Consider the following 72,089-nt stretch of genomic DNA (forward strand, 5'->3'; position numbering starts at 1 on the left):
TATTTCCTTTCTCTGCCTATGTGTTCTGTCCAAATAAAATATCATATTTGTTTCTTCCCTCAATGAGCTTAAATTAAAATCTGACTAATATATTTCATGTCTTTGGTTGTTAGATTTCTGCATCAGCTTTTTATTTAATTTTGAGATGTTTTAATATAATCTTTATTTTTCAGTAGATCCCTCCCTATCTCTAATCCACAGAAATTACTTATAATTAATAATATTAATAATAACAAGAATTATAAAATAATGAGAAAACAGTTAAACAAAAATAACTTATACATCAAAAGTCTAACATTTTATAAAATATTCAACAGTTCAAGAAGGGAAGCAAATTTATTCTCAAATCTGTTCTTCAAAGCCAAGCTTGATAACTATAATTATATATCACTTTGTTCTCTTTGTTCCATTTAAATTATTATAATCATGATACATCTCATTAATAAATCAATTAGTTGTTTTAATCAGGGTATATAACACTTTCCTGGTCCTTTTTATTTTACCTTGAATTCAGTCATCTAAATCTTCCCACAGTGCTTTGAATTTTTCATAATCATCCTTTCTTATAATGCAATACATTCATATGTTACAATTTATCTAGTCATTTCCCAATGTATAGGCATTGTTGTTTCCATTTCTTTGTTACTATGAAAAATGCTGCTTTAAATATCCTCATGTATATGGGACTTTTCTCTTTTTTTCCCCCTTTTCCATTATTTATTTATTTATTTCTGTTTAGAATTTTATTTTCCAAATTACAGGTAAAAAATAAATTTTGACTTACATTTTTTTAAACTTTGTGTTCCAACTTCTCTTCCTCCTTCCCTCCCCACTCCCCACCCCCCCCAAGAACTAAAACAATTCAGTATAAGTTATATGTGAGTAGTCATGTAAAATATCTCCACATTAGCCAGGTTGTGAAAGAAAACAGACAAAAATAAAACTTCAGATCAAGGAACTATCAAAAAAAATTATCCTTCAATCTGTTTTCAGATACTATCAGTTCTTTCTCTCTAAATGGATTTCAATTTTCATAAGTCCTTCAGAGTTATATTGGATCATTGCATTGCTGAAAATAACTGTGTCCTTCACAGTACATCATGTTACACTATTGCTGTTATTTTGTAGACAGTACATTTCACTCGGCTTCAGTTCTTGTAGCTCTTTCCAGGTTTTTCTGATAGCATTCTGTTCATCATAATTTTATTATAGTATCTTAAACTTGACAAGGAATTTTCTTCACAATCAATAACCATAACTGTTTCCCTCCATTCTATTCCCTTCCAATGATATTTATTCTATTTTGTATCTTCTTTCACCCTATTCTTCCTCAAAAATGTTTTGCTTTTCACTGCCCCTACCCTGCTTTGCCCTCCTTTCTTTCACTCTTCCTTCCTTATCCCCTTCTCCTCCTACTTTCCTGCAGGGTTATATAGATTACTCTACCCAATTTGGTGTGTACATTATTCTCTCCTTGAATAAATTCTGATTAGATTAAGGTTTTTGAGAAAATTCTGATGTGTATAAGGCTCCTTCAATTCCCTACACCTCCCCATCTTTCCCCCCACTCAGTAAGCCCTTTCCTGCTTCTATCATGTGAGATTTCACCCAATTCTGCCACTCCTCTATCCCCTACCCCAGTGTATTCCTCTCTTCCCTCAATTTTACCCCAAATATGTCATCATGGGGCAGCTAGGTGACTCAGTGGACAAAGAACCTACCCTGGACCCAGGAGGACCCAAGCCCAAATTCAGCCTCAAATGCAAGACACTCATAAACCGAACTGCCCCCCCCCAAAAAAAAGAGAAACAAAAACAATAAATGCTTTGCAGATATCATCTCTTCATAATCAATTCCCACCTGTGCCCTCTGTCTAAATTTATTCCTATCATCTGCCCTAATACTCAGAAGCTCTTATAGTTTAGACATATCATCATCCCACGTAGAAATGTAAACAAGTTAACCTTTTAATACCTCTCATGATTTTTTCTATTTATCTTTTTATGCTTCTCTACAGTCTTGCATTTGAAAGTCAAGTTTTTCATTCAGTTCAGATCTTTTCATCACAAATACCTAAAAGTCCTCATTTTCTTTGAAGTCCCATTTTGTCCCCTGAAAGATTATACTCAATTTTGCTGGGTAGGTCATTTTTGCTTGGAAACCCTATTCCTTTGCCCTCCAGAATATGATATTCCATGCCCTCCAATCCATTAATATAGAAGCCACTAGATCCTGTGCTATACTGACTGTGACTCCACAGTATTTGAATTGCTTCTTTCTGGCTGCTTGCAATATATATCCTTGACATGGGAGTTCTGGAATTTGGCTATAATATTCCTGCAAGTTTTCCTTTTGGGATCTCTTTCAGGAGGTGATCAGTGCATTCTTTCAATTTTTATTTTACCTTCTGCTTCTAGAATATCAGGGCAATTTTTCCTGACAGTTTCTTGGAAGATGATGTCTACGATTTTTTATTGATCATGGTTTTCAGGTAGTCCAATAATTTTCAAATTATCTCTCCTGTATCTATTTTCCAGGTCAGCAGTTTTTCTAAGGAGATATTTCATATTTCCCTCTATTTTTTATTCATTTACATTTGCTTTCTTGTGTCTTGGTTTCTCATAAAGTCACTAGCTTCCATTTGTTCAATCCTAATTCTTAGACAAGTATTTTCTTCAGAGAGCTTTTGTATCAACTTTTCCATTTGGCTTTTCAAGCTGTTGCCTTTTTTTCTCATGTCTTTCCTGCCTCACCATTATTTCTCTTTCAATTTTTCTTCTATCTCTCTAACTTTATCTTCAAAGTCCTTTTTGAGTACCTCTTTGGCCTGAGACCAATTTATATTTTTTGTAGAAGCTTTAGATGTATGGGCCCTGACATTGCTATCCTCTTCTGAAGGTACACCTCGATCTTCCTTGTCACTAAAGAAGCTTTCTATGGTTTGCAACTTTCTCTGCCTGCTCTTCCTGCCATCTTTCACTTGACTTTTAACTCCTCCTTAGTGTGGGGTCCTGCTTCTAGGATATACTGTCCCAAAATTCAGGGTTATGATTTAATGAGGAGCAGTTTATTCACTCACATGGCACTTTCTCTTGTCTATAAATAACTTCAGGCCAAGTTGCTAATTAACCAGGCAGCAATACTTTGTGTACTGTTGGTTGTTAGTTCTGATGAGCCTGGACTCCTCTCCCACCTGGGCCACCACCACTCAAGGATTTTTCCTGGTTACCCAATGACTGGGACGTCTAAATCCCCTCTTAACTCCTGCCTACACCCCTGTGGACTTCCCCCTGGCTAGCTGTTCAGCCCTCTAATCAGACTGTGAGATCAGTTACAGAAAATGCCAGCACTACAGCTAATTTGGAGGTTTGGGGGTAAGTTTCTCAGTGCAGCCTGCCTGGGACTGGATCTGTGTCTGCACAATCATGGGGCTGGACTCCGCTCCCAGCCCAACTACCCCTTCTGCTAAACTTCCAAGGTATCTTTGGCTAGAAAATAATCTAAGCCATATTTTTATGGGTTCTGCTGCTCCAGGAGTTAGTTTCTGGCCGTGTTTGGAGTTTTTTGGAGTAATTGTGTCAGGAAGCCTGAGCATTTACTGTCTTTCCTCTGGCACCTTGGCTCTGACCCACGACTTTTCTTTCTATCTTATACCTCCTTGGGGATGTGTGCATAGAAATGAAATTTTGGGGTCAAAGAATATTTTAGTTCCTTTCTTGCTATAACACCAAATTGTTTTCCGGAATGATTGGATTAATTCACACTTCCATGAAGAGTATATTACCGTGCCTCTCCTTCTATAACCTCTCTTATATTAACATTTTTTCCCAATTTGCTTGATGTGAGATGAAATCTCACCATTGTTTAGGTTTGTATTTCTTTTACAATTAGTGATTTGGATCAATAATTCATATGATTGCGGCAGCTAGGTGGCGCAGTGGATAAAGCACCAGCCCTGGATTCAGGAGTACCTGAGTTCAAATCCGGCTTCAGACACTTGACACTTACTAGCTGTGTGACCCTGGGCAAGTCACTTAACCTCCATAGCCCCACTAAAAAAAATCATAGTAAAAAAAAAAAGAAAAAGAATAATTAATTTGATTGCCAATAACTGGTATGTCTTATTAATACCTATTTGTTCACAACCAATGACAACATAAAATGAGAAATGTCTCTTGGGGTTATATATCTGTGTTAGTCACCTATGTATTTTAGATATAATAAGTTTATCAGAGATATCTGGTTCAGTGATTTCCTTTTTTCAATTGACTGCTGCTTCTTCTATATTCATATAAGAGCTTTGCAATTACATGGAAACAAAATACATTATCATGCAGATTTTCATTTTTTTATGCTGTTACTTTGTTGAGGTGATGAATTTTATCATTTTATTTACTACTTTCTAGTATTTTCTAATTAATCAATATGCAGAGAGCAAACTGATCTTATCTTTTTAATATGTGATGGTATTCTCTATCTTCCTAAGTAACACACACACACACACACACACACACACACACACACACACATACACACAAACTTTTTTAAAGCTTATCTTGCACCTCTTGAAAATTGTATGGTATTCCAGGGCCATGTTCTTTTCATGAATCCTTTATCACCAAATCTCAGTGATACCTTTGATCTTAGAATTTTTTTCCTAGCATAAGAACTTCCAATTAGGCTTCCTTATAAACCATACTTACTCATTTCTGTTTTGACATCTACAAATATATATATATATATATATATATATATATATATACATATATATATATATATATTACTCGCTATTTTCTTAGATTTTTGTCTTTTATGAACTTCTAGGAATCTCTATTACTATTCTCCCTATATTACTACATTGTATATCCTATCTGTGATATTGATCATAGTGTATGTATCACTTAGCAATCATTTATTAGGCAGCTGGTTTAACATGTCTTCACTAAGTGCTAGGGATACAAGGACAAAGATGAAAATATTCATATCTTACAAGAAATTTATATTCTATTGAAAAGACAACATGCAAATGTAGATAGGATATATAAAAATTAATGCAAAGTGGTTTGGGGGGAATTGTATTAAAAACAGCAGAACAGGAAAGGCTTTAAATAGAAGATGGCACTTGAACTCAATTTTCAAGGGATTCTGAGAATTGGAGGTGAGGAGGGAGAGCATTCCAGGTATGACAATCAACTACTACCTAAACTCCAAGATCAGAGATTGAGTGTTAAGTATTAAATGACTGGCATGCCTAGACTACAGGTTTTGTGGACAGATGTAATATATTAGAAGAATGAAAAGACAAGACAGGGTCGAGTCATAGAGAGGTTTAAATGATAAAAATAAAAGTTTATATTTGCTATCATAGATTGAAGTTAAGAGCACAAATGGGAAACAATTGTCCAGGAGAGAAATGTTGTGGATCTGAACTGGAGGTAAGAGGGCAATTGTGTGAGTAGAGAAGACAGGATATATGTGAGAGATAGCGAAGACAGGATATATGTGAGAGATAGCAAGATAGAAATGACAAATTTTGGCAAATAACTGAGTACATGAGGTCATTGAGAATGAAGAGTAAAGCATTTTGATAGGTGTTGCGCAGGGAAGAGCCTTTGAGTACACTGGTAAAGGTAATGTCCCATCTCAGGAGAATAAAGGGAGGTGGTCATATCATTAGGTAGAACAACATAACACACAAAAAAGATAAATAACCCAGAAGGAGAAAGAGCTCAATTGTTAACATTGCCAATATTGCAGAAAGGCCAAAAAGATTAACAGTTAAAAAAGGTTGTTAGATTTTACAAGAAAGAGATCTTTCCTAACTTAGGAGAGGGAAATTTCAGTTGACTGATTCTCAGCTTCAGTTGAGAAGCCATAGAAAGGGGTTAGAAAAGAGGAAGAAGAGGCAATGAAAGTAAGGTTCTTTTTGCAGGAGTCTAGTTGAAAAAAGGAGGAGAAATACAGGATGTTAGCTAGTTGGCTCTAGTGACAAGTTTTTTTTGTTTGCTTGTTTTGTTTTTTAAAGAAAGAGATTCAGGTGTATCCTTCTTTCTTTTGAAATGTATAGGTCTTTTGATTATATTTGTGCTACTAATGGCAAATATATTCTACCTATCCTAATTTGGAGATGACTATCCCAGGCCAGGAACTAAAGTCAATATTCATTACTTATGGATTCCTTATTTGAAAAATTTCCTACTTACTAAAATGCATTTGTAACACCCTAATCAATACTTGCTGGATATTAGATTTAATTCTTGGATATGTGCAGAGCAGCAAGTTTGAGTCATGGGACATACATGTTTTCCAGCTGAAGTTGATCAGGGCATACTCTGCCTTCTTGTTTCAGCACTGTAAAGAAATGCCCTTATTTAATGTCTTTTTTTTTACATTTTTGTACATTTTGTTGGTGAAAGCATTGTTTAAAATGGCTCTCAAGCATAGTACTAAAGTGCTGTCTGTTATTCCTAAGCACAAGAAAGCCCTGATACCTTATGGAGAAAATGTGTCTGTTAGACAAGTTTTGTTCAGATGGGAGCTATAGTGATATTGACTGCAAGGTCAATATTGATAAATCAACAATGTGATACATCCAAAAAAAGGAAGAGGAAATTCTTCAATCTGTACATAAAGCCACTATCAAAAGTGCTAAAGTAAATATTATGACCAGAGGCTCACAAGAATCTCATCCTGTTTTTCCCCTAGGAACAATGGTTCAGTATTCACTAATTTAGTGTTTGCAGCAGCTTTTATAACATAACAACTGCAAACAATTACACTCAACATCACATATACACATATATACACACATGTATAATACACATATATATGTACACATTGTGTGTTTAATAAATCCTAGGACACATGCTTATGTGTGTTAGTATATACACATTTTTGTGCAAATGCATATATGTACCTATATATCAGCATTTACTAGGCACTTAAGAGGTGTCAGGAACCATATAAGTGATAGTGAGACAAAGAAAGACAAAATAAGATCTTTTCCAGTGTTCCTACTATGACTATTATCTCATTTCTACAAAATCCCCGTAGTTGCTGAGCATTAAAACCAGCAGAAATATGAAAAACAAGACTAAAAATAAGTGTATATTTGCTTTATTAGTTAATGAGAGGCTGTATGATGTAGTGGAGGCAGCTAGGTGGCAAAATGGGAAAATACACTTGACAGTATCAGGAAGAACTGAGTTAAAACATTCCCTCAGAAACTTGTAATGTGACCCTGGGTGAATAATGTAACATTAGGTTTTTTTCAGTATCCTTATCTGTAAAATGTGGATAATAATAGCACTGATCTTACACAATGTTTTGAGGAACAAATGAGGTAACATAGACAATATTTTGCAAACCTTAAAGCACCATATGAAAGCTAACTTAGTCATAGTCATTGTCAAAGTTGTAGACAGAGTAATAGATCAATGCTACACTGAGTCAAAAAGGTCTGGGTTCAAATTTCTCCTTCAATACTTAAAAACCATGGGACTGGATAAACCACTTAACCTTCCTTTGACTTAAGCTACTTTATAGGCAAGGGGTTGTTAATTTCTTTTGCTAAAGGAGTTCTGAAATCATCTTTGATGGGTTGATTATAGTAGGAATTCAAGTGGTTAGTTGTCTTTTCTGCTTCAATAAATGTACTCTTTCTTCCCCCTAAAATTAAATATATACTTGTTGAATATCTACTGTATTTTGTAAAACATGATGCTAAACACTAGGAATAGAAAAAATTTTTAAAAAGAAGATAAAAGAAGATGGTTAGTGAATATGGCCAGCTTTCCAGGAGTGTAACTGACTAGGACATGACTAAAATTTTCACTTGATGTGATTTATGGCAGCAAACTTACATGACTCCAGGGAGAGCTGGGAAGCTGGCAATAATAATCACAGTTCTGACATCTGTGAGACAGCCTTCATACATCTCAGTGGGTCTAATGTGCTACACATTTGAAATAGGTTGCATTCTGCCAGTCATATGGAAGCAACCAGAGTAGTTCATTGTAAATCCTATGGGAAAAGATATGATACTAAAAAGTTTGGGGGCAAAGGGGAGCTGGCACAGGTTGATTTCTGAGGTATAAAGTATGAAGAAATAGAACAAATCTCATAGGAAAAGGATGATTAGAGACCAGTCCTCAGACATCTTCAGGACAAGTCAATTTCTTTTGTAAAGTAATCAAAATCTTCACTGCCTCTTCCTTTTTCCCATAAAGACTAGAACAAAGCTGATTAATTGATCTTCAGCTGATTAACTCCTCAGAGTTATAAGGATTTAACAATATGTAAACATTAGATATAAAGGGGGCTTAGAAGTCTCTGAGAGCTATTTACAAATTCTTATATTTGACTGAACAAAATGCTTCTCTTTTAAATTCATTGCTCTATATTTCACATGTCCATAAATTTCTCTCATTAAACTTTTGATGGGCCTCTTTGATTTTGGCTATTGTTAGTACTTTATTAGTACATTTCAAGGTAGATCACAAGTTTAATTTGTAGCAATCTGCTAGGGGAAAATTTCTTACCCAACTGGAAGATCAGAAGATCAGGGTTCAGCTTTCCTCTTCAAGGTCATCAAACTGTGATGTATAAATCTAGATGTGTAATCACCTTAAATTAGAAGCTTTAGCACCAGTCTTTGGGCATTAGGCATTTATTAAAGCATACTAGGTATTATTAAAAGGAGAAAACATGCAGTTCAGAAAGTTAAGAAAGTACTATCTAGCCTAGAGTTCAAGCCTAGTCTGGTTCTTCCTCAAGTACTCCACCACCAGCCTGCTTCAACCACAAACTGCCCCACAAACTGGGTGTGGAAGCTTTTTATAGGTTTGGAGCGAAGGCAGTCCTTATACATAGCTTCAAGCTGATTGGTTAGCATCATCCAATTCTATTGTTTCACTGGACTTGAAGGTGGTCTCCTGTTGAGTTCAAAGTCCTTAGTTTCTGAGAAGAATACTTTCTTAAGGGCTGGCCAGGTGTGGTTACAATCTAATTAACTTTAAATAGGCTAATCAGCAAAGTCAATTATTCTCATTTAATTCAATCAATTTAGATTAATCTCTAGGTAGGGCCTTCAAGTGTCTGAGAAATCCCATTATTTTCTCACAGCCAAGAAAAATTTTAATGGGTTTTTTTCCTTTAATTTTATCAAACACATTTGTTAAATGTATAGAAATTATGAAAGGTAATGTGGCTTATTGGATAGAAGGCTGATTTTGGAATCTAGAATATTTGAGCTCATATTTTGTTTCTCACACTATTTCCTCTATGACTATGGAAAAGTCACTTAAATTCTTAGGTCCCCAGGCAACTATGACTATAAGGTATAGATGAATTGCAGATCAGCATCAATAGTGGTAGTTTTCTACCATTTGCCTAGTAAAAAAACCAACAAAACCTAATAATACATAGATGTTTTAGAAATATAATATTGAACTGAGTGAAATCTGTATTGGGTATTTTCTATTAATCAATCAATAGGCAACTATTAAATACCTACTTGATGCCAGACACTGTACTTGGGTCTAGAAATACAAAGACAAAATAAAAACTCTGCCCTTGCAGAATTTAAAACATAATAAGGAAAGGGCAGCACAGTAGATAAAGCACTGGCCCTGGATTCAGGAGGACCTGAGTTCAATCCAACCTTAGACACTTGATACTTGCTAACTGTGTGACCCGGGGCAAGTCACTTAACCCTCATTGCCCAGCAAAAAACAAACAAAAAACTAATAAGGAGACGCACGTATCTAAATAGCCAGACACATATTAAATAGCAGACAATTTTGAGGGATAGTAATAGCACCTGGTAGAAGGGGAGAAATCAGGATAACATTTTGTGAAGAAAGTAACACTTGAGCTGAACAACTAAGGAAGCAAAAAATTAAAAAAAAAACATAAGTGAAAATGGAATCTTTTTCAGGTATGGGGGCCTGGAGTCAGTGAAAATGTATAGAGATGGAAGATGGAGTGCCATGTGTGAAGAACAATAAAAATGGCCAATTTTACTGGATCATAGTGTATCTGAAAGGGATTAATATATAAGGATGGAAAAGTAGAATAGAGGTGGGTTGTGGTCCATTATGAATGCCAAAAAGAGGAATTTATATCTGAGTAGGGGGAAGAGGAATAAAATCATTGGTCCATCTCTATTCTTATGGCACCTCATCTTTTCTCCAGATTTAAAATGAACAAACAAACAAACATAGATGAGCAGAAATGTTTCAGAAATTTCATTGTTGCTTAGATATAATTTATCTGAATATGGTTGTTATTCATTCAGTCATTTCAGTTGTGTCTGTCTTTGTGACTCCATTTGGGGTTTTCTTGGCAAAGAGACTAGAGTCATTTCCTTCTCCAGCACATTTTGCAGATAAAAACTGAGGAAAACTGAGTGTGATGACAAGAATTAATTGAGCACAGCAAAATGCTCTTTTATCTCTTTAATGGATTGATGCTCCTGACTGCAGGCCTAGCAACCTAAACACTATGACAGCTAGTTGTAGCCTTTGATACAATCATCCCTTTTCTTTGTGTGTCCCCCAAATTTATCAAAACCCCAATATTGTTACATATTCATCTCAGAGGAATAACAATACTGGACTGTGTGTGTGTGTGTATGTGTGTGTGCATTATAATTTTGTCTATTATTTCAAAATGCTGCCTTGAAGGCTCTCCTTAAAAAAAGTCCCCCAAGTACTTGTTAAAAATTTTTAGCATTTTTAAAAAATAGACTAACAATGTAGAATTTTATTTAATGATTTTCTGATTGTTAAAATCAAATGGGAACTTCATTAAGGAGATAAGTCTTCAAGAAAATTATTTCTCCTATCATGGTGGGTATCTAGTGCAGAAACAAAATCTCAGATTTTCTTACAGATGGGGAGAACATTCAGCTATTCCTGTTTGAATAATAAATTTGATGGACTGCATCAAAATCTATATTATGACAAATCCTCCTAAATGAAGGGAAGGGGGAGAGAATGAGAATTTATTTAATTCTTACTATGTGCCAGGAACTGTGATAGATGCCTTCAAATATTAACTCATTTGATTTCTATTACTCAAAAGAAATTGGTATATCAATACAAGAAGAAACAAATGGGTGGACTTCTTAGTTATGAGACCAGCAATGTGAAAGAATAAGCATATTCTCCAGTTTCCATTAACTTTCAAAAAAGAAGAGGAATAGAAAACCCACCAACAATGAAACAGGAGTTAAATGACAAAGGCAGAGGAAATAAAAATATTTTATAATAAGAAAGCAAGAAACTCAATAATGTAACAGATGTATGAAGCAACAGTGGAGAGCTACAAAATTTAAAGTGATCTTATAGAATCTCTCTCCCACAAGACTGCATAAATGAACATAGGACTTGTGCTTTGGGACCTACACAGGTGTTTCAATCTCTCCTTGTACATGTTGGCTCTGCCTTTTACCTTGCATTCTGTTACAACAAATGGTGGACCTCAACTCTTCTCAGCCATGAAAGGAGTAAGGGCAACATAAGATTGAGGAGAATTAATATTCCTGCTTCTTTTGGAGGTCACTAGGATAGGGAAGACCATGGTGGCAGATACTTTGCTTCTAACACCCACTCTATCCTCCCTCAATTAGGAGAAAAACTGAAGGTGACGATTCAGCCAAGTCAGAAAACTACATAAACTAAAGAATTGGGGAAGCAGAGAGGTCTGCCTTGTTTCATTTAGCCTGAAGGATAATGTACTAGAATCCTAGTATACTCAGAATTTACTTGTACTGAGGACAAAGGCCAGTATAAAGTAAGTTCTTCAATATGGGAAGAGGCTAAGATTGTTCTGAGGTCCAGAAAGTAAACCTACCAGTAAATGGCAAGGAGCCAGAAAGTGGGCAAGACAGGATATGAGGGGGGAAAAGATTAAAACTCAGTAAAGATATGAATAGGAAGAAACCTCAGTTAAAAGCCAAGAGAATAAACAAATATAAATCAACAGAGAACATTCTAAAATTAGAATGGATTGAACTCAGAGGAAATTACCTAACTCTGAAAACATATTACAAGGCAAAGGAAATTGACCCCAAACTTAATAAAGTGCAAAACCCTGTGGATTCCAAAGAGAAGAGGATATTCCATATTTCAAGTAAGAAAACAAAATCCTGAAAGAAATTTTTTAAAAGACTGAATTTATGACTTACATGACAGAAATAATCAATATAATAAAAAAAGTTAAACCAAAGTTCTAAGATTGTTTAATGATGTAAAAGAACAACAGGTTGGTATTAGGAATATATTGAAATGAAGGACAATATGGCATAAGAGGAACAAAAAATCGTTACATTAATAAAAATAGTGATCTGTATAAAAACAAACCACATTAATCTTGAATATAGGATGTATAAAGAAAAATTAAGGACTATAAGTCTCAGAAGAATATGACTAGTCAAAAAACTTTAACATATTTTTATATAAACATGCATATATAAATATATGTACACATGCATACACATATACAAGCATACAAACATATCTATATGTGTGTATATACATACATATATGTGTCTCTGTGTATGTATACACATGTATGCATTTGTGTATACATATGGATGGATGGATGGATGGATGGATGGATGGATGGATGGATGGATGGATGGATGGATGGATGGATGGATAGATTGCCCAGAATTTCTGAGGACATAAAAGAAAGTATCAATAAAAAGAATCCATATATTGCCTCCTCTTTTCTTAAGGAGTCATGGAGAAAACAATAATTCTGTTTCAAACTACAAAACATATAGTGGTTAAATTTAAAATACCAAAGACAAAAAGTATATTTCATAAGTGAACAGGAAAAATAAATTCACATATAAAGAAAGGAAATTCAAATAACACAAGACTATTCTGTATTCAGAAGCAATAATAGAAGAGGCTGGTATAATATATTTCAAAAAGCAAAAGAGTTCAAAATGCTTCTCAAAGTGATGTAATCTGCAACCTTGAGCCTAATTATCCATGAAAAAAAAATATGGCTATTCAATAAGTCACTTTTGAATCATTCCTTTATAAACATGTAGAATGGCCTCATTATTCAACCTGTCCACACCCCAAGACATAGAAACACAAGAAAGGTAAGTAGATTCCACTAAGGAAAACAAATTAGCAACATCTTTTTTTTTTTTTTTTGGTGGTGCAATGAGGGGTAAGTGCCTTGCCCAGGGTCACACAGCTAGTAAATGTCAAGTGTCTGAGGAAAGATTTGAACTCAGGTCCTCCTAAATCCAGGGCTGGGGCTTTATCCATTGTGCCACTTATCTGCCCCCTAATTATCCACATCTTTAGAGAATAACACTTGAAAGAGAAAGATATATAATGGGTAGAAATAAAGAAAAATGGGAATAGAGGTATTATCAAGAGATTTCTTTCTTCCTAAAATTACTATCCCAGATATCAAAGAGGCTGCAGTTATTGCATCTCTTGACCTCAGGAATTGTGAGTTTCAGTGCCATATGACAAAAGGGTGTTCCACAATGTTAATCATTAATATGGCAAGCCACCTAGGAGTTAAGTATAAGGGAGCAAGGGAAATGGACCAAACTGACTAAATGTGGTGAAGGTGTTCAGAAGTTCAGAAATGAAGTGATTCAAAATCTCTATACTTATCAGTAATAGAATCAGGTCTGTGAACTCCAGTTCATTACTAGCCTGGTAGAGATAAAGACATCAAGACTTTTTTTTTTTTTAAAGTACAAAACCCAGTAGAAACAAAAGCAGACTTGATGATAGAGAAATGACAATAGAGGAGCAAACCCTCAAATTTAATTGATTAAACCACATGACTTCCCTTTCATAAGTGAATCAATGTGTTTTGTGACACCAAATTGCAAAATAAGAGGGTAAATGAGAGGAGAGAGAAGAGATAAAGGATAAAAGGTAATAAGTGTTGTACTCCAATCAAATTTGTGGATAAGAAAAGTAGAGAAGTCCTACATTTCAACAATAAGGGAGGCTACAGGGCAGCTAGGTGGCACAATGGAGAAAACATGGACCTGGATTCAGGAGGACCTGAATACAAATCTGGCCTCAGACACTTGACACTTACTAGCTGTGTGACCCTGGGCAAGTCACTTAAACTCATTGCCCCCCTCCAAAAAAAAAAAGGGAAAAAAAAGAAAAAAAAGAAGGGGGACTACAGAGGAATAGGTGAGGTAACAAAGGGAGGGATACAATAGTAGGATATAAAAAAGAGAGATCTCTACTTAATGGAGAAGGGGTCCCACTGAAGAACATATCTTTCATATATAGGTTCAATGAAGAATTCTTGACCAAATTCAGGGTAGAGTTGATCATAAAACCTCAAACAAACAATATTATTATTTTAAACCCAAAAGTTTTTGTACAAAGAAAATCAATGCATATTTAATGAGACAAATTAGGAGCAAAATTTTATGCTTGAGATATGAAATATAGTATATATATATATACACATATATATATATATATATATATAATATATAATTCAAAACTACATAGGGAATTGATACAATACGTAAGACTAAGGGCTATTCCTCTTTAATAGACGCTTTTAATGTCTTCCATGTAACAAATATTTGAAGACATCTTAAAAAATCAGGACAGAGGAAGGAGAAATAAATAAGGTAGTATGCCAAACATTAAATCCCATTGTAACCTGGGGGCGAGGGGAGGGGGGAATTCCATTCCTTTATCAACCAACTCCTCAAAAATATTTCTCTTTTTTCTGTTAGGGTTGCTGCTCCTTCCCCAGCCCTAAGTATTGAGGTTTCTTAGATGCTAAGGGTAAAGAAATGGGTGACTTTTTATTATCTCACTGTCATTTTTATTTACAACTGTAATTTACCAGGTGACTTGCTATCATTTTTTTGTTGATTTTTTTTTTATTTCTTTTTTGTGAGGCAATTGGGGTTAAGTGACTTGCCCAGGGTCACACAGCTAGTAAGTGTTAAGTGTCTGAGGCTGGACTTGAACTCAGGTACTCCTGACTCCAGGGCTGGTGCTCTATCCACTGCACCACCTAGCTGCCCCAACTTGCTATCATTTTAATGAGGCTGAGTTAGGACAGGAAGCATCTCTAAGCACTATGTAGTCTTATTGTGGCACATATGTGAAGTCTACCCCTGTGATGTGATATCTTTCCAAAAACTACCAAGTAAGGATTTCTTTTTTGCACTGTTTTCTTTGGCTAAAGCTTGTGTTATTTGCTTCAGTTCTAGAAATTTCAAGTTATGGCACTCCCTGCTGGCCAGCTTTTGGTAATCAGACTATTTGATTTGAGCTAGACTAGTCTTAGACAATTGCCATAAAGCAAAGCTTCTTAAACTGTGGGTCATAACCCACACTGGGGTCATATAACTGAATGTGGGGGTTGTGAAAAATTTAGCAGTAAATGTTTGATTTGTATACCTATTTTGTTTTATTTTTTAAAACCTATTATCACGTTAGTCATTTTGTAAGAGAAGATTCAGAACAAAACACAACAACAACGCATAAAAAGAATATACAACAACAAGCAAAAGTAACTGCAAAAGTGAAAATGGTATGTTTCAAATAGCATTCAGACTCCATAGTTCTTTTTCTGAATATGGAGAACATTTTCCACCATGAGTCTTTTGGCATTATCTTGGATCATCACATCTCCAAGAAGAGTTAAGTCTATCACAGGTGATCATCACACAATATTGCTGATAATCTGTACAATGTTCTCTTGGTTCTACTCATTTCACTCAGCATCAATTTGTGTAAGTCTTTCCAGGTTCTTCTGAAATCCATCATATTATCATTTCTTAGAGCACAATAGTATTCCAATATATTCCTATACCACAACTTATTTTGCCATTTCCCAATTGATTGGTAACCCATCAATTTCCAATTTATGCCACCTGAAAAAAGAACAGCTATAAATATTTTTGCATATGTGGGTCCTTTTCTCTTTTTTGTGATCTCTTTGGTATATAGAACTAGTGGTGGTATTGCTGGGTCAAAGGGTATGCACAGTTCTATAGCCTTTTGGGCATGGTTTCAAGTTGTTCTCTAGAATGGTTGGATAAGTTCACAGCTCTTGGTGTATTAGTGTTCCAATTTTCCAATATCTCCAACATTTATCATTTTCTGTTTTTTGTCATATTAGCCAATTGGATAGGTGTGAGGTACCACCTCACAGCACTTTTAATTTGTATTTCTCTAATCAGTAGTGATTGAGAACATTTTTCAGATGGCTATAGATGGCTTTGATTTCTTCATTTGAAAACTGCCTTTTCATAGCCTTTGACTACTTCTCAATTGGAGAATGATTTATATACTTGATTCAGTTCTCTATATAGTTTAGATATGAGACCTTTATCAGAAACACTGTCAGTAAAAATGTTTCCCAGCTTTCTGCTTTCTTTCTAATTTTGTCTGCAATGGTTTTGTTTGTGAAAACCTTTTTAGCTTAAAGTAGTCAAAATCATCCTTGCTGCATTTAATAATGTTCTCTTTCTCATCTTTGGTCATAAATTCTTCACTTCTCCATAGATCTGACAAGTAAACTATTCCTTCCTTTTCTAATTTGCTAATGGTATCATCCTTTATATTTAGATCATGTACCCATTTTGACTTTACTTTAGCATATGGTGTAGGATTTTGGTCTATGCCTAGTTTTTGCCATACTATTTTCCAGGTTTCCAAGCAGTTTTTGTCAAATAGTGAGTTCCTATCCTGGAGGCTAGAGTCTTTGGGTTTATCAAACAGAAGATTGCTATATTCCTTTACTACTGTGTTTTGTGTGCCTAACCTATTTCACTGATCTACCTTTCTATTTCTAAGCCAGTATGAATAGTTTTAATGGTTGCTGCTTTATAAGAAAGTTTTAGATCTGGTACAGATAGGCCACCTTCCTTTGCATTTTTTCATTACTTCCCTTAATATTCATGACATTTTGTACTTCCATATGAATTTTGTTATTATTTTTTCTAGCTTTATAAAATAATTTTTGGTAGTTTGTTAATGGCACTGAATAAGTAGAATAATTGAGGTAAAATTTTCATTTTTATTATATTAACATGACCTATCCATGAGCAATTTATATTTTTTCATTTGTTTAGATTTGATTTTATTTGTGTAAAAAGTGTTATGTGTGGGGGCAGCTAGGTGGCACAGTGGTTAAAGCACCAGACCTGGATTCAGGAGGACCTGAGTTCAAATCCAGCCATAGACACTTGACACTTACTAACTGTGTGACTCTGGAAAAGTCACTTAACCCTTATTGCCCTGCAAAAAGAAACAAAAACAGTATTGTGTAATTGTGTTCATATAGTTCCTGGGTTTGCTTTGGCAGGTAGACTCCAACATATTTTATATTGTCTACAGTAATTTTAAATTGAATTTCTCTTTCTATCTCTTGCTGCTGTACTTTGTTGATCATATATAGAAATTCAGGTGATTTATTTGGGTTTATGTAGACCTATTTTATATATCTATATGCCTGGTTTTCCATAAAATTTCTTGGGCATAAAAGATCCCAAGTGGAAGAAGTTTAAGAAGCCCTGCCATAAAGGATGTTACTAGCTTTGGAATCATAGAATTTGTCAGCTTTCTTCATTAGGGTATTTTTAGGAAGATATTTATTGAATATCCAATTATACAAGGTTTTCATTTATCACTCGATTAACAAGCATTTAAGTTTTTACCCTGTCAGGCTTTGTATTATGCACCTTTATAAAGACAAAGTAAAAACTGTAATTAATTGTCCTTAAAGAGGTTACATTTTATTGGGGAGACAATATGGACTTACAGAAGTGTATATACCCAAATCAGTACATACAGAATAGATAGATGATAACTTTAGGAATAAAGGACTAATTTATGGAAAAGAAAGCTCACAAAATTGGGCAAAACTTCATGTCAGAGGTGGCACTTAAGATGAGACTTATATCAAGCCAGGAAACATGAAGAGACAGCAGATAGGAAAAGGGCCATTCTAGGTATATGAGAAAACTAGAGCAAATTCATCAAACCAAGGAAACTAAACCTAACTAAAGCATGTACAAAATGTATTTATTTGTTTATTTTTGGTATGGGGCAATGAGGGTTAAGGGACTTGCCTGGGGTCACACACCTGGAAGTGTCAAGTGTCTGAGGCCAAATTTGAACTGAGGTCCTCCTGACTCCAGGGCTGGTGCTTTATCCACTGCACCACCTAGCTGCCCCCCTAAATCATTTTTAATTATCAAATACATTTTACTTAAGAATACAAATTTTAAAAATTAGATACAAAGTACCAAATTTAGAATATGTGTGGGCATACCCGGCACTCTGTATATCCTTGACTAACCCTATTCTCCAGGACTTTCCAGCTTGGCAGAGTCTATCAGAGTTTACCAAAAAACCTTCGCTCCTACCCAGAATATTGAGATGACATTTGGGAACACAGAATTACCTCCACATCGTGATGAAACAGGGAGTAGGACTTGAAGCAAATCTTTTTCAACCCCTTCATTTGAGAATGATAAATGCCTTGAGAATGGAATCTGATCACAAGCAGTCTTTTTTGGAATTATTTGGAACATGTTTGTGAGGCACAGTTTACTGTGCTAAATAGTAGGGATAACCAGGGTTTCCCAGGGTTCGCTGAGACCATGTAATGGATTTTTGAAAGTTTTTCCTAGAATTACCTTAAGAAATGTTCCACCCACAAATCTAGCCTTTACACTGTGAAAATTCCTTGTCCTCCTGGAATCTTAATGGCTTGGGCAAGCTTCCTATGAGAGGTTTTATTTCTTTCTCTAATTGTCTAATTAAATTAAATGCCACATAACACAATGGAAGTACCTCTATTCTAAAAACAGTATCTTGGCCATTTCATGCTGCAAAAATGGCCTTCTCTACCACAACTAAGGCCCTACTATGATTTCTGCTCCATCAGGGTGATTGTTGTTTCCTTGACTCAGAAATGGGAAAAATATCCTAAAACCTGCCAACTAGTCTGTCCTCTCTCCCAACTCATTTATTTGCACTCATTTGCTTACTGGCTGCTAAGTGATTGAACCCCTGCCCCCTGCCTCCCCAAAAAAAGTATGGCATTTGGTTTCTGACTAGCAGGACTGAAAGTATCTGGATGCTTATATAACCCAGCTAAGTCTCTCTGCCTGTAAAAATGGTGGAATTCCATTTACATAAAGGAGTAGGTGAACTTCACCTTACTGGGGCTCCAAAGAAACAAACAGGCTTCCAGAGTTTCTTGAACCCATTGTTTCTTATCTTGCTAGAAATAACATGAAAGCAACTGTAGACAGGTCTTGGGTAAGTCTCATCCCAGCTGAAACCCCTTAAACTCAGCATACCCCAAGTAAACAGTATGTTGGATTTTAAATTATATTTATGATATTTATTGGGCTGATGAAGTTATCCATAAGGATATTGGTCCATGCATATTCTTCTTGGATGAAGTTACAATGGAAGAATGGCATTCTACAGCTGCTCCATAATAGACATTGCCCTATAAACAATTATGAAGTTTGGTAATGGCCTGAAGTGGTCTCTTCATGAGTCTTGCTAAATATTACTATCTGTGTTTTGGGGCATTAGATGGAGATTCATGAGACAGAAAGAGGAGAATACTTCAATACTGCTAATGCATGATATTTCTGATGTTATCTTTGATCATGGCTTAAATAAAACAGTCTCATTTGACTTGCAGTACTCAACAGTTGCCCTCCCTTTGAAGATGAAGTAACTAAATTCCAGTAGATCTCTGCTCTTCTGAATCCAGAGAGCCAGAACAGTTTCCTCTGGAAAATGACAATAAACTCACTAAGAATAAATTATAAAGCAAACACGAAAGTAATGGGTTAGTGGCTAAAGATGTCTCTAAGCTCATTCTTCCTGAAATAGCCATGGTAGTCTTTCTAATCTATTTTAATCAATCAATTAACATTTATTAACATCTACTATATGCTACATGCTGTGCTGGGCACTGGATATACAAAAGAGACAAAAGACAATGCCTGCCCTCAAGAATCTCAAGATAATGGGAAGATAACATGCAAATGAAAACACACACACATACACAAAGCAAGCTATAGAGTTGTTGTATACTTCCTGCAAAAGATCGGATTTTAGCTGGCACTCATAGAAAGCAAGGGAATTCAGAAGAGTTGAGGAGGGAGAGCATTCCAGGAAAGGGGATGAGCCAGAGAAAATTTCAAGAGTTCAGTGATAGAATATCTTCTTCATGAAAAATTCAGAAGATCTCAGTGCATTGGATTAAGGAGTAGATGGTGAGGTATGATATATAACAAGATTGTAAAAGTAGTAGGGGCACATTCACTTACTTTCAAAATTAAGATGCTATTAGTTTATTTCCTAGATATTTCAGATTCAAGAAAAATTTATTTGCCAATGAAATTAAAGGATGGTAACAGAATTCCCCTAAATATTCTTAATGTTTATCATAAGCAAGGAAGTTCCCAAAAGTATGTTCTTGGCTTTAAATCCTCCCAAAGGATTCTATATGATGAGTTACATATAAAATTTTATCATTATAGGCCTTATGGTGGGTATAGTCCTGACTTAACTCTGATTAATCAAATTATCAGAGTTCATTGAAATTCTAAAAGCTTTCACCAGAAGATTACCTGCAGACCATAGTAACCCCCCTACTCACATATATTTTTTGTATAGGCAATGTCATAAATTTTATTGAGCATATACTTTTTTATATACAAAACTGTTGCCATCTAGCCATAGGATACTGCTTCAAGATGATTTTTCAGGGACATCCTATATATTAATTTTGCCCATACATATAACCCTCAACTTGTATAAAGTAAAATTCTTAGGGATCTTTTCTCTGTTAGAGTGCTAGTGGTACCAGACATTCAGATATTATGATTCACTAGACCCCATATTTATAACTACAAAGTGTGGTGGGGACCCAGAAGTACTAGTTTTGTCACTTGTCTGCTTAGAAAAACTATATAAAGTTGTTCCATTGTCCTTTCACACTAGCTCTCTTCAGACTATTCACTTTCAGCTACACGACTGGACCCACACAAGCTAGGAAATCAGGACTGGTCCTATTTAAGAAAAAAAAAAAAACGTAAAGTGATCCCCAGGCCTATAGAAACTTTCATTTAGTACCAATATCTAGTGCTACTCCCAGAGCCTTCTAAAATTTTGCCTAAATTTTGATTTTTGTTACCTGGTCTCACACTTCTATTTCTGGTCCCATTCTTCCACATTTTATTAAGTGTGGGTTCTTTATTACTGTTGCCATAACTTCTTCTATACTATCTCCCTACTTGCAACTGCCTCCCAGTTGCTCCTTTCCTTATTTGACTTCTCAGATTATAACCTCTGATCCACCAGATTTAAGTTTTAACCAATGCCCATACAGCTCTCCTTCTCCTTCACCTATATTTAGCCAAACAGCATATCCTAATTTTCTCCCTCATCACGGCTACTTCAATTCTGCCCTATCTTTGGCCATTCAAATAACTTAAATAATTTTGTAATGAAAATATCCCATCCCTACATTCCAGATATTGAATTAACTACATTTACCTGAACTGGTACTCAGTCATATTCTATGTCCTTCAGACGATCCAAACGTTAATATGAATGTCATTAATGAGAAGAAATGTATAAAATGATAACCTTTTAATATTAAATTTGTAGATATTTCCAAAAATTTCATGCATAAATAAAAATTGAAAGCCCTGCATACCTTAAAATGATATCTTGAGTAGCTATGACAAAACAAATTATCATCAGGTGCTGATGAGCCTCTTTAAATTGAGCTAATATGGTCCATAAGTTATAGAATGCACCAAACCTGCAATTGAAGACAGAGATTAATCTGAGTTTGTACTAAATTTGCATAACCTTTAAGGACTATGGTTAGACATCAAAGGAAGACTTGGACATATGAATTAGCATTGTCTTTCTTTAAAGTATTAAGAATTTACCAGTCCATGTACCTTTATTGTTTATCTCACCTGACAATAAGCCGTGACAAGAGATAAACTGGAATATACCTGTTGCTGGGATTAATAATATCCAGATAACCTGAGTGCGTTCAGTAGCCTCTATATTATGGGATCCTGGAACATAACTCAAAGGACTATTCTTTAGTTATAAATATGCTTGTTCCAGTTTAATCCATTTCCAATGTTTATTCATATACACTGCCATCTCCACATTCTAGCTAAAGTAAATCCACCAATCAGCATTCTTGTCCTGTACTCTAGTTGTTTTTGCACTTTTTCTCACATTGTCCTCTAACCTTGTTATACCCCAATATCTGACTGTTGAAATAATTTCCTTTCTTCAAATGTTATCTTCTCCATGGGCCTTTTCATGATTTTCTTATTTGAGTACTATATTTCCTTATCAATTTTCTTATAACATTTTACTTCCATCTCTCCTTCACCCCTTTCACATTCTGCCTTATGTCATGGTGACACATAGACTTCTTAATGTTTGGATTCCTAGTGCTCAGCACAATACCTTGCACACAGTAAGTACTTTATAAATACTTAGTAAATTAAAGATGGACGTGAATGCTTATTTGACATATATAGAGTCTATTAATGGATTTGAACCATTGCACATATACATAACATTTCTACTATCTTGGTAGAACCTGCTTAAACTGGTATTTCATTGGGATCACCTTTGAGAATCCTGAGCATCTCCATGCTAAGAAAAGCTCAAATTACCTCTACTTTTTATTTTTTAGTTTGGGTATAAGAGAAACTTGTGTAAGACTAAAAGGTAGAATACTAATATAGCAAAAAAAAACAAAAAACCTGTCAATTATATATTCATATCTACACCTATAATATAAACAATTAGTACTCATGTGACCAGCTGAGTCTTCATTACACATCTGAACAGCAGCAGGTACTTATGGCATCTTGCTACAAATAAACCCTGTCAGAAAAACAGGTGTCACTATTCCCCTTTCACCTTAGGAAAGACCATGCAGAAAATAATTCCCAGTTTCATTGGGGTGATTGCATTATTTATAAAAATAGTATATGTGTGGGAGGTTTGTTTTTAAATCCCTTAAGCCTTCATGTAGAAAAAAAAAACTTGATATATGAGAGCCTTCTTATTGGGCAATATAAGGGTTAGACAAATGTTAGACTGTCTCATGCTCCATAAGTGAATATGGTTCTGATTAACTCTCAGGAACCAGAGAGGAAAGAACTTAAGAAAGTGAATTCTCTGTAGTGAAAATTCTTTTAAAAAATGATGAAATGTGTCTTACAAATGAAATATCAGAGGCCTTTTTAAAAGTACATGAGATACTCTCAAGGACAAAATACATTTATTTTTTTAAATATATGATTAGCTTATAGTTTGTGGTGATGGGAAAATGCGATGTAATACAGATTGTCATTTAGCTTTCATTTCAGAGTAGTTCCTTTGGGTTGTATCTCTTGGCCATGCCCTTCGAGCTCATTTTTCTCTTCTGTCTGAGTGCTGAATAGTTTTCTGTCTGCTTTCAAGCTGTTTTTCTCTGTTCCCAGGCCCACCCTCTGTTTGCAACCTTCTCATTCATTTCTGTGAGCAGGTTGAGTTGCTTTGCATTATCCTCTACAAAACACAGCTGGGTCTCACAGGGCCTCTTGTACCTGACTGCAACAATTGATGAGCTAGCTTTAAGCAGAAAATGGATTCCTGGGCTGGAAGGAACTGGGTCAATTTCACAGTCAACAGTATGATTCATTCATTAGGCAATCTTGAGTCACTCATTATAGACTTAACTTCACATTATACAAGAAACTCACTTGTTTTCCTCAGATTTGCATTTGGAATACCCTTGTTTTTGCCAGCCATGCTACAGGTTATTTTATGTACCACCCAAAGAGCATGAGGCCATGCTTTCATTTCTTGCTTTGGTACACAGCATCACCTATTTTAAGTGGCATGAATTTACCAAAATTATAAATAGGACTATTCCCAAGATTTGATCAATCAGGAAGTTTAAAAAAAAAAACAACTTAATATGGACTTCCAGAGGTAAAGTGAAGATGGTAGAGTAGAGAAAGCACTCAGCCAAGACCTTCCAAGTACCTTCAAAACAATGCCTCAAATTGAATTTGAGAATGACAGAACATACAAAAAGTCAAACTGAGACATTCTTCCAGCCCAAGAGAACTTAGGAGGGCAGAGAGATCTATGATACAGGAGTAGAGGTTGGCCCACAACCCATATGGATGAACAGCAGTAGGATTAGATGGTGGCAACAGAAGCAGCAGCAGCAGCTTCCGGAGCTCTCAAAAATGGTAAGGGGACCTGGCAATTGATAAGAGATTACAATATATTGAAAAGCATATTTTTTTAGTTTCTTTGTGTGTGTGTGTGTGTGTGTGTGTGTGTGTGTGTGTGTGTGTGTGTGTTCGTGGCAATTGGGTTTAAGCAACTTGCCTAGGGTCATACGACTAGTGTCAAGTGTCTAAAGTCATATTTGAACTCACTTCCTCCTGACTCCAGGGCCAGTGCTCTATCTACTATGCCACCTAGATGCCACTTAGTTTCTTTTTATCAAATTTGTTTTGTATGTTTTCTATCACAACCTGACTAACGTGGAAATGTTTTGCATGACTACACATGTATAACTTATATTGAATTCCTTACATTCTTAAAGGGGAGGGTGAGACAAAGGGAGAAAGAGAATTTGGAAGAAAAACCTTTAAAATAGGTGTTAAATTTTTTGGGGGGGCGGCTAGGTGGCGTAGTGGATAAAGCACTGGCCCTGGATTCAGGAATACCTGAGTTCAAATCCGGCCTCAGACACTTGACACTTACTAGCTATGTGACCTTGGGCAAGTCACTTAACCCCCATTGCCCCACAAAAAATAAACAAAAAATTACATGTAATTTGGGGAAAATAAAATTCTAAATAAATGCAAAAAGCAAATGTTTGTTGATTGTCAAAGATAGACCAAGTACTGTATTTAGTCCTTCAAAATTCAGATTAAATACATATCTTTAGATTGTAAACTCAAAAAGAAAGATAAGAGACTTCAGGTGACCCTTGTTCTAGCATTGGACAGAGGACTAGGCTCTTCTTGTCAAGTTAATTGCTTACATGCATTTTCTGGGTCATAGTTCAAAAAAGGCCATAGTTCATAGTTCACAAGCAAAAAGGAGCACTTTTGGGCAAAAGAGTACATGAGCTCTAAGGAGTAACTGTTTGGCAACTCCACTGCCTACACCCATTTTTGGGTTGTGGTACAAGGGCAGAAAAGCATTTTCGGGCAGGAGGGAGCAGAAGCCCTGGGAAGTAGTATCATTTTTAGTAAGACATGTTCAAGGATCATAAAGAACAATATTGTTTGTGACCCCAGGGGATCAGGGCCATAAGGAACAATATCCATTACAATTCTAAGGAATGAGGTGCCCTATCTTGTCCTTTCCTGCACCAGAGTGAAAACCAGGAGATCAGTGAATATATTTCTTCCCAAATACCAATAAACTTGGAGGCTCCTAAAATTTTCAAATCCCTAGAAATAGCTCTGAAAAATAGCAGTGTAAAAAAAGCCTAAAGCTTGAGAAAATGTCTATCTCCCCAGCCCAATCCCCACATGGTAGGAACCAAGCTCAACTTTATCATAAAGTTCAAAAACAAGAACAAGGATGGACAAATGAGCAAAACAACAACAACAAAGAGCCTAACCATAAAAAAAGGTACTATGGAAACAGGGATGATTGAAACAAACTCATAAGAAGACAATGGAATCACAACTTCTATAAGGAAAGCCTTAAAGGAAAAAAAATGTAAATTGGATAGAAGACCAAAAAGAATTTCTGGAAGAGAAAATTTATTTTAAAAATCAGAGTGATAGCATGGTAGCTAGGTGGCACAGTGGATAAAGCACCAGCCCAGGATTCAAGAGGACTTGAGTTCAAATCTGACCTCAGACACTTGACACTTACTAGCTGTGTGACCCTGGGCAAGTCACTTATCCTAGCCCACCCCCCCAAAAAAATTCAGAGTGGTAGAAGAAAAACAAGGTTACTAGGTTACAAAATGAGGAAAGGAATAAAATTATGAAAAAGGACAATTCACAACTTGATAAAAAAGACAAAAGAACCAAATCCTAAAGAAAATGACACCTTAAAAACACAGTGGGACAAATGGAAAAAGATGTACACAATTTCACTAATTAAAACAACTTCTTACAAATCAGAAGCAGCCAAATGGAAAAAGTGGTACAAATGATCACTGAAGAAAATAATTCCTGAAAAATTAAAATTAAGCAAGTAGAAGCTAGAAGCTTCACTAATGACTTTGTGAAACATCAAGAAACAATAAAGTCAAAAGAATTAATACAGAAGAAAATTTGAGGTATTTCATCACAAAAACAACTGAACTAGAAAATAAATTGAGGAGATAATTTAAGAATTATTAGACTACCAGAAAGCTGTGATCAAAGAAAGAGCATATATGTCATATTTTTTAAAAAATCAAGAAAACTGACCCAATGTCCTAGAAGCATAAAGCAATGCAGAAATATGAAGAATCTACTAGTCACCTAAAAGAGATCCCAAAATGAAAACTCCCAGAAATATTACAGCCAAATTCCAGAGTTCTCAGGCCAATGGGAAATTACTTCAAGCAACCAGAAAGAAACCATTGAAATATTTTGGAACCACAGTCAAATAACACAATATTTATCAGCTATCATGTTAAAGGATCAGAGGTCTTGGATGGCAAAAGAACTGGGATTACAACAAAGAACATGTTTTCCAGGAAAGGAACATAATCCTTCAAGGGAAAAATGAATATCTCAAGCACTCAAGATGAAAAGATCAAAACTGGATAGAAAATTAATTTTTCAAATACAAGTCTCAAAAGAAGCAAGTAAAGGTAAGCATGAAAGAGAAATTAAACTCAATAAGGTTAAAATGTTTATCTTTCTATATGGGAAATGGATATGCATAACTTTTATTTATTTATTTAAGTTTTGAGTTCCAAATTCTATCCCTCTCACATTCCCTCTCTACCCTCCTTCATCCCTGAGGTGATAAGCAACCAGATATTGGTTATATATGTGAAATTTTGTAAAAAAATACCATGTTAGTCATTTTATACAAAAAGACAAGTAAAAAAAAAGAGAAAGCACAAAACTGCATGCTTCATTCTGCAATCAACATCAGTTATTTCTCTTTAAGTGGATAGTATGCTTCATTATTAGTCCTTTGGGATTTTCTTGGATCATTGTATTGCTGAGAGTAGTTGTCATTCACAACTGCTCATAGAACAATAATGCTTTCACTGTGCACAATGTTCTCCTGGTTCTGCTTACTTCATTATACATCAGTTAATATGAGTCTTTCCAGGTTTTTCTGAAATAATCCTATTTCTCAGCTGTATGTGGCACCTTCATAAAAACTGACCATGTATCAGGATATGAAATCATCACAATCAAATGCAGAAAAGGAAAAACATTAATGCACTGTTTTCAGACCATAATGCAATTAAATAAATTATCTTCAAAATAAGGATCATGGAAATATTGATTAAAAATTAATTGTGAACAAATCATCTAATCCTAACAAATGAAAGAAGACATCACAGAAACAGTTAATAATTCCATTAAAGATAATAACAAAAATGAGATAGCATCCCCAAATTTGAGAGATGCAGACAAACCCATACTTAGTAGACAATGTTTATCTCTAAAAACATATATCAGTAAAAGTTAGAAAAAGCAGATAAGTGAATTGGAAATGCAACCAGAAAAAATATTTAAAGATTTTCAATTAAACAACAAATCAAAATCCTGAAAATCAAAGGATAGATTAATAAAATTGAAAGTAAAATACCTGTAACCAATAAATAAAATTGAGAACTGGTTTTATAGTAAAAAAAAAATAAAATAAAATGATTAAACCCTGAGTTAATTTGATTTAAAGAAGAAAAAAAGAAAACCAAATTGTCAGAATCAAAAATGTAAATTATCACCACTATTATTCAGTATTGTACTGTGACTAGTAAAACTAAATGTGTGCTTGTCTTATTCCAGTTCCAAGTCTAGGGAAATCTAGCTAGGGTTTACTTATAAATTAGAAGCTTTAGCACCAAGTTTTTGGCATTTATTAAGGAGTAAAGAGAGAACACATGGAGTACAGAAAGTTACGAAACATATCTACCCTAGGGGAGAGATAAGAGTTCAGCCCTGCCTGGTTCTTCTCCCATGTCCTCTACCACAAGGTAGTTGAGAGACCAACTGAGAGAGCAAGATCTTCCTGTGTCTTGCAGAAGAGGCAGTTCTTACACACTGCTTCAAGGTAATTGGCTATCATAACCCAAATCCATTTGTTCATTGGACTTGAGGGTGGTCTATTGAAGTTAGCTGAGAACAGTACCTTCTTCACAGTCAGGCAGGTGTGGCTTCAATTGAATTAACTTTAAGTGGTTTAATCATGGAAATCACTCTCAGTCAATGCAATCAGCCAAAATCAAGCTGGGGCCTTTGATCATTGGCAAAAGCCCATTGTTTTCTTACAATACTAAAAATGCTAGTTATAGCAATAAGACAAGAAAAATAAATTAAAGAAAAAGAAGCAATGAGGCAATCAAACTATCACTCTTTGCTGATGATAAACTTAAGGAACCCTAGTCAACTAAAAAACTAGTTGAAATAATTAGCCACTTCAGCAAAATTGCAGGATATAAAAGAAACGTATGTAACTCATCAACAATTTTATATACTACCAAAAAAACCCAACAGAAAGAGATAGAAAGAGAAATTCCATTTAAAATAACTGCAGAAGGGGCAGCTAGGTGGCATAATGGATAAAGCACTGGCCCTGGATTCAGGAAGACCTGAGTTGAAACCCAGCCTCAGACACTTGGCACTTACTAGCTGTGTGACCTTGGGCAAGTCACTAAGCTCTCATTGCCCAACCAAAAGAAAAAAAAGTAAAATAACTGCAGATAAAATGAAAGACTTCTAAATCTACCTTACAAGGCAAACCCAGGGGCTAAATGAACAGAGCTATGAAACACTTTTCACACAAATAAAGACAGATCTAAACAATTCAAAAAAATATTAATTATTTATACGTAGGTCAAGACTGAAGATAATGGAGAAAAGGCAGAGACCCTCCTGAGTTCTCCCCCAAACCCTTCCAAGTCTTTTTAAATAATAAACTTTTAGAAATCAAAAACATCAAGATTCTAATGTATTTGCATCTATATCACATTTACCCTAATATAATTCCCTAGATTAATTTTGGTTTTAAAATTTCAGCGGAGGGGTAGGAAAAAGAGGAGAGAATACCCAAGCAGAAACATAAAACTGGAAAGTTAATTCCAAATTGGTAGAATGAATATAAGAAATAAATCTTCTGGTCAAAATAAATAGTATTTCTGTAGTACTTAATGATTGCAAAGCACTTTACAGATATTATGTCATTTGATCCTCACAACAATCCACAGCTGAGAAAACTGAAGCAGTCAGAGATTAAATGACTTCTTCATGGTTACACAGGTAGTGTGTGTAAGACAGGATTTGAACTCAGAGCTTCATGATTTTACTTGTTTTCTATTTCCTTCACTATCTATGGTCTCTTATCTCAGTCTTCATAATATTTCAAAGCAAAAAGTATTACAAAACTGATGTTTATATTATTCTGAATTAGCAACAAGCAATATTTTATGTGGAAGAGGGCAATTAGAAAAATATTTACATGATGTCAGAAACTTGTTAAAGCTACTGACCTCTGGAAATGATACTGTATCATTAAAATCAGGGGACAGAGTCTGACCTAAGTCAAAGTCATAATACAAGAACTAAATCTGAAGACATGAGTAAACAGTAACTCTCTTAAAGTCAGGAAAGTTGAACCCATGATCTAGGTATTATGTCTCAGGTGGCCCCACACTTTGGAGACCCCTCACTTACCATAAGCACAAAAAATTAAGTTAAAATGAAACATACATAATAAAACAGTAATGGGGGCAGCTAGGTGGTGCAGTGGATAAAACACCAGCCCTGGATTCAGGAGTACCTGAGTTCAAATCCAGCCTCAGACACTTGACACTTACTAGCTGTGTGACCCTGGGCAAGTCACTTAACCCCCTTGCCCCACAAATCATAATAAAACAGTAATTATATTAAAATATGCCATATATTTCATGTATACATACATATGTATGTATATATGTGTTTATAATCTATATCTACATAATTTACATCTACATCTATCTATATCTATCAATCCATCTATCCATCTATCTATCTATCTATCTATCTATCTATCTATCTATCTATCTATCTATCTATCTATATCTATGTATTTGCCTTACCTTATTTGAATGGACTATGGGAATGTTAGAATTCACCAAATTAATTCAGCCATTTTTACTGGATTATGTGATATGAGGGCAATGAGAAGGTAGCAGAAATTTGTCATGAGAGCCCATAATGGGATATGGGAAAAAAAGCTAACAATTTAGAGCTGAGGAGGTTGGTTGTCCATCTGTACATGTGACAAGCTCAGCTCCAGACAAGATTACCATTGCAACATAATGTCCACACTCCCAGATCCATCAAGATGAGTGGTTGGGACTTGTTCTAGACATAAATCCCACTGTCTGAGCTCAGGGTAGGTTACAGGAAAACTCTACAGTGTCCAAAAATATAAAGTCTGGGGTAGACTACACCCCACCTCCAGTATGCTCTTAATAGGGAATTAAGCCATGGTCTGGCAACAGAATTCAAGGACCTATGGTTTGGGCTTGATGTTTTATACTGTATCACAGTTTTCTGTGATAAGTAGGTGATGCCATGGCTATAAAGCTTTCTCATGTTTCATGGCACAGGTTGTCCACTGATTGGTGGGAAAAAAAAAAAAACCTCAACCAAAGATAAGTTGGAAAACAGTAATATGAGCCTAGTAAGTATAGAAGTAGTTTTGTTCAATTTGCTGCTCAATTGCCAATGTAGGAGTTGAAAATAAATAAATTTAGACGTGATCTAAGCAGAATCTATACAACCACATGGTGAATGTTTTGGAGAAAGGATTAATATTTCTCCAGGTACAGACACTTATTAGCTGTGTGACCCTAAGCAAGTTACTTAACTTCTGTTTGTCTCAGTTTCCTCATTGGTAAAATGAAAATAATAATAATACCTATCTCCTACAGTTATTGTGAGCATCAAATGAGATAATAATTATAACATGCTTAGGAAGTTCCCTAGAACATAGTAAGTGCTACATAGATGTTAGCTATTATTATCATTATTGTTTAAACAAGATTAGATGCCCTCAGTGGCTATTTCCAACTCTTAAATTATGGGATCCTGTGATTTCTATTTATAACATTATTTGATTTTGAATAATTCTGATGGATAAAATATCCTTTATCAAGAGAAAGGCAAATGATTTCCTAAAGCCCAATCAGTTGTTCTATAGCCTTAAATGCAGATATTCTTTCCCCTACTCTTCATTTACTGGGCAGGAGTTAAATGCACTCACCATAGGATGTATAGTTGGAAGGGATCTTGGAGGTCATCAAGTCCACCCCTCTCATTTTACAGAGGAGAAAACTAGGGTCAAAGAGGTTAAGTGACTTCCTGAGCTCACACAAATGTAGCAGGATCAATGCGCTTCCCATTATGCACCAATCCCTTTCATGCTATGTGTGGCAGGAGCAGAGCTAGTGACCAGGTGCTCTCATTATTTTTCTGATATACCCAGAAGCCATCACTCTATTGCCAGGAACATAGCCTTTGTCATGTCTCTTAACTTTTCTTAGATTCTACTGGGTAACTTAGATACTGGCACTTGAGGAGCTGGAGAGAGTGAGGATGTTCTTTTTGATTAGGTGCTAGTAGTCCCTGTGGAAAAAAAACACACAACAACATTATATTGTTTGGGAAAAAAATATTATGCTGTTTAAAATCAACCTTATATGAGTAAAGATTGTCCACATCAAGAATGTGGCTTGACCCTGGTAACTCTCTAGGAAGGCCAAAGGTGGCTGCAAGGTTTTTCCAATTCACTTAGGTCCCAGATTCACCCAAAGTATCCTGGTTTTGGATTACCACACAAAGGAAGTTATGAGGCATCCAACCCAAGCTTCTATTTTGGGTTAAAGTTACTCTTATCTATCTCAAACTAGCTTCCCCCTTAGCAAAATTGTTTAATTGCATACTTTGAGTACATGGGCTTCTTGTGTGGGAAACTGTTGTCAAAATCCTATATAATGGGGCAGCTAGGTAGCTCAGTGGATAAAGCACCAACCCTGGATTCAGGAGGACCTGAGTTCAAATCTGACCTCAGACACTTGACACATACTAACTGTGTGACCCTGGTCAAGTCACTTAACCCCAATTTCCTCAAAAAAAAAATCCTATGTGTGGTAAAATATGAAAGTTTTTAACAGTCGGTTAGGATAACTGAAAGACGCCAGTTTTTCAAGGACCACCCTTTTGGGGAGGAGATGAACAGTCCGCCTGCTGCGCATGTCAGACTGCCTGCCAGGTACAGTGCGCCTGCTGCGCATGTCAGACTGCCTGCCGGGTTTTTTTTTGGACTTCCGGGGTGGAGAAAAGGAGAGAGGCCTTTTTTGCCTGCTTGGCGGGACTCCTGACGGCGCGGCACGGACTCTCTCTCTCCAAAGGTGGCCTTGTCGGTTGGTGGCCTTGTCGGTTGGTGGCCTTGTCGGTTTGGTGAGTTGTTATAAGGAATATAGACTAAGCTTAGACTTAAGACGATTTGTATTGTGTTTCTACTTTCCTATCCTTCTAACCAACATCACCTTGTGACTATCATAACTATAAATAAAAAGGTCTATCTAGAAAACCAAAACCTGCTTCCATTTACTAGTTTGGGAGATAAATTAAGGGAAAGGTTAAGTAGGGGAGATTTATGATCTAATATCCAATTTTAAATCTCACAGTTTTGGCGACCCCGAAGGGACCTTAAGGACCCTCCCACCCTCCCTAGTTTGGCCATAAACCGGCCAATTCGGTGGATTTTCCAAATTACCCCCCCCCCCCACGGACTTTCCCTTTGTCTAATCTCCCTTAAAGACTTTAAGCCTCTAAGAGTCTTGCTTTAAACAGAAAAGCCAGCCCAGTTTAAAGGGCAAGATGCTCGAATATTCTACTATCCCTTTGATTTTTCTCATCGGAATGTATTGGGACAGCATAACATCCCGACTTAGAGGAATAGTTTACTCAATGGTCCTTCATAACATTATTGGTTTTTTCCTCATTCAGGCAGCAAAAAGTTTTTTGTATAATAGTATACGTGAGAATCTTTGGGAAAATACGTTTAATATAAGTAGAAATTTTATGCCTGCAATTGAAATACCTTTTAATACCACATCCATAGTTCATACGACTAAGGATTTTATTTTTTTTTGGTTTTTTTTTGTTTTTGTTATTATCATTGTTTTTGTTATTATCATTGTTATGATATGGGGGAAATTCTCACATATGGAGAGAGACCTCGAAATGAAATTCTCACATATGGAGAGAGACCTCAAAATGGCTGTTTCTACTAGAGATGATCCAAGTTCAGAATCAGATCAGCAGAAACTACTCCCTCTGCAGGAAGCTATAGAACATAGTAAGAAGGGAGTGCCAATTCAAGTCAGAAAATATAGCCCCTTTAGACCAAGTGACTTGAGCGCATGGAAATCAATCATCCCTAGTTTTGAGAAAAATCCTAACACTGTAATTTCACAGTTAAGGACTATATTTAATGCATATCAACCCAGTTGGGCTGATGTTACTTGCCTTTTGGAAACTTTACTGTCCCCAACTGAGATTACAGATGTTATCTCAGCAGGAAATGCCCTTGTTGCGAAAGGTAAGGCCGATGTGGAATGGCCTCTAAAGGATCCAGAGTGGAATTATAATGATGATAGGGATTTCCAAAGATTAAAAGATGCTAGAGAAACACTTCTGAAGGGAATGGAATCTTGCTCTAGAAAACCAGAAAACTGGCAGAAATTTTTAAGCCTACCTCAGGAGGCTAATGAAAGACCAAACAGATTTTATGATAGACTTTGTGAGGCCGCTAGACAGTACACCAGATTGGATCCAGTAGATTTAAGAGATTCCTGTATCATTCTCAACACATTTGTTTATAATTCACTGCCAGAAATACGCAGATACTTTCTGAAACAATGTCCAGACTGGAGAAATCTCTCAGTAGATAGAATTAAGGAACTTGCAAATTATGTCTTTGACTCACGTGAGGAAGATCCAGATCACCCTAAACAGAGCATTCTGGCACCAGCGATTACTAGTCAGCCATGTGGATACCGGAGCAAGGACACTAAGGTGTGTTGTTACTGTCGTAAGGAGGGGCATGAATTGAGAGAATGTAGGACTTGGAGAAGAAATTCTAATTCTAATTACAGGCGAAATCAAAATAGAAATAGATCTTTTTGGAGGAATACAGAAAGGCAGTACCAGAATAATGGTAACCAAGACCCCCCTCAGAAGAGGACACAGGAATGATGGTGTCTTGGGGAGGAATGGAACATAGATAATGAAAGCCATATATTCCCAGATCCGGATTTTTTGAATGCACTTGTGCCAGTCCATTCACCTCCCCAGAGTAATGAACCACATGTCACCTTAAAAGTGGGGGAGACTTATTATGATTGTCTGCTAGACACAGGAGCCTCTAAATCAGTATTAGTAAGCAAACCAGATGCTGGGTGTAGACCTGTAGGATATTTGAATGTAGTGGGAGTCTCAGGAAAGAGCCAGAGAGTGGCAAAATTGAATCCTCGCATGGTATCTATGGGGCCCTTAACAGTAGAACATTCATTTTTACTCATGCCTGATGCCCCTGTAAATTTATTAGGTCGTGATCTCCTTTGCAAGCTTAGAGCAACCATATCTTGTGCTCCAGATGGGGCTGTCTCCTTACAATTGCCAGAGGATACTGTTCATTTATTACCAATTTTACTTACAGAAGCTCAAGGAACAGCAGGGGAGGTATCCAAAATCCCCTCTGACATTCCTGAGTCTTTATGGGCCTCATCCCCTAATGAGGTGGGGCTCCTTAAGTCTGCCATGCCTGTTACCTTTAAAGTTAAGGGGGGACCACCCCCCTCCATTCCACAGTATCCATTGTCTAGGGAAGCAATAGAAGGGATCACCCCTATAATTGAGGCTTTGAAAAGCCAGGGTATTATTATTCCATGTCATCACTCTCCATGCAATACTCCCATTTTGCCAGTTAAAAAACCCAAGCCTGGGCCAGATGGTAAACCTGTTTATCGCTTTGTGCAAGATCTTAGAGCGATTAATAATTATGTTATTCCTAGACATTCTATAGTCGCAAATCCGGCTATGATAATTTCCTCAATTCCCTATGAATCTACATGTTTCACAGTGGTAGACCTTTGCTCTGCCTTTTTCTCCATACCAGTACATGAGGACTTCCAATATTTATTTGCTTTTACCTGGAAAAATAGACAGTGGACCTGGACTAGACTCCCACAGGGATTTGTAGACAGTCCCACATTATTTTCCCAAATTTTACAGCAGGATCTGGCCTCTATTACCTTTAAAGCCTCCACACTAGTACAATATGTTGATGACTTACTTTTGGCCTCTCCTAATGCTGAAATTTGTCAGGAAGATAGCCGTCACTTACTGCTGGAGCTGCACAAGAGAGGACACAAGGTTTCTAAGACAAAGGTACAATGGTGTTTGCCCCAGGTAGAATATTTAGGATTTATTTTGGCTGCTGGAACTCGCTCTGTCTCTTCTAAGCGAGTCCAGGCCATTCAACAACTCTCTGCCCCCACTACTAAGAGGCAGTTGAGAGCCATTCTGGGAGCAGCTGGGTACTGTAGACAATGGATACCCTCTTTTGGTGAAATTACTAAACCCCTCATAGCTCTTACAAAAAGTTCTGTTCCAGACATTTTACAGTTGGATCCCCAGCATCTCTCAGCCATAAAAGAATTAAAACGGGCCTTGTTATCAGCACCTGCCCTAGGACTGCCAGATTATAGTAAGCCTTTCACTCTCTTTGTGCATGAACAAAGGGGGGTGGCTTCTGGAGTCCTGACTCAGTCACTGGGGCCTAACCAGCGTCCTATAGCCTACTATTCAATTCAGCTGGACCCTGTAGCGGCTGGAGTGCCACCTTGCCTTAGAGCAGTGGCGGCCACAGCGCTTTTGGTAGAAAAAGCCTCTGATTTGGTCCTAGGTAACCCTCTAACTGTGCAATGCCCTCACGAAGTGGAGGCTCTCTTACTACGTCACAGGACACAAGCCTTTTCAGATCAAAGGCTGGCTAAGTATGAAATAACCCTGTTAGGTAATGAGAATATCACTTTAAAACGCTGCACAGTTCTTAATCCAGCAACACTACTCCCTAATTTACCATTCTCGGGGGAACCGTTGCATGACTGTGCTTCTTTAGTTGATATGGCTGAAAAACCCCGTGATGATCTTTTTGATACACCTTTAGAAAATCCTGATCTTGTCCTCTATACAGATGGTTCCTCATTTATGAGAGAGGGAACCCGTTTTACTGGAGCTGCTGTAGTTTCTGATTATGACACCCTCTGGGCAGCTTCTCTGCCTTCCCATTTTAGTGCACAGGCTGCTGAACTTGTGGCTCTTACACAGGCCTGTAATATAGCTAAAGATAAGAGTGCCACCATTTTTACTGACTCGAAATATGGCTTTGGCATATGCCACTTTATTGGTATGATTTGGCGTCAACGAGGCTTTCTAACATCCTCGGGCAAGGCTATTGCCAATGGGGACCTTATCAAGGACCTCTTAGATGCCCTAAAACTGCCTTCTTCCCTAGCCGTTGTACATTGCCCTGCCCACACAGGGAATAGTGACCCTGTTTCAAAGGGAAATGCACGAGCCGATTCTGCAGCCAAGCTTGCTGCATTAGAAGCTCCTGAACATGTATTTAACCTTTCACCTTCTGAGGATATTCCTTCCAACCTAACCTATGACGATTCTGAAGTAGAAAAGTGGAAAAAGAAATTTAAGGCGAAACAGATCAATGGCATCTGGGTGTCTCCGGAAGGTAAGCCATTTCTTCCCCGGAAATTCTACCACCAGGTATGCCTCTCTGTTCACAGAAAAGGCCATTTTGGTACACAAGGCATTGTAGACTCTATTAAGAGAACCTGGATAGCACCAGGTGTGACTAATACAGCATCTCGAATCTGCTCGGGCTGCTCCACATGTCAGTCTTATAATCAGTATGCTTTTAAGGCCAAAGCTTATGGAGGGCGTCCTCTAGCATATACACCTTTTGAGCACTTACAAATTGATTATATTACTATGCCAAAAGCAGGACATTATAAATTTTGCCTTGTTATAGTTGATCAGCTCACTCGGTGGGTGGAGGCCTTTCCCAGCCCCCGAGCCACAGCTGCCTTTGTTGCCAAAATTCTTCTTAAAGAGATAGTACCTCGTTTTGGCCCACCAGCCCGCATCGATTCTGACAAAGGCACACATTTCACTGATTCGATTTTATCCCAAATCTACTCTTTCTTGGGAGTGACTCCAAAATTCCACACGCCCTACCATCCACAAAGTTCAGGCCAAGTCGAACGTATGAATAAAGAGCTTAAGAGTATGATTGGCAAATTATGTACTGAAACCCATTTGAAATGGCCTGATGTTCTACCATTGGCATTATTCTATCTACGAAGTAGACCAAGAGGAGAACTTCATATATCTCCTTATGAAATGCTTTTTGGTCACCCTCCTATCCAAGCTAAAACTTTTTCCCCAGTTTATACATCACTGGTGGGAGGTGATACTTCTGTTGCTTCCTATATACAGGAATTACAGACCAGGCTACGTGAACTCCATGAGGCAGGAGCTGTGGTCCAGGCAGGACCATTAGACTTTTCATTGCATAACTTCAACCCAGGAGATAAAATATATGTAAAGAATTTTCAGAGAACCAGTGGAACTCAACCTGCCTGGGAAGGACCTTTTCAGGTATTATTGACAACTCCTACCGCCATTAAAATTGGTGAAAAAGACTCATGGATTCATTGCTCTCATATAAAGCCTGCACCATTCATAGGTGAAGAGATTTCAGATAGACCTGAGGTAGACGCTAAAGAGGTAAAAACCCTAACGATAGCAACTGTTAAAGACCAAAGAAAGTTCAGAGGAAACAGGAAGTTCCCATTTAAGAATCCCACTGATCAGTTAAATGCTCTGGGACTCAGTCTTCGTAAAGTATCAGGAGACGGAAATTGCCTTTTTAGGGCTTTAGCAGACCAGCTAGAAGGTCACTGTAGAAATCATCTCAGACACAGACAAGAAGCTGCTTCTTATATGATTAACCATAGACAAGAGTTTGAGTCTTTTATAGTAAATGACTCCCCTTTTGAAGAATATGTTGATGAATTAAAGAAATTTGGAAAGTGGGGAGGAAATGATACAATTGTAGCATTTGCTAAGCAGCATCAGCTGAATGTTGTGGTTCATCAATTAAATCAGCCTTTATTGAAAATCAGTGGCACAGACAAAACTGATGCTACAGAACTCCACATTTTCTACCATAAAGAACATTATGACAGCATTAGAAAGATCAATGACAATTCAGAAACCCCTGCCACTTTGGCATGCAGAGAATTGGGGAACCAGTTAAAACAATGTGGCATACCCCAAACTCTAGCAGCTTAAATACCTTATAATTTAACAAGCATTTCCTTCTACAGGCAAAAGCACTGAAGTACATGGCCTAGTTTTCTGGCCTACCTCAACTATTTTTTTTTTTATTAATTTTTGGGTTTTTTTGTTTTTGTTTTGACTTTTGAAAGGCACTGAAAAGACCTGGAATTGACTGCACCTTTAAGTTCTTTAAGAGCACAAAAGGGTGCTTAGCGAATCTTTTGCTTTTTATTTTTTATTTTTGGTTTTGCTTTGGTTTTTTTTTTACTTTTGTTTCTTTTGCTTTTCTTTAAAACTAAATTTTGTAAACTAAGTGATTATTCAAAGACATTTTAAGTATATGCTGTGGGTGAGGCTATCGGGCCTCAGAAGCTACCAGAATTCTTCTTTTTTTTTTTATTTACTCTTTCTTTTTGAGAGAACCATGAGTTCTAATGAGTTTTGTTTTATTTATTTATTTTTCTCCTTTCTCTTGTATGTTGTTCTGTTTAACTAAAAAGTACCAGAAATTGCTTGATACCTCACTGAAAACATTGAATATTGAATCTTGCTAATTGAAGTCTTATTTCTTTTTGATGAATTAATCACCACTTTAAGTATCTGCTACTGTTATACCAGAGAATTCATGTATAAGATGATGTGGTCTACTTGCTAAAAGAAGATTATGTAATAATGTCTAAAAGAAGATTATGTAACAATGTCTAATATAATCAGCTATTTACATTCGTTTATTATTTATATGTCATTATACTCTGGGTATGGTTTGGAATTATTGTATATATCACTAATATATTCTCAGTTATGCAGCATAGCACACATTTTTACCATCATATTGTCTTTGGTGAAATTAATGAGATTTCAGAAATATGGAAACTTATCATTTCAGAGACTAACTTGCTGTGAACTCTGACGCAGGCCCTGGAGAGAATATATGTGCAACAAAAGGAGAGACAGGTATACGTAAGTCCATGGTTTGCTTATGATGGTGACTATGTAGAGCACAATTACTAGGCACAGTCCAGTATTCATCCTCTCTCCCTCCTAATTTAACCTAATTTAACTGAACTTATTTATCTTTTTATCTCACTCAGTTGAATTCACCTGTGGCCTAGCACAATCACTGGCTGTCTCAGAACCATGAGATATGGTATGATAACCTTTCCATAACATTTTCAGGTGTCATGAACACATACTAAATTTGGCTTTGATCCAGACACATGGTGGTAAAAAGTGTTACACATTGCATAACTACCTCAACCCTCTATTACAAGTCTAACCATATAAAGGAGGGAATGTAATGGAATTTATTAATTTGATCATTGACAATGCTATGCTAAGGTTTTAAAAATACAGCAATTCAAACAGTTAAAGAAGATAATCCAGCTTTCCAGACCAGAGTCCAGAATCCAGTTTTCCAGACCAGAATCCAGTTTCCTCCTGATGACATCTTACCACTTCAAGAAGACAAGAGAACTCAGAGACTTTATATGAACTGTTTTGCTTTATTAGCTTTTACTATCTCCTTTCTGTTATATACTATCTGTAACATGTACTCTCTGCAGAGGCTCTCCCTTTGCAAGACTAATGTCAAAGCGTCGGTTCATGAGGAAAAAAAAAAAATCGCCCCTCTGGACAAAACTTTCCTCTCTTCCTTTTCTGTATTGTTGTTCGCATATTATTAGTCAGCAAAAGTTATTATATTCTTTTTACTGTTCCATCAAGGAAACATTCCGTTTCTTGAGGAAGCAAAGGGGGGAAATGTGGTAAAATATGAAAGTTTTTAACAGTCGGTTAGGATAACTGAAAGACGCCAGTTTTTCAAGGACCACCCTTTTGGGGAGGAGATGAACAGTCCGCCTGCTGCGCATGTCAGACTGCCTGCCAGGTACAGTGCGCCTGCTGCGCATGTCAGACTGCCTGCCGGGTTTTTTTTGGACTTCCGGGGTGGAGAAAAGGAGAGAGGCCTTTTTTGCCTGCTTGGCGGGACTCCTGACGGCGCGGCACGGACTCTCTCTCTCCAAAGGTGGCCTTGTCGGTTGGTGGCCTTGTCGGTTGGTGGCCTTGTCGGTTTGGTGAGTTGTTATAAGGAATATAGACTAAGCTTAGACTTAAGACGATTTGTATTGTGTTTCTACTTTCCTATCCTTCTAACCAACATCACCTTGTGACTATCATAACTATAAATAAAAAGGTCTATCTAGAAAACCAAAACCTGCTTCCATTTACTAGTTTGGGAGATAAATTAAGGGAAAGGTTAAGTAGGGGAGATTTATGATCTAATATCCAATTTTAAATCTCACATATGTAATATGAATCTTTCAGAATCTCGATAGGCCACACCTTCTATCCAGCTTTCTGTCCTCTACCAAATGACCTAATGTTTTGTTTTGTTTTCTAAAACTATTTGAGATTTTGGCATCATGAAAAACATACCCTACCATCTTCAAAAGGAAGATCCATTCACTTTGATAAAGTAAGGTGGGTGTGCATTTAATGTGTTTTGGATTCAATTTTTAATATCAATTAGAAACATTCTGATATTATCTGGAGTAGACAAGCCAATAGGATCAAAAAGACTTTGAAAAGCAGGAACAGGGCTAATAGCATATGAATTTAGGTCTTTGAACTTGGAGGGTCAAGCTAAACGTATCAACTAGAGATCATGGAAATGATAATAAAGTATCTGTGTTAGACAATAAGAAGAAATAAATTCTGCCTTTTTGAGTTATTGGTATGCATTTTCTTTTCCCTCCAATTTGCCATTTGTATTAGACTAATGCAAAAGCAACACATCAGTGAAGTTATTAATTACTGGTATAATTTGATTCTGATGTTTTTACTTTCAGCCTTTAATGTACAATCATTTTAGAATGTGTGATTTTTTTTGTTTTTTGTTTTTTTGTGGGGCAATGAGGGTTAAGTGACACTTGCCAGTAAGTGTCAAGTGTCTGAGGCTGAATTTGAACTCAGGTCCTCCTGAATCCAAGGCCAGTCCTTTATCCACTGTGCCACCTAGCTGCGCCCAAAGAAAGTTAATTGTATTTTTTAGAAATTTTTTTTTTTTGGCAGAACAATGAGAGTTAAGTCACTTGCCTAGGGCCACACAGCTAGTAAGTGTCAAGTGTCTGAGGCTGGATTTGAACTCAGGTCCTCCTGAATCCAGGGCCAGTGCTTTATCCACTGTGCCACCTAGCTGCCCCTAGAATGTCTGATGTTTTAAATGTTGAATTTCCAGTTTATTTTTTAATATTTTTTCTCAGAAAAAAACAGCTAAAATTTCATTTTCTCCCTTTTTTGAAATTTTTATATTTTATTTTTTCCAATTACATTTTTTAAATTTCTTTTTTTTTTTTTGGTTTTTGGGTGAGGCAGTTGGGGTTAAGTGACTTGCCCATGGTCACACAGCTAGTAAGTGTCAAGTGTCTGAGGCCAGATTTGAATTCAGGTCCTCCTGACTCCAGGGCCAGTACTCTATCCACTGGACCACCTAGCTGCCCCTCAACATTCATTTTTTAAAATTTAAAGTAATATTTTTTTCCCTCCTTTTCCTGTCCTCTCCTTGAGAAGGCAAGCAATTTGATATTGGTTATTCTTGGGAATTCATGCAAAACATATTTCTATATTAGAATATCATTAATAAAAACACAAGAAAGATAAAGAAAGTTTTAAAAGTATCCTTTGATTTACATTCTGAATCCATTACATCTTTCTCTGGAGGTGGATAGTATTTTTTCTCATCACTTTTGAAAAAGTGTCTCAGATCATTCTATTGCTAAGAATGGCTAAGTATTTAACAGTTGATTATCACATAATATGGCTGTTACTATATATAATGCTCTTTCGGTTCTTCTCATTTCACTTTACATCAGTTCACATGAGTCTTCCCAGGTTTTCTGAAACCATCCTGCTCATCATTTCTTGTAGTAAAATACTATTCCATTACAATTCTATACAAAAACTTGTTCAGTCATTCCCCAAAGGATTGGAATTCCCTCAATTTTCAATTCTTTGCTACCACAAAAAGTATATAATTTGTATATGGTATTTAAAACTTGACAAAGAATTTTCTTCACAATAGCCCAGAAAAGTAAGTACCATATGTTTTGCCATTAAGATCAATCATCAAAATTGTTTCCCTCCCTTCTATTCCCTTCCCATGATACTTACTCTATTTTTATGTTCTTTCACCCTATTCCTCCTCAAAAGCATTTTGCTTCTGACTGTCCCCTCCCCTGCTATGCCCTTCCTTCTTTCACCCTTCCCTCCTTATCTCTTCCCCTTGTACTTTCCTGTAGGGTTAGATAGATTACTCCTCCCAGTTATTCCCTCCTTAAGCCAATGCTGGTGAGATTAACATTTCTGAGCTAATTCTGTGTTCTAAATTTTGTTCCTTCCTCCCTCCTGAACCCTCCCTATGAAATCAAGCAATTCAATGTAAGTAATACATGTGCAGTCATGCAGAACATCTTCACTTTCCTCAAAATTGTGGTGCTCCCTCCCCCAATCTGCTCTTCCTTCCTTCCCTTCTCCCCCCCCCATCTCTTTCCCCTCCCACTTTCCCTCAGGGCAAAATATATTACTATACCTACTTGAGTATGTATGTTAATCCCTCTTTTGAGTTAATTCTAATGATAGTAATGTTCATGCCTTCCCCTACTCCTTCCCTCTCTTCCCCTCCCTTTCATAAGCTTTTTCTTGTTTTTTTTTTAATGTGAGCTTACTTTTGCCAAGTCTACCTCTCCCTTTCCCTTTCTTCCAGTGAATTCCTCTTACCCCTTAACTTTATTTTAAAGATGTCATCATGTGCTTCCTAGGTGGCACAGTGGACAAAGAACCATCCCTGGATCTAGGAGGTCCAGAGTCCAAATGAGGCAGGCCCCAGACATAAGGCACCCCACCTTGCCTGCCCCACAAAAAACAAGGATAACCAAAAAAAAAATAAATGCTTTACAGATATCCCTTCACATTCAGTTCAGACATGTTATCTAAGTGTTTTCCTTTTATCTGCCCTAATACTGAAAAAGTTCTTATGAGTTGGAAGTTTTATCTTCTCATGTAAAAATTTAAACAGTTTAATCTTTTAATATCCCTCATGATTTCTTTTTCCTTTTTACCTTTTTATGCTTCTCTAGAGTCTCATATTTGAAAATCAAATTTTCTATTCAGTTCAGGTCTTTTCATCACAACTGCCTGAAAGTCTTTTTTTTTTTTTTCATTGAAGTCCCATTTTTCCCCTGAAAGATTATACACAGTTTTTCTGGCCAGGTGATTATTGGTTGTAGTCCCAGTTCCTTTGCCCTCTGGGATATTATATTCCATGCCCTCCAGTTGCTTAATATAGATGCTGATAGATCTTGTTTTATCCTTATAGTAGCTTCTCAGTATTTTGATTCCTTTTTTCTAGCTGTTTCAAATATTTTCTCCTTGAGCTGGAAGCTCTGAATTTTGGCTATAATATTCCTGGAGGTTTTTCTTCTGGGAGGTGATTGGTGAATTCTTTCAATTTCTATTTTACCTTCTGGTTCGAGAATATCAGAGCAATTTTCACTGACAATTTCTTGGAAGATGCTATCTAAACTTTTATTTTGGTCATAATTTTCAGGTGGTCCAAGGAGTTTCACAATATCTCTCCTGGATCTATCTTTCCAGGTCAGCTGTTTTTCCAAGGAGGTATTTAACATTTTCCTCTATTTTTTCATTCATTTGGATTTGCTTTGTTCTGTCTTGGTTTCTCATAAAGTCAGTAGGTTCCATTTATTCAATCCTCATTCTTAGGCAATTATTTTCTTCAGAGAGCTTTTGTTTCTCCTTTTCCATTTGGTTTTTCAAGCTGTCAACTTTTTTCTCATGGCTTTCCTGCATCACTCTCATTTCGCTTTGCAATTTTCCCTCTATCTCTCTAAATCTTCCATCTATCTCTCTTACTTTCTTTTCAAAGTCCTTTCTGAGTGCTTCCATGACCTGAGACCAATTCACATTTCTTTTGGAAGCTTTGGATCTAGGGGCCCTGATGTTTTTATCTGTTTCTGAGGGTATACCTTGATCTTTCTTGTTGCTGAAGAAGCTTTCAATTGTTCTCAACTTTCTTTACTTGCTCATCTTGCCATCTTTTACTTGACTTTTAACTAACTCTTACACAGTGGGACCCTACTTCCAAGCTACACTGTTGCTAGCTTCAGAGGGTCCCATGTATTTCAATTTGAGAGAGAGTGGGTTTTCCCCTTGCCTTGCTTGTTCTCTTTTCCAAAGGAAACCTCATGCAAACTTGCTAATTAATCAGCCAGCAAAAGTTTGTGTGCTCTGTTTCTTAGCTTTGATGAGCCTGCACACATCCTCCACCACGCCTCCTGCTGCTCAAGATTTCTTCCTGGTGCCCTGCTTAGGTGCGATAGCTTAAATCCTCCTTAGGACCCACAGACACCCCTTTCATTTAGATTGTCAAATTTATTGACATACAGTTGGGCAAAATATTTCCTAATTATTAAATATTTCCTAATTATTGATTTAATTTCCACTTCATTGGTGGTGACATCACCCTTTTCATTTTTGATACTGGTAATTTGGTTTTCTTCTTTCTTTTTTTTAAATTAAATTAACCAATATTTAATCTATTTCATTGTTTTTTTTATAAAACCAGCTCTTAGTTTTCCTGATTAATTCTATAGTTTTGGTTTTTATTTTGCTTTCAATCTTATTAATTTCCCCTTTAATTTTCAGGATCTCTAGTTTAGTATCTAATTAGGGATTTCTAATTTGTTGTTTTTCTAGTTTTTTAAGTTGCATGCCCAATTCATTAATCTCCTCTTTCTTTTTTTTATTCATGTAAGCATTTAGAGCTATAAATTTTCCCCTAAGCACTGCTTTGGCTGCATCCCATAGATTTTGGTATGTTGTCTCATTATTGTCATTCTCTTGGATATAGTTGTTGATTGTTTCTATGATTTGTTGTTTGGTCCATTCATTCTTTAGAATGAAATTATTTAGTTTCCAATTGATTTTCATTCTACTTTTCCTTGGCTCTTTCTTACATGTAATTTTTATTGCATCATGATCTGAGAAGGATGCATTTACTATTTCTGCCTTTTTACATTTCACTATGATGTTTTTGTGCCCTAATACATGGTCAATTTTTGAAAATGTACCACATACTACTGAGAAAAAGATATATTCCTTTCTATCCCCATTCAATTTTCTCCAGACATATATCATGTCTAACTTTTCTAGTAATCTAGTCACCTCTTTCACTTCTTTCTTATTTATTTTTCAGCTAGATTTATCTAATTCTGAGAGGGGGAGATTCAGATTCCCCACTAGTATAGTATTACTGTGTAATTCCTCTTGTAACTCATTTAACTTCTCCTCTAAGAATTTGGATGCTATACCATTTGGCACAAACATATTTAATATTGATATTACCTCATTATCTATAGTACCTTTTAGCAAGATGTAATTTTCTTCGTCATCTCTTTTAATGAGATCTATTTTTGTCTGAGCTTTGGCTGAGATAAGGATTGCTACCCCTGCTTTTTTTTTTTTTACTTTAACTGAAGCATAATATCTTCTACTCCAGCCTTTTACCTTTACTCTGTGTGTATCTCTCTGTTTCAAATGTGTTTCTTGTAAACAGCATATTGTAGGATTCTGGTTTTTAATCCACTCTGCAATTTGCTTCCGTTTTATAGCAGAGTTCATCCCATTCACATTCACAGTTATTATTACTGTCTATTCCCCTCCATTCTATTTACCCCCTTTGTACTTTTCCTCCCTTCTTTCACCCTATTACTCCTCACCGATGTTTTACTTCTTACCCCTGCCTCCCCCAATATGCCCTCCCTTTTTATCATGCCCTCTCTTTTCTTTACCCTTTTCTCCCTTGCTTTTGTCCTCCCTTCTATCGTCCCCCCTTTCCCTTCCCCTTTTGCTTCCCTAAAGAATGAGCTAAGTTATTTATCCCAATGAATGTATGTTATTCCCTCTTTGAATCAAATCTATTGAGAGTAGGGTTGAAACAATGTTTACCCCTCCTTTCTTTGCCTCTATTGTAATAGGGTTTTTTTTCTTCTTCATATGATATAATTCACCCCATTCAATCTCCCCTTTCTTCTCCTCCCCATATACTTCCTTTTTTAACCCCTTAATTTTATTTGTATCATTACATCAAAGACAATTTATATTTATACCCTCTGTGTAATGTCCTTCTCTCTGCCCAAATACATTTGCAATTCTTAAGAGTTATGAGTATTATCTTCCTGTGTAGAGATATAAACAGTTTAACCTAATTGAGTAACCTTTTTTTCCCTCTGTTTACCTTTTTAAACTTCTCTTGAGTCTTGTATGTTAAGATCAAATTTTCTATTCAGTTCTGGTCTTTTCATCAGGAAAGATTGAAAGTCCCCAGTGTCATTGAATGTCTTTTTCCCTGAAAGAGTATGCACATTTTTGCTGGGTAATAGATTCTTGGCTGCAATCCAAACTCCTTTGCCTTCCAGAATATCATATTCCTAGCCTTGCAGTCCTTTAATGTTGAAACTGCCAGGTCCTGAGCAATCCTGACTGTGGCTCCATGATATTTAAATTGCTTCTTTCTAGCTGCTTGGAGTATTTTCTCCTTCACCTGATAATTCTGAATTTGGCTACAATATTCCTTGGAGTTTTCCTTTTGGGGTCTCTTTCAGGAGGTGATCGGTGGATTCTTTCAATGATGATTTTATCCTCTGATTCTATGATATCAAGGCAGTTCTCCTTAATAATTTCCTGGAATATGGTGTCTAGATTCTTTTTTTGGTCATGGCTTTCAGGCAGTCCAATGATTCTCAAATTGTCTTTCCTGCATCTGTTTTCCAGATCAGTTGTCTTTCTAATGAGGTATTTCACATTTTCTTCCATTTTTTCATTCTTTTGATTCTGCTTGACTGATTCCTGGTGTCTCATGGATTCCTTTATCTTCCAACTGTCCAATTTTAATTTTTAAGGTATTGTTTTCTTCAGTGAGATTATGCACCTTTTTTTTTTCCATTTGGCCAAATGAATTTTTTAAGGCATTGTTTTCTTCAGTGAAATAATGCACTTTTTTTTCCATTTGGCCAGATGAATTTTTTAAGGAATTGTTTTCTGCATTCATTCTTTGTGCTTCTTTTTCCAAACTGCTGATTCTTTTTTCATAGTTTTCTTGTTTTGCCTTCATTTCTCTCCCCATTTTTTCTTCTACCTCTCTCAATTAAACACTCCTTTTCAAGAACCCAAAAGGTGACTCTATATATGGATATCACAAGATGGTCAATATTGAAATCAGAATGATTATACATTTTATAGTCAAAGGTGTAGAATCTTTATACTATTAGTTAAAACAATGTCTGGAACTGAATTAAGCTTAGATCACAAACTTCTTATTGCAAAATTCAGTCTTATAGAAAGTAGGGAAAACTATGAGAACATATAAAGATGACCTAAGTAATATCCTCTTTGAATATGACATGGAGGTAATTATTAGATTTAAAGGATTAGATCTGTTAGATAGATACCCTAAAGTACTATGGACACAAATTTGCAATATTGTATAGGAGGCAGCAACAAAAATTATTCAAAAAGAAAAAGAGCAAGAAAGCAAAATGGCTAACTGAGGAGGATTTACGTATAACTGAGTAAAGAGAGAAAGGCAATGGGAAAGATATGGTCAACTGAATGCAGAATTATAGAGAGTAACAAGGAGAGATATTCAAATGAGTAATGCAAAGAAAGAAGAAAACAATATAATGGGAAAGGTAAGAGATCACTTATACAAAATTAGAGATATCAAGGGAAAGTTTCATGCATAAATGGACATGTTAAAAGAAAAAATGGTAGGAATTTGACAGGAGCAGAAGAGATTAAGATGTTGCAAAAATATGTAGAAATGTACATGAAAGATCTTAATATCACCAATAATCATAATGGTGTAGTTACTAATCTAATGGTAGACATACTGGAGAAGGAAGTCAAGTGGGCTTTAGGAAAAAAATCCTAACAATAAGGTTAGTAGAGACTGTAGAATTCCAGCTAAGCTATTTGAATTACAAAAGATGGTGCTGGAAAAGTGCTACACTTAATATGCCATCAAATTTGGAAAACACAATAGTGGCTACTGGATTGGAAAAGATCATTTCAATCCCAATCTTAAAGAAGGACAACACCATGAAACTTTAAAATTACCAAACAATTGCACTCATTTCACATGCAAAAAAGTTTATGCCTGTGATTCTACAAGATAGGCTTCAACAATATGTGAACAAAGAATTACCAAAAGATCAAGGCATGATTTAAAAACTGGACAATAATAACAAATTCCCAGTTACTTTGTATAATATGTGGAATCATCTAGGTACTCAATAAATTGCTTGTCTGGTGTGTATATACAGAGAAAGAAAGTGGTGAAAATAATCAGTCTATAGCATAATAACTGACATGTCATGGTTCCAAAGTTAGGACAAAGCATTTGTACACCTTAGGTAAGGTTTTGAAAATGCATCTACGAGCCCACAGCTGAAAACTATGTCATTTAGGCATTACTATTCACTGTAGGCTTTAAACTTTTATTACTACACAACTTAAACTGTTATGCAACCTAACTTAGAAAAAAACACACCACATAGTGGTTGATAAAATTTCTGGCATTAAAATTTGTATATTTATGAGAAAAAGTAATAATAAAATGTTTCCTTAAGCTCATCTCACCACATGTTGTCCCTAAGATAATTGACTACCTTAATTAACCCAGTTCTTGTCTCTCTACCACTCTTACCTCTTTTGCTCTATAAAATGATCCCTTACCTACTCAATGCCTTATTGTGTTTTTGAATAAGATATTTTTTAAAAAAAATATTTCCCTTTCCATGTAAACCATAGCATGTCAGCTCCCATAACTTAGCAGAAGAAATAGAATTGAAGAAAATTAATCTCAGAAGTAATAACAAAATGTTGGGTCTTTCTTGTCCTGTCTTTTTCTCAGTAAATACAAAAAGAAAGGTAGGAAGGAAGGAAAGAAGGAAGGAAGGAAGGAAGGAAGGAAGGAAGGAAGGAAGGAAGGAAGGAAGGAAGGAAGGAAGGAAGGAAGGAAGGAAGGAAGGAAGGAAGGAGAGATAGACAGCTATTTTCTCAACTATGTGCACTTTATGTCTAAATTCTTTTTTTCCATTGTAGAGAACAGATCTGAGTTGTTTTTCTCCTATTTTCCCAAAAATTTTATAAAATTACTCCTACCATGACTATCTCATTCTTTCTCTTTTCAGGGATTTCCAAAGTATGTGACACATGATTATCTCTCCTCCTTCCTTCAGTTTCCAAATGTTCAACCACATATGGACCTGTTCCAGGATGTGGTCAAGACCACCCAGGTGAATCTTATGGCTGGGTATCATCCATGGTGAAAGATGAGCCTTCTTTTGTCTCAGGAATGGACAAGAAGTAATGAGGAAGAATCAGCCCAGATGAAGTTCAATCACTGGAATGATTTGGAATGAGCAAGTGGCTAAAAAACTTGTCAGAGGCAAAAGCAGGATTTGTCATGTGGCAAGTTCTGAGTTTTTTTAGGCTATATGAGTTTTGTACCAATAAAAACAGAAGGGATTAAGCTAGAGAAGAAAGTGTAATTTGTAAAATTTAAGAAAGCATGAAGTACAAGTGAGTTTTAAAGGGGAAGCTAGGTGGCGCAGTAGATGGAGCTAGGTGGCACAGTGGATTCAGGAGGACCTGAGTTCAAATCCAGCCTCAGACACTTAACAATTAATAGCTGCATGACCCTAGGCAAGTCACTTAACCCCAGTTACCTCACCAATAAAAATGAAAAACAAAAAACAAAAAACAAGTGAGTTTTAAGTTTGACCAGACCCTTTTTTTACCTCAAGCCCTTATTAACTTGAGAATCTCTCATGCCCCCTTCCCGCTATGAGCCCCCATGGAAAGTAGATGACAGGGTAAAACAAGGGCTTATTGGGCAGAAATTACATTAAATTACATTTCCATATTTCAGGAATCATCAGATACATAACAAAAAAAAACACCTTATTTAGTTAAAAAGCCAAAAAGGAAAAAATTTTAAAATATGGTTAGTCAAAGGATTATTTTCATTTCCCTGTGGAATGGATGGAATTTCATCTAAAAAAATTCTCTCCCTTGGAGGAAAAATAAAAAAATATTATCACTTCTTATTCATATAGCACCTTTCTTACATTGACCTGGAAAAATTCATAGACAAGGTATATTTTTTAAAAATATTTCAATAAATGATAAACCCATTTGTCTATCCATCAGAAACAAAGAAAGAGGTATCAGAAATACATGGAGGGAAGCAGCTTGAGATTTATATAAGGTAGTACCCATCTCCTATAATTCAGCATGCTGGGTCACAGAAATATGTACAGCTTTTATGAGAGCATGGCTGGAAGAAAGAAATAAAGATAAAAAGAGAGTAAGGAAGGAAAGAAAAGAAAGGAAGGAAGGAGTATTTATTAAATGCTTAACAGTGTGCCATATGCTATACAAAAACAAAGATAGTCCCTCTCTTCAAGGAGTTTACATTCTAATAGAGGGAGCATGGTTGGAATGTTTCTGGAATAGTGGGTATAGATAAGGTGGGATGGATTTATTCATAACAACTAGGAATAATGACAGAATTACCAACTAATGATGGGTTATTGTTTCAGAAGGAGAAATTGGGTGGGAGATAGGAAGGGTACAGGTGTGTTGATAAGGTGGTTGGCAAGGCTGTTAAAGAGATGTCCAGAGAGAAAGAGCTAAACTGAAGTATGGTTGGGGCTTTCCTGGAATAGTGGTCTAAAAGAGTTAGTCATCAATTCTGGAAGTGTTAACAATTCTTCCATTGTGTATTCTAGCTCCAAAGTCCTCCTAAATGTCATTCTTTTTTCCTGGTGCTCCAAAACTGAGAAGTCAATTGGAAACATCCTTTTGAAAGGACAAGGAAAGAATGAAAAAGCTGAAGATTTAGAATCAGGTCTGCATTCAAGGCCCCTTGTGTTATCCATTAACTAGATGTCTTTGGTCAAATTGCTTTACCTCTTAGTTATCTATAAAATATGAATATTGATGTATCCCTATTCAATTCACAGATTTCTTATGAAAATTCTATCCAATATACATTTCTGCCCCTTAGAATGCCAAATTTTCTTTAAGGCTCAGCTCATGTGTTATGTCTAATGAAAAATCTTTTGTAACTGCCCTCTTAACTAATTATTAATTGTCTTTCCATCTTCAAAGTACTATGTATGTACTTTTCAGTTGAAATATTTTATCACAACCATTACTACCACCATCACCCTTTCCCACCTCCCAGGAGACTGTAAACTTGAGTGTAAAAATGTTTATTCTCAGAGATATTACCTTGTTTTTATTTAGGTTTTGATTGTTTATTTTTTTGGTTTGGTTTGTGGTTGTTTGCCTTTATTTTATACCATGTTCTCCAGGTTGTCTTATTTGTTTAATTGTTCCTTAGGCTTGTTTATCGTTCATTATGCAAATTTGAACAAAGACTATGTGCTGATGCCTCCTCTTTTATTTCTCAACACTATTTCTCATTTGATAAATGCCTATGCTCTCCTTGATTGAACTATTTTTTCTCCCAGTTTCAGTTCATCATTACCAAGTGCCTATTGTTCATTTCAAACTGGATATTCAAACTAGAAATTCAATAATTGCAAAACTCATTTTTTTTTAGTGAGGCAATTGGGGTTAAGTGACTTGGCCAGGGTCACACAGCTAGTAAATGTCAAGTGTCTGAGGCCAGATTTGAACTCAGGTCCTCCTGACTCCAGGGCCAGTGCTCTAACCACTGCACCACCTAGCTACCCCCAAACTTAATTCTTTATCTTTCTCCTCAAACCCATTTCTCTTCCAAACTCCCATATTTTGTTTGTGGGGCTATGGGGGTTAAGTGACTTGCCCAGGGTCATACAGCTAGTTAGTGTCAAGTGTCTGAATTCAGATTTGAACTCAGGTCCTCCTGAATCCAGGGCCAATGCTTTATCCACTGTACCGCCTAGCTGCCCCTCAAACTCCCATATTTCTGATGAACGAACTTCCAATCTTTCAGTTTCTCACATGCAAAATCTTTGCATTTGCCTATAGTCTTTGATCTTTCTCACCCCATATATCCAATCAGTTGCCAAACCTTGCTATTCTGCAATCACCATTAATTAAGCCCTGATTATCTCATGTCTAGATTATTGCAATGGGCTCAAAACTGTTCTCCTTACCTCAAGCAGAGTGATTAGCACAACATAAGCCCTCAATTGATATTTGTCATTTATTTAAGTCATGACCTACTACAGTTTCTTTTCCACACAGCTACCAATGTAACTTTCCTTAAGCAAAGATCTGACCATGTGGGATTAGTATGACCTCTTCTGATTAGCTTTCAAAATCCTTTGCAACATGGAGCCAACCTGTCTGTTCCTCTTCACCATATTAATACCTCCACTCCCACAATGTATGATCCAACCAAATTAGATTGCACTCTGTTCTTATCATATTCCCTACCTCCATACCTTTATACTGTGGCTCATTGAAGCAACTTGCCAGTGCAAAGAATATGCAATGCATGTACTGGGTGGGGTTTCAAGAAGACTGGAGTTCAAATCCAGACATACACACTTATTAGCTGCCTGACCATAGGGAATTAATTTAACCTCTGTGTGCCTCATAGGGGATAATAGCAACCATTACCCTGCAAGGCTTATAGAATCAAATGACATAATAGATGTAAATCATTTAGCACAGTGCCTTGCATATAACAGACACTATACAAATACTTATTCTCTTCCCCCACTCCTTCCCCATCCTTCCTCCTTCCCCTATCCCTACCTTCTCTTCCAGAAAAATGCAGCTCAAACACTGTTTTATATATGCAATCTTCCATGATCCTCACAGTTACTACTTCCCTCCCTCCCTAACTTCCTTGTGTTTCACTAATTTATAATTGTGTGAGAATTGGAATGGCATCCATGCTGGAGAGATACTCTAGGGAATCTCTGCCATGAGGAGAAGGCATGTGAAGACAATCCATGTGACTTTAGCGTCTGGAAACTGGCCACCATCCGGAACTTGGCATCTGTAAAGTTGCCTGTTAGTTCTGTCAATCAGAGCTGACAAGCAATTAGCTTGGAGCTGTGTACGGCCCTGTTTCCTGTTGGAGAGGAGGCTTCTGGGAAGAGGAAGGAAGCATTGGAGTCTTTGGAGTTCCTGACCTTGGTTTGGAGAGGTCAGATGCTGGGATCTCTTAGAAATACATAGATCTTTTACTTCTCTTTCTCCTCACCTACTTTTGATTACTCTTTAATAAATTCTTAAAAGTTTAAACTCTTGCTAAAGCTTCTAATTTGGGGTGACCACTCATTAGATTTTAGACATCATAGCTAGAATTTTAGCCCTTTATAGATGACAATCTTCTAATTGTTTATATTTAGTGTCTTTACACACACACACACAAATACACACACAAACTCTATGCATACTCATGTACTCTCCCCCATTATAACATAAGCTCCTTGAGAGTAGGATTTATTTTATTCTTTTCATTTGTGCCCCAGCACTTGAGGTAGCTAGGTGGTACTGTGGATTTGCCACTGGGAAGACTCAAATTCCCAAGTTCAAATCCAGCCTCAGACACTTATTGCTGTGAGACCATGGGCAAGTCACTTAACCCTGTTTTCCTCGGTTCCTCAGATGTAAAATGAGGTAGAGAAGAAAATGGCAAACCATTCCATTGTCCTTGCCAAGAGAATCCCAAATGGGGTCATGAAGAGTGAGATATGACTGAACAACAACAACAAAACCCACCACCTGGCATCATAACTGACACATAGCAGGCTCCAAAGAAATATTTATTGATTGTTTAGTTTTGACTATGATGTCATGGTAGACACCAGAACCTGCCCTAGGAGAAATTACAAAATTGGTTTGGCACATTTTGAAATTATTTTCATTTCTCCAGGCTCCTGTTTCTCCACCTGTTCTCACCTCTTCTCCACCAACTTACATAATCACCAGCACTTCTTAAGCTGATGATTGTAAAGAGAGCATGCATGCCAAATAATTGCATACCTAACCTGAAATGCATTGGTCACTTAGTGTAGCAAGAATTATTTCAATAAAGATATTTAATTTTCTTAGAGAGATGATAGTTCTATTCCAGTCTAAAAGTTATCCCTCATGAACCTGCCATTAAATAATGGGCCTAAATGTGCATCTTATGCATGGTTAGCTACATGTGGACACATGAAAATGCACTGAACTACAGAGACTTTCAGCACACTGGGGGCCTCTGAAATAAATATCTGTCCATCACTGGCAGAAGCTTTTCAAAACAAGCTGTGTTTTACATCTCTTGGTGCAATAAATATCCCCTCACAGCCAACATACTATCAAAGCTTCCAAAACAAATGCATGTACAGAACACTTGCCAAGGTCTTTCCTCAGGTTCTCTGACTGCTGACAATGGAGCCAGTGTTGTAAGAGTGACAGGAGATGGCCAGTCCACACATGGTATGTTCTGCTCTCAGTCTGAACCTGCTCCTGCATGACTTTTGAAATAATGTCCTTTATTTTTTATGGTTATTATTAAACATTACCTGGCAGAAACTCACAAATGCTGTAATCATGTAGTCACTCACTAAAATGCTTGTGAAATTCTTCTGGGGTGGCAGAAAAAAATAGCTTCTTTACCAAAGTTTAAAAGTCCAAAGCTCAAAAAAGAAAAACAAAAAAATAAACCTTGACATTTTCTTTTATGGAAAGCAGTTTTGTGGGTCGTATGGAAAAGAGAAGTTTCATGTTTAAGATAATTTTTAGAAAAAGAACCACAAACTATTATGTTGTATAAGAAAGAGTGCTCCAAATCACTAATTAAGGAGAAAATGCAAATTAAAAGCAGTTTTGCAGTTTTACCTCATACTCTACAAAATGACATGGATTGTAACTGATAACAGATAAAAGATGATAACACCTTAGATTCAGATTTGGCCTTCTGCAAAGTTTAAAACATTTTCACATATGTCATATTCACAAACATGCATCACTCACATCCTCACAAAGCAGCCATGAGCTATGAATGTATAGAAATTTGCATGCTCATTTTCAGAGAGAGAAACTAAGGTTACATAATTTAATACCAATGGTGTCAAACATATGGCTTATGAGCTGCATATGGCCCACAAAGTTTCCAAGTGTAGCTCCAACCAAGTGTGGTCTCAGCCAGGTTAAAATTTAATTAGGAAATATTTACCAACATAAATAAAAATACAATAAACATAATATGTGATTTACTGACTCAATATCCAGCTGTGGTGATACTGATGTATAGTTTAGTGACCATCATTTCTATTTGAACTTGACACCACCAATGTACACTATGTCAGAGGCAGATCTAGCTCCCAGGTCAGTGTTCTTTATCCACTAAATTTCTCTACTAAGTATATGATACCCAAATTTGTCGAATGCCTATAGTTGCCCTAACACTACACCACTAACCAACTGCTTTCCTCACTATATGAATGGAATGTTGTCCTTCCTCATCTATTCCTGCCATCCCTGGCTTCCTTCGAATCCCAGCTAAAATCCCACAATCTACATGATCATACCCCTTAATTCTAGTGACTTCTTTCTGTTGACTATCCTTAATTTATCATGCATTCATCTTATTTATAGATAGGTACTTACATGTTGTCTCCTCAATTAGACTGCAAGCTACTTGAGAGCAGGATATATTTTTGCCTTTCTATCTGTAGTGCTTATCACAGTACTTGGCACATTTTTAGTTGCTTAATAAATATGTATTGACTGAGTCATAGATTAATATCTGCTATAGACATACCCTGAATCAAAATATCCTATGATCTTTCATTTAATCTTTTTATTATATTTAAGCATAGAAGAGGAGTGCAAGAAATAGAGGATTCAGACCCTTTCTTCAAACAATTCATAATCCATTTCAGAAGAAAACATGTAATATACATGAGAATATGTATATGACACATCCTATTTCAATCCAGAATGGGGTAAAATGTGAGATCAATTCAGTATTGCCTTTAAAATCTTTCCTGATAGTTACAGAATTGCATGACATAATTTGAGTTTATATTAATCTTGGATGAAAGTAGCCCCAAGTCAATAGGAATTTTGATCAATAAAGGTAGCAAGAATCAGTTTCTTACCAGTGATTCAGAGGATATGAGTACAAGATACCATTATCAATCCCTCAAACAATTTAACTTTATTTGGATCAGTTTTGCAAATTCCAAAACTGCTTGGGATGTCCAGGTGCCTTCTGCTAGAATGTAATGACATAATTACATTTCTATTCATGGCATTTAGAAGATGAAATTGCTTTCCAAATATGTCTGGTTTATTAACACCTCTCAAATAGCGCAACATGATACAATCTAGCGGCAAATCTCTAATACTTCATAGTCTACAACAAAAAGATAAATTCTTAAACTACTAGTAAAAGTAAAACACTTATCAGCCCATCACTGCTAAACTTGCCTGAACTGTGTAGCCACTTCAGTGAACAGAAATAATAATCAACTGCATTTTTAATGTAACATTTAACCTTGCCAATGTTATTTATAAACAATTACACCTTTTAGAGTGCTAAGTAAAATGTGAAAACTAAGTTGCCACAAGGATAATTTAAAATGTGTGACCTGAAGTGGTTCCTATCTTCCCAAATGTAGAGAATTATACTATGAAAAACAAATGGATTTATGATTTTAAGATTAGGAATGTTCCCTTCCCCCAACGATGCAGTTATAACACATTCATTCCTGTTAACTTCCTACAACTCTCATCCCTTTTCTTCTGTAAATTTCAGAGAGAGTGTTCACCCAAAAGACCAGGGCTCTACTTTTTTTCTCTTGTTTTCATAAGGACACCATTGGCAAGCAGATAATGGTTCACTTATAGTAAACTTTTGCCACTAGACTAACCCATCTTTTTTTTCCATTATGTGTTGCCTTGATGAAATTCTTCACTCTGCTTCTCCATGTAATTCTTTGTTTGTGATGGATTTCAACTTGTCCTTGCCTCTGTTCTTTTTCATTGATTTTTGGGTGACTCTCAATTTCAGTTCTTTAGAGACTGTAAATTGTCTTTCCTCATAGAAATATATCAGCACCAGCATCAATAATAAAAACAACATAATGGTATTAAAAATTGACCTTTGTTTTAGGAAAATGATCAGGGTAATGGGAGGAATTTTTCACCTTCCAGATGCAGTTCAGCCTTTTCTTATGTTCAGTTCTGGAAGTCATGGCCACCAAGGCTATTTGCCACCATTGTGAAGGAAATCTGGTTCAGGAACTAAGCCAAGGAGGGTTCCTTATAGAGAGAGTGATCTTTAACATGTTTTTATTTTAGAAGGTATTGTACTGATTTCAAGAAGCCTCAGAACATTTAGAGATTTTTAAATGGGATCCATAAACTCTCAAAAGAATGTTTCCTAAATAACCACCTAAGAAAACCAGGGGATTGAAGTTAATGAAAAGAAACATGTGATACTGGATAAAGGACTAACAGAAACTTAAGGCATGATTTTAAGCCCTATTTCTGGTAGATCTGGCTTCATCACCATGGGCAAGTTAGTCTCAGTGTCACCAGCCAACTCTCTAAAACTATAAATAATAAATTTATAATCTGCTTTTGTGGAAGGAATTTTCACACTGGTGGTTTCCTCCAATGATGAAATCATAGACCCAGACACTCCCCTCTCCAATCACCATCAAACATACATGAGCTCATTAGATTGACAATATAACCTCAAACAAATTTTAGGAAGGTCTGGACCTGTAACTTCATCAGGCATAAACTTCTAGTGTGAAAACCAACTCCAATCAATCAAAAAACATTTATAAAGCTCCTACTATGTGCCCGGCACTATGCTTAGTGTTGAGGATAAATAGCAAAGAAAAAGACAGTTTCTATCTTCAAGGAACTTAGAATATAAATGGGGGGACAACATGCAAGCAAGAATAGGAAGAACAATCTACATACAGGATAAATAGGAAATAATAAAAGGTTAGGGAAGATTTCCTGTTGAAAGTGGAATTTTGGTTAGAACTTAAAAGAAGTCAGTGAAGTCAGTAGCCAGGGCAGAGGAGGGAGAACTTTCTAGGCCTGGAGAAAAGTCAGGGAAAATGCCCAGAACTGAGAAATAGAGTGTTCATGGAACAGCCAGTGGTACTGGGTTGAGGTTAACATGTTGGAGAATAAGACATAAGAAAATTGAAAAGATATGAGGAGAAAAACCTGGAAGGACTTAAATGAACTGATGCTGACTGAGAGGAGCAGAACCAGGAGAACATTGTACACAGTGACAGCAACATAGTGTGAATAGACTTGGCTCTTCTCAGCAGTGCAGTGATGGAAAACAATTTGAAAGAATTAATGATAGAAAATGTTCTCAACATCCAGAAAAAAGAACTGTGCATTATGAATGCAGATTGAACTATACTGTTTCTACTTTTGGGCTGTTTCTTTTTCCTTCCTTTTTGAGGTTTTTCCCTTGTGCTCTGATTCTTCTTTCACAAGATAATGCAGACATATGTTTAATGTGATTGCACATATATAACCTGTATCAGATTGCTCTCCATCTTGGAGAGGAAGGAGGGAAGGAAGAGAGGGAGGACAATTTGGAAGTAAAAATCCTATGAAAACAAATGTTGAAAACTATCCTTATATGTAACTGGAAAACAATAAGTTACTTTTATTTAAAAAAATAAAAAAGAAAAGATATGAGGAGTCTAGGTTATTAAGGGCTTTGAATGCCAAAGAGAATTTTATATTTGATTATTCCACCTGCAAGTAGTTAATAAACAGACAGAAAACAGATAGATTATAGATAGATAGATAGATAGATTGATAGATAGATTGATAGATAGATAGATAGATAGATAGATAGATAGATAGATAGATAGATAGATAGATAGATAGATAGATGGATGGATAGACTGACTGAAAGTCAAACAGCCAGTATATGGAAATGGCAGGACTTCAATCCAGGTAATCCTGACTTTGAGGTCAATTTTATCCCCTGCCAGGAGCCTCTACTATATGTAAACACACACATATATGTATTTATGTATAGATGTAGATGTAGAAACATCTACATCTATATAGGTATACATAACCATTGGTTGAAGGAGTTTTCATGCAAGAATTTCTCTAAAGTGATGAAATCAATCAGTCAACAAGCTCAATCAATCAATAAATATTTTAAGTGCTTTCTATGTGCTAATTACTACAGATAAAAATAGAAGGAAAAAGAAAAACAGTGCCTGCCTTTAGGGTTTTTATTTTCTAATTCGGAGAGGCAACTCATAAAAGTAGTTTAAATGGGAAGAGGTGTAAAGAAGATATCCACATTGGGGAATGATGTGGAAAGAAGTCTGGAAAATAAGGATATGGAGCTGAAGAAGGACAAAAGAGAGAGCAAGGCTGGTCTCAGGGTTCTCTTTTAAAATGAGGTTTCTGAGAGGATTTGGGGCAGATGGATCTTCCGTGTGAGAAAACTGCTGAGAATAATATAGAAAGAAGTCCAGAGTAGACTTGAAAGAGGAACAAAAGTCTTTAATACTCAATTAAAAGCTAAAATAATTAACAACACCCAAGGGTGCTGAAAGAGCTTATTACTCACGAGATTGAATACTATGTTGTTGGTTTTTTGCAATTGTCAAATTTCTCATCTTTCATCTTGAAAATAGTAACAATTTCTGTTCTTTTTTTGTTTTGTTTTGTTTTTAATTCCTTGAGGTTTCATATTCTGATGAAGTCCATGTAAGGGTCCTTGCAGCCCAGATTATCCTTTTAAAAAAGTCCTACTAGCATTTTATTTAGCTCAGAGATTTTTACCATGCACCATGGCTTTGCATGTGCAACTTGCAAATTTTGATTGGTTCTCCTTGTGACTGGTTCTTCCAGGGTCATAAAATTGTTTTGGAGGAGTGAAAATCTAGATCATATTACCTAGCTAAAAAGCCAACACCATGTGTGATCCTGCCAGAATGAAAGAAGTGATCAATTGTACAAACATTTGGAACCTCCCTTGTAGAAAGATTTTTTGCTCCTCCCATTAGCACAAAACTAACACAACAAACATAAACACACACACACACTTAAAAGTTCTTAATTCACTTTTATCCATCAGTAGCCACAAAGATAAATGTTCTTCAGCAACTGATTCTGATGAAGGTGAGAAATAGCTTTCTTTGGCTTCTCAATGGTTCCTAAGGGTCCATTTCTCCCAGGACTGTGCAGTCATCTTACAATAAAAAAGAAAAACTTAACAAAATATGGAATGTATGTGAACAGAAAATTATAACTTAACCAGGCCATCTCTGTCTTTTTATACTTTCTTTTGAGCTGTTGGGTACACCTGTTTTGTACTTATTGATCTCAGTGTATTTCTTGGCATGATCATACTTAAAGAGATGTTGGCATCTCACTCTGACCCTCACCTTTTTAATATTTGATCTAAATGTTTTTGGTTATTTGATTAGTTATGGTCTTGTTTGTAGGATGGTCCCTGGAGACATAGCTTAGGACTATATGACCCTGACAAAACTTGTGGGATGGGGAATTTCAGAAATGTCTGAAATATTGCCAAGTAAGAGAAAACATTATAAATATATTTAATTTAATGATATAAACATCTCTTTTTAATCAGAATAGTAGATGGTGGATATAATGGATCTCAAAATAGGGAAGGGGTATTGCCTTTTTGGTATCAGTGGACATGGCAAAACTTTCTTAAATTACAAAGTAGGATGGAGATTTTATAATGTAAGTAGTAATATAAATCCTAAAATGTGTCTTTATTAGGAGTGCTTGAGTGTAGTTAGAGGAGTACTTTTCAAATATTTCATGTTAGGGAGGTGATGAACTTTAGCTGCACATACACAATATTGTAGTAGGGTCATTTTGAAGGTTTCATTGACAGCTCTTCAACATTTTGAAAAGAAAGTCACTGTGCCTCTATTGGCATAAAAATCCCACAAACAAACATGCACATGTTCATGTACACCTTTATATTCTTAATTTGACTTTAATATTCAATACTAGGAAATTCCAATGACAATGAAAATGGCTTTCTTTGGCCTTTTGATGGGTTCCCCAGGGGCTCTTAGAAATCTTTATCCCTTCTCTCTCTGTCTCTGTCTCTTTCTCTCTCTTTTCCTCTCTATTTGTTTGTCTTTCATTTTTTTCTGTCTCGTTATGTATCTTTGTCTCTCTATATCTCTTCCTCTATGTCTCTGCTGTCTCTATCACTCCATCTCTGTGTTTCTTAGTCTTTTCTCTTTTCTCTCTGTCTCTGTCTCTCTGTCTTTCTGTCTCTCTCTGTCTCTCTCTGTCTCTCTGTCTTTCTCTCTGTCTCTGTCTCTCTGTCTCTGTCTCTCTGTCTCTCTCTCCCCCTGTCTCTCTCTCCCCACTGTTGTATTATATGAAGATAAATACATATAGACAGCCTCACCTACCAGTTTTACCATTTTACCAGAATTGCTGAATTTTACAAGAGACTACTGGAAAAAGGTTTTTTTAAAATAAACATATTTCACTCACTAAAATTTTATGGTGCATAACCTTAACTGGGCCCTTGCTGCTCTTGGACAATCTGTCTTCTGACTCTTGGCTCACTATTTCAGTGCTGACAATGACTGCTACAACCTCTTCCTCTCTCCTCAGGACTTCAACCACAGATTTGATCACCCCTCTCCAACACACATACACACACACACACACACACACACACACACACACACACATTTATGGAAGAAACCTTGGTCTCTTAACCTGAAATAACCAGGCCTCTAATTGGAGTTCCCTCCTCTCCTCCTAAAAAACTCAGAATCATTAGTTTTCTCCTATCTCAGAGTGATGAGTATATCTATTCCATGTTAAGAATAGTTTCCTTGGGGGCAGCTAGGTGCCACAGTGGATAAGGCACTAGACCTGGATTCAGCAGGACCTGAGTTCAAATCTGATCTAGATACTTGATACTTATTAGCTGTGTGACCCTGGGTAAGTCACTTAACCCTCATTGCCCCCCCCCAAAAAAAAAAGAATTTCCTTATGCCTTCTCCAGGATCTTCCTCTTTCATCCCCTCTCTGGAGATTTCAGCAGCCTCCTAAGTATTCCAATTCAGCCTTCCTACTATTGCTAGATTGAGTTTCTTACCGTATAAGTCTATAGTTGTCAAATTTTGTTAAAAAATTTATCTTTTGCCATGAATAAAGTCCACACATTTTTGTATAATATTCATGGCTCTCTATGATCCAGTTCCAAACTACCTTTCCTTCCTTTGATATTACTCTCCTCCATGGAATCTATGTTCTAACCAAATTCTATTCCATGTGGCCTACATTTTATTTCCTGCCTTTGCTCCCATTGTTCCCTAAACCTCAAATATCTACTCTCTGTTTTCAGTACTGATTGACTACCTACCCGTGAAAGCCCAACATCCTGCATGAAATCTACCCCAATCCCCATCATCTACAATTTTCCCCTCACAGAATACTTTTTTTATGAACTTCTCTAGTGCATTTCTAATGTAATAGTTTGTCTTACAATTATCTGCCTGTGTGGTTTAGCACCCAGATAGGCAATAAGATCCACAAGATTAGAGATCACATTTGACCTAACATTTTTATCCTTATCAGTGCCTAAAATTTGCTTCTGAATTCAGGAGAAGCCAAATACACATTTTGTGAAGGAATTAATGAATGAAACTTTCATTATATAAAGACAGAATTGCTAATGAAAGCTACATTTCAGAAAAAAGATAGATTTTTTTCATAGGTATTTTGTTTTTACTGTTTTATGCAGGACCTTGTACATATTTGACATGTAATGAATCATTTAAAATAATTTAAATTATTTTTTCAGGTCAATATTCCATATTTGTGTTTAGTATCAAAATATTATCTCTCAGATTTTCCAAGTGTTCAGTGATGTTCAAATTTATACCCTTCCTTTAAATTAAAAAGTAATTTTTATAATCATCACCTATCTTGAAATAAACTATTCAGCTGAAAGAAAGAGTCATTCTCTGGACATGTCCTCAACACCTTGCCAACAGACTTGAATCCCATACTCATACTACAGACTATCAACTGGAAATTTTACTTTGTGTCCTAAACTTGTACCAGGAGTCCTTACCATCATGATGGGTGACTATTTCTCCAAAGCTACTATTGCAAGAAAGGTGCAGCAATGCTTCCCTTCACTCCTATTTTCTGATCAACCACATTTCCCCTAGAGACCATTGTCCTAGAAGTTTCACAACCAACTCAATTTCTAGAACAATAAGCTATAAAAATCACCTTTGTTATTCTTCCTGGAAAGGGAGAATAAACTAATTTTATTTATTCTACTCAACATCCTTACAACTTTCTGATACAAAATATTTTTTTTTCCCATGGCAGCTCTTTTTGTGGTGGCTAAGCATTGGAAAACAAAGGGATGCCCAACACATGGGGAATGGCTTAACAAACTATGGTATATGATTGTAATGGAATATTATTGTGCTATAAGAAATGACAAGAAGAATAATTTCAGAAAAATCTGGAAAGACTTACAAGAACTGATGTACATAAAGTCAACAGAACCAGGAAAACATTGTACACAGTAACAGAAATATCATTCAATGAAGAATTGTAAATAATTTAACTATTCTCAATAATACAATTATCTAAGACAATCCTAAAGACTAATGATGAAATCTACCTCCAAAGAAAGAACTGATTGAATACATATGGAAGCAAGCTATTTTTCACTTTCACTTTTTTCTTTTATTCAAGAAGTCTTCTTACGTAGAAATGGTTTCCATAGTTGCTGCTGTATTACCTATATCTGATTGCTTACCACCCCGGGGGGGGGGGGGTTGGGGAGGGAGGGAGAGATAGAATTTGGAACTTAAACCTCTATATAAAATGTTTATTACATATTAAAATATCTTTAAAAACAAAGCAAAAATCCCAAAATATTTTCCTCTGGCCACCACATCTCTATGTGTATTAATAACTCCATTAAATATAAACTTCTTGAGGTAAAGGCCTGTCTGTCTTCATTTCTGTGTTTGTGTCTCTAGTACTTGACACATAGTGGTCACTTAATGCTTTTTTATTCATTCACTCAATGAAATGCAAAAGTACTGCCATCTAATATAAAGATATTGGTAAATTAAAATACTTTCTCACAGTCCCACGTAATACAAATCCTCTTTTTCTTCCAACTAATTCAAGTTAAAGTGCAAAACTTATTAATATCAATGAATGGGGAATTCTGTTATACTCACACTTTTTGAGAGGAATGCATGTCAGGGTCAGAGAATATTGCATAAGCAAATGTATCAAAAAAGGAAATCTATGAATGTGTAATTAGAAAAAATGAATAGTCTAATTTGGTTAGTACCATATAATAGATTTTGGACTGTAATGAGAAAGAATGCTGCAAAGATAGACTCAAGTCAAAGTATAGATGTGCTTAGATACCATCATAAGGGATTTTTACTGGATTCATTATGCAATAGATGATTCACTCCACACATTAGGAAGATCAATGTCTGTTCCTGTATACACAAATAGTTGACTATTTGAACTGAGTACTGTTGGATTTTATTTAGTATTCTGGTTATTTAGTCAAATCCTTCCAAACAGTCATCAGGAAGGTTACTAACTAGTGGTTATAAATTTTATCACTTCTAAATGGAAAACATTTATTCACAAACCTCCCAGGATTATTGTGAGAATAAAATGTGATAATATTTGTAAAATGTTTAGTACTATACCTGACACATAGTAGATAATATGTGAATGCCATTGGAGGTAGTATTAGGATTATTCATTAGAAAGAGTCTATCAAGCTCTCACTACAATAAGGCTGAAATGAGAATGAAAAACTCAGATGTTCTATTCTAAAACTCACATATTTTGACTTGACTGTACATTCATCAATTATTCATTAAAACATTATAATTTGCAATGAAGTACTCAAAAATTATGAAAGGAAATAAAAAGATAAGTAAAACATGATTTTTTTTCTTTCCTGGAGGTTATGATGCATTAGGTGACCTTAAGAGATGTAGCTATTTTTAAAAGTAGTTTACTACTATATTTTTAAAAATAGTCATTTATTCTAGGTCCACCTCTTCCCCATTTGTCATCCTGTAAAATTTTGTTTATAATAAAACTAAAAATATGTTTAGACAAAGCAAATCATCTTAATAAAATCTGAGAGGGTATGCCATGATCCTCAACAATAGTCACCACCTCTCATCTGAGAAGTTATTTTTCCATAACAGTTCACTGAATAAAGATTATTCACTGCAATTCATCATAGTTCAATAGGATTTTAATGTTTTTGTTAATTTTCAGGGTTTTAGTACTATATCTATCTATATCTATATTTTAGCTATATTTATATGCTGAGAGTTCTCTTGATCTTCAATTCTCGCTTTATCAGTTCATACAAATCGTCCCATGTTTCTCCAATTACTTCACATTATTTTTTTTAAATCACAATAGTAATACATTATATTCCCATATGAAAATGTGTCCATCTACTCACAAATCAAAGGATTCACATTTTGTTTCTAGCTCTTTGTTTTGATTTTTTTAAATGAAGCAAAATTTTTATAATCTCTATAGGCAATGAAGAAGTAAAACCCTTGAGTTGTGAAGTATCATAAAAAACACCACGATTTGACTTATCAATATACAGTAATGAGGTTCTTGGAGAAAAAGAAAAACTAAGTTATTGTTGTTCTCTCTCTTTTTTTCTTTTGGTCTCCTCTCAAATAAAACACCTGTAGCATTATTTCATTCTAATAAATGTCAATTGATGCTAATTTAATTATACTTAGAGTTTATGAAATGGTTAATATCCTCTTAAGAAGTGATACAAAAGACCTGATAGAAGTGACATATCACCACATAAGTTCAACAAACAAAATGTTGAGAAAGAAGCTTATTACAAATGGTGGGGTTAAGCTGATTTGTCTATAAACATGAAGGGTTTGATAATGATGATTGAGCATCTACTTATAGTTACCAGAAACTAAAGAAAGTTCATTATAGAGGAGCCCAGTCTTATCAATGAATGGAGACATTTCATGAAAATTATAGAATATGCAAACAGCTTAGGTGACATACTAGTTAGAGAGCTGGGCCTGAAGTCAGGAAAACTGATCTTCCTGAGTTCAAATAATGCCTCAGATATTCCTAGCTGTGTGACCCTGGTTTTTACCTTGTTTTCCTTGGTTTTTTATCTTTAATGTAAGCTGGAGAAGAAAATGGCGAACCACTTCAGCATCTTTGCCAAGAAAACCCCAAATAGAGTCACAAAAAATCAGATATGGACTGAAACAACTAAACAACAACAAAAACGCATATGTGCCACATATCTCTTCTGAGTGAATACATTTATCTCCAACCAATATTTTTTTAAAAAATACTATCAAGTGGGCAGAATTATCCATCAGAATGTCACTATCCTCCCCTAACTGACAAGGACAAGTGAACTACACAATATCATTAATATTAAAATAAGAGCATCATCACAGAAAAAAATTATTGTCCAGCATTGCCCATATAATGCTGATAGACTCTGAGAGCAGAATGAAACATCCTTTTTTATTTTTAAATATTTCTTGTTTTGTCTGTCTTTTACAACATGGCTAATATGGAAATATATTTTATATGACTTCATATGTATACTAGATATCATGTTGCTTGCATTCTCAATAGGTTGAGGGTGAGGGAGGGAGAAAATTTGGAATTAACAATTTTTTAAAAAAGAGTATTAATAATATTTCCATGTAATTAGGACACATTTAATGAAATAAATAAAATTATTTTAAAGATTTATGTCTTTCACTTATAATGAAATCATTTGTTCTTTTAACATTATTGCCTCTTGTTTCTGTTTTCCAAATCTCATCAAGAAGGCTTTATTAAGTATCTACAAAGATAAAATTCAGTAAGTATAGGGCGCAGTGAATAAAGCACCCGCCCTGGATTCAGGATGACCTGAGTTCAAATCCGGCCTCTGAAACTTGACATTTACTAGCTGTGTGACCCTGGGCAAGTCACTTAACCCTCACTGCCTTGCGCCCCCCCCCAAAAAAAAAATTCAATCAGTATAAGTATAAAGTCTTTTACTTAAGGAAAGAAAATCAATTTCACAACTAAATGATGGGGGAGACAATAATTGCTTTGAATAATATCTGGGTATTTTAGTGGACTATAAACTCAATATGTCATCAGTTCATGTGGCAGCCAAAAGCTAATATAGTCTTGGGCATTGTTAAGAGGGACAAAGTTTCCAGAAACATAGAGGTATAATAATCCCACTTTCTTCTTCTCTAATCTGATGTAGAGTGTTGCATTCTCAGTTTAAGAAGATCACTGATAAATTAGAGAGATTCCATAGCAGGACAATGAGAATATTGAAAGGCCTTCCATGCATGTAATATCATGATTAGATGAAGCAACTAGGAATGTTTAGCCTAGGGAAGAGAAGCCTTGATATACATGATACTTGCCCATAAATTTTTGCTTTCAACTGTTTGAAGACATTTATTAAATGGAAGAGTGGTTATTATATGTTTGTTTCTAGAAAGGAGATCAAAGAACTATGGATAGATGTTGCAAATAGACAAATTTAGGCTCAATGTTAGGGAAAACTTTATAAGAACTGGAGCTGTATAATAATTTTTTTTTCCAAGCCATAGAAAATAGGTTTATTGAGAGAAGGCCTCATCTCAAAATAAAGCCGGTCAGTCAGGGGTTGGACCTGAGAGACCCTGAGTTATAAAATCAACAGGTTGTTATACCCCTCCAGAGCTTGTATGCTTCTGTACAATACTAATTAAAAAGTATCTAAAATTAAAGCATCTTCCTCGGAAATATGGAAACTGCCTACATGACAAATGTCAGCATTTTCCAATACTCATATCATCCTTCTTGTGGCAACAGGGTCATAATTCTGCTGCATGATCCCTTCTAATCAATTATATCACCAGTGAGCCACTAATATTTAGAAAATAGGACCTTTACTGATTGCTGTTTTTGAAGCTACATCAGTTTATGAGCTGAAGAATGGATTATAGCTAAAGTCCTAGCTTCAAGCAAGTCTCTGATCAATTCAGAGTGGGCTATCTCTTTCTTTTTTTTTTATAATTTTTTAAAAAATCTGAATAGAATTTTATTTTCCAAAATATATATATAAAACAAAATTTTAACATCAATTTTTAAAAAACTTTGTGTTCCAACTTCTCTTCCCCCCTCCATTTCCATCCCCTACCCACAAGAACTCAATCAATTCAAAATAAGTTATACAGGAGTAGTCATGGAAACATTCCCATATTAGCTAGTTGTGAGAGAAAACAGTCAAAAAACCCAGAAATTCAGATTAAGGAATTGTCAAAGAGGAAATAAAAAAAAATTAACACGTTTTTCCATCTGTTTTCAGATACTATCAGTTCTTTCTCCACAAATGGGCTACAATCTTCATAAGTCCCTCAGGGTTACATTGGATCATTGCCTTGCTGAAAATAACCACATGCTTCCCAGCAGATCATCCCCCACTATTGCTGTTATTTTGTATACAGTACATTTCAGTCTGCTTCAGCTCATGTAGGTCTCTCCAGGTTTTCCCCATAGCATCCTGTTCATCACAACCTCTATATCAACCTTAAGCTTGACAGAGAATCTTCTTCACAAAAGCCCAGCAAAGTAGGTACCATGCATTTTGCCACTATAGTCAATCATCATAACTATTTCCCTCCATCCCATTCCCTTCCCATGACATTTACTCTATCTTCTTTTTACCTATTCCTCCTCAGAGGTGCCTTACTTCTGACTATCTTCTCCCTCACTCTGCACTCCCTTTTTTCACCCTTCTTTCCTTGTCCTCTTCCTCTCCTATTTTCCTGCAGGGCCAAATAGATTGCTCCTCCCAATTGGGTATGAAAGCTATTCCCTCCATGAGCCCACTCCAATGAGATCAAGGTCCCTGAGCTAATTCTGTGTTCTAAATTTTTCTTCCTCCCTCCCTCTTCAACCCTCCCTATAAGATCAAGCAATTCAATGTCATACTGGGGCAGTAATGCAGAACATCTTCATCTTCCTTGAAAGTGTTTTGCTTTTTACTGCTCTCAATCTGCCCTTTCCTCCTTCCCTTCTCCCCCCACCTTTTCTCCCTCCCTCCAGGGCAAAAGTATATTACTATACCTATTTGAGTATGTATGTTAGTCCTTCTTTGGGCCAATTCTGATGAGATTAAGGTTCACTCACTCCCCAACTCCTTCCCCCTATTCTACTCTCCTCCACAAGCTTTCTTCTTGTTTCGTTCATGTGAAATACCTCTCCCCAGACCATCTCTCCCTTTCTCTCTCCCCCAGTTTATTCCTCCTACACCTCAACCCTATTTTAATGATGTCGTCATGGATTAGCTAGGTGGCACAGTGGACAAAGCACCAGCCCTGGACCCAGGAGGCCCCCCAAGCTCAAATCCAGCCCCAAACATAAGACACTCCTCCCAATCTGCCCCACAAAGAACAAAACATAAATGCTTTACAGATATCATCCCTTCATATTCAGTTCAGCCCTGTCTTCTGTGAATTTCTTGTGAAGAATTTTTTTTTGTTTTGTTTTGTTTTTTGGTGAGGCAACCAGGGCCAAGCGACCTGCCCAGGGTCACACAGCTATCAATTGTTAAGTGTCTGAGGTCACACCTGAACTCAGGTTCTCCTGAGTCCAGGGCCAGCGCTCAATCCACTGTACCACCCAGCTGCCCCTGAATTTCTTACTGAGATAGTTCTTATGATTTCAAAGTTTTATCTTCCCATGTAGAAATGTAAACAGTTTGATCTTTTAATATCCCTCATGAAGTCTTTTTCCTGTTTACCTTTTTATGCTTCTCCAGGATCTTGTATTTGAAAGTCAGTTCAGGTCTTTTCATCACAAATGCTTGAAACACCTCTTTCTCATTGAAATCCCATTTTTGCCTCTGAAAAATTATACTCAGTTTTGCTGGGTACGTGATTTTTGGCTGAAGTCCCAGTTCCTTTGCCCTCTGGAATATCATATTCCATGGCCTCCAGTCCTTTAATGTAGAAGTTGCTAGATCTTGCTTTATCCTTATTGGAGCTCCACAGTATTTTTTCTAGCTGATTGCAGTATTTTCTCCTTGACCTGGGTGTTCTGGAATTTGGCTCTAATATTCCTGGAGGTTTTCCTTTGGGGATCTCTTTCAGGAGGTGATCGGTGGATTCTTCCATTTTCAATTTTAGCTTCTGCTTCTAGAATATCAGGGTAATTTCCCCTAACAATCTCTTGGATGATGGTGTCTAAGCTTTTGTTTTGGTCTTGGTTTTCAGGTAGTACAATGATTTTCAAATTATCTCTCCTAGATTTATTTTCTAGGTCAGCTGTTTTTCCAAGGAGATATTTCACATTGCCCTCTATTTTTTCATTCAATTGGATTTGCTTTACTTTGTCTTGATTTCTCATAAAGTCACTAGCTTTCATTTGTTCAATCCTAATTCTTAGGCAGTTATTTTCATCAGACAGTTTTTTAATCTCCTTTTCCATTTGGCTTTTCAAACTGTTGACTTTTTCCTCATGACTCTCCTGCATTGCTCTCATTTCTCTTTCCTTTCCTTCCTCTCTTTCTCTACATCTTCTTTCTATCTCTCCTACTTTGTCTTCAAAGTCCCTTTTGAGAGCTTCCATGGCCTGAGACCAGTTCATATTTTTCTTGGAAGCTTTGGATGTTGGAGCTTTGACCCTGTTATTATCTTCTTTTTCTGAGGTTGTATTGTGGTCTACCTTACTCCCAAAGAAGTTTTCGATGGTCTTCTGCTTTCTCTGCCTGCTCATCCTGGCTTACTATATCTTGGCTTTTAACTCCTTTAAGTGTGGCGCTGCTTCCAGGACACACTGTTCAAGCTACAGCATGGCCTGGGGGATGGTTGGGCTTCTTCTTAGTCTCCCTGGACTCGCTTTCATTTGATTTTAAACTCACCACTGTGGGGTGGGGGGTCGGGGGCTGCTTCTCGGCTCCACTCCTGTTCTCAGCTTCAGAGGGTCCCAGGTGTTTTGGGTTGAGGGGGGGGCAGGCTTTAATCTCACCTGGCCTGTTCTGAGGTCCAGAGATAACCTCAGGCCTATTTACTAAGAACCCAACCAGCAAAGCTTTCTGTGGTGTGTTGCTCAGCTTCTGATGAGACTGCTCCCCTGCTCCCCTCCCCAACCTGGGTCTCCTGCTGCTCAGGATTTCTTCCTGGTTGCCCGCTGGGGAGGGACAGTCAAATCCTTCTCCCTAATCCACTGGGAACCCTTCACTTACCGCCCCCTCCAGGCCAGCTGTTCAGTC

This window comes from Dromiciops gliroides, chromosome 3 (assembly GCF_019393635.1).
Source record: "Dromiciops gliroides isolate mDroGli1 chromosome 3, mDroGli1.pri, whole genome shotgun sequence".
Lineage (NCBI taxonomy): Eukaryota > Metazoa > Chordata > Mammalia > Microbiotheria > Microbiotheriidae > Dromiciops > Dromiciops gliroides.